Source organism: Struthio camelus, chromosome 18 (assembly GCF_040807025.1).
Source record: "Struthio camelus isolate bStrCam1 chromosome 18, bStrCam1.hap1, whole genome shotgun sequence".
NCBI classification, from domain to species: Eukaryota; Metazoa; Chordata; class Aves; order Struthioniformes; family Struthionidae; genus Struthio; species Struthio camelus.
The window spans coordinates 9,874,237-9,943,024 of record NC_090959.1 but is presented as its reverse complement, the minus strand read 5'-3'; the positions used below and the strand labels follow the sequence as shown (position 1 = coordinate 9,943,024).

Sequence of the window (68,788 nt, the reverse complement as noted above, 5' to 3'; positions counted from 1 at the left end):
GCCCTGGGCCGCGGGGCCGCTTGGTCCCGCCGCGGCCCGTCCGCAGCCCGCCGGGCAGCCCTCGGCCCGGCCCCCGCCGCACCCGCTGGGCAGAGCTGCCCTCCGCCTCGGGGCAGAAAAGGTGGGACTTCCAGGCTCCTTCCCAAGGGCAGCTCCTACGTTGGGCCGGGGGCTCCTGCCCGGGGGCAGGCACCTGTGGAACATCTCCTTTTGCCTTTGGTCATTTAAAACGCTCTCAAGCGCACTTTTATATATCACACAACAATCACTTTGGCTCGGGAAAAAAACGAGATCTTTGGCAGAGCTGCAATTAGGGGGGCATATTTGCCAGCAGGGCAGTTAATGAAAATCAACCCTTTCCCACAAAACGTTGCTTTCATCTCACCGATAATTGCCATTTAAGAGCGTTCCTCCCAAACAGTGCCAAGCAGCTCCTGCGGGAACCCCTGGCTCGTCCCTCCCAGGCCGCAGGAGGAGACGGTCGGCCGGGGCCTGGGCCCGGCCGCCGCCAGGCTGCGCTCGCGCCAGGGGGCTCGCGGCGGCAGCCCGGGGCCCGGCGGCGGCGCGGGAGCGGGCGGCCGCCGTCGTGCCAGCAGGCGCGGGCCGGCCCCGGGTTGCCTCATCCCCAGGCAGGCTAATGCAAGCGGCGTCTTGCGCAAGCGGCTGCTATCAGCATATTTCGGGGCTTAGCGGTAGGGCGCAACGGGGGATGGTTGCGGTTGCGCTTGGCTTTGCGTTTGGATCTCCAGGGAGCCGGGGGCCGGGCGCGCGTGCAGATCGTGGCACCCCGGACCGCTGTGTCCGTGCCGGCCAGGCAGGGCCAGCGCGGGAATAGCGCTCTGTAAAACATCCAAGGGCCGGTGCGAGCCGTGCACGCGCTGGTTAGCTTTCATACGGACTTTGCGACATGTGTTTCCTGCTCTTTGCTTGCTGTCTCGCCTGGCCACGAGCTAAGCCCGAGGTGCGGGTCCGCGGCCAGCTGAGGTTAGCGGCGGTCCCTGGGCACCCTTTAACCGCAGCATCCCCCAAACCCAGGCCCAAACCCTTCCCGTCACCAGCGAATCAGGCTGTGCTGCAACTTTGACGGTTTTGTGAGGCTGTGATTTCAGGCCGACGCCGGCTGGGGATAACGTCGTGGTCAGCGTAGGCAGGGACTAGCTGTGCTTAACGTGTTAAATGCTTGGGGGAAACCCCTCGGGAGCAGCTGCTCTGAGCGCGGGGCTGCTCTGCACCGCTCCGGGCGGACGAGTCCCGGCGCGACCCGAGCTGCCGCCCGAGGAAACACGGCGAAGCGGCCGACACGCTTCGCCTCACCGTGCTATTCACTGTTCTTCAGGGCAAACTGCAGTCTTTGGCTGTGGTTAGAGTACCATACCGTGGCGCGGGCCTCGCGCTTTGCCCAGGCGCACGCGCGTGCACGGGCATCTGCCTTGCCGTGCTGCGCCGGGTGCAAACCTCACGTACGCGGCCAGGCACCTCTGCCTTGGGACCTCACCTGCGCTCGGGTCATCTCGGTTGCTCTCCTGACAGTGCCCTGCCTGCGTTGGGGCTGCTGGGGCACGTGGCTGATTTTTCCACCCCAGAAGTGGGTGCATCTCACAGGTGGAAAGCACAATAGCCGTGCTCTGGGTTTCACTGGGGGCAAATGCATACGGGGGGGGGGGGTGCAAGAAGGCATCCCATGTGCAAGAAAGATGGACCCCAAAATGAGATCAGAATTGAAAGTTCTTTTAAAGCTACGTGGAGCTGTTCCGGCTTGGTCACAGCAGTAGAGGCAAACTGCCTTTCCGGAGCGTCTGCCCCGGCTTTAGCAGCGCGCCCACCTGCCTGGGACCCGCTCCTCCCGGCGGGGCCGCCCCTCGCAGAGAGCTGCTCGGACGAATCTCCCCCTTTTCAACACCTACTTCAGGCTCTTGAGGCTGCGTCTTTGCCGGCAGACGCGAGCTCATGCTGACGCTCGCTGGCGTGCGCTGCCCCGGTCCAAGGCTCACGCCCGCCGCAAACCCTCTTCTGCAGGTCGAAAGCGCGAGGTGGGGCCCCCGCAACCCGCCGGCGCGTCTGCCCCCGGCCCCGGCAGGGCAGCCTCGCGCTTTCAGACAGGAAAGCCTTCTGGGGCCCTCCTCCGCCCTCCCTCAGCGTTACCTTCACAGCGCACCCAGAGACGCAGGCATTGCTGTGTCTGTCCTAGGCCTGAGTGAGCGGGGCAGAGCAGGGACCTGCTTTTGCATCCTTCCTTGAAGCCGAGACGGCCCCCGGCCTGGTGTTGTCCTCCTGCCTTCCTGACTCACCGAGCAAGGGGCCGGGAGGGGGTTTCGCAACAGCGTCGGCCCGGCGAGGCTCTGACCCGTTCCTCCCGTGGTCGCGGCGGGGGAAAACCCGGCGTTCGCTGCCCTCGCTCCCGCCCGCTCCGCGCGGCCGAGGCCGCCGTCGCAGCCGGCGCGCCGGCGGCCGAGCGCGCCTCGCTCCCTAACAGCTGGAACCGCTCTTCCCCCGGCAATACACGGCTCTGGTAAGGGAATGGTCAGAAGAAAGACCTGTTTCAGTGGGAAACTAAAAGCTGCATCATTTCCAGCTGCTCTTGTGCAAGGGCATGAGTAACGCCGCTGCTGAGGTCCTGCTGGAGGCTTGCCGCGCTCCGGCGTTACCACCCTTATCCCAGAGGTACTTGTGTGTGTCACCAAGGAGGAATCGGGTGGACGGCGTCCCGGGGGAGGGCTCTTCTCCCTGTCCCTGGAGTTCAGCCCTGTGTAAATGTTAGGCTGGGGCTGAGTCCCTGGCATAAGCCAGGAGATGCCCATCCCGACTGCTGTCCTTGCTGCCTGCCACCCGCAGCCACGTTTCCCCGGTCCCTGCCGCCCCTGTGCTCGGGCAGAGGAGCCAGGAGGAGCGAGAGGCTTTCTGGGTTTCTCACCAGTCTTTGCATACCACAAATGTTGCCTTCTGGCTAACCACAGCCGCAGCAAGTCATGGGTGAAGGTGTCACATCTCGGCCGAGGGGCGCCCGAGGGGCTTTCCCGCTGCGTCCGCTCCAGCCGGACCCCGATGTCGGGGGCCGAGGGCGCAGCAGCGCCGTCCGCAGCCCGGGCAGGTGCAGAGCGCGGCCGGGCGGCCAGGCCGCCCAGCGCAGCGGAGCCGGGGAGGCGAGCGCTGGGACCGCGTGGAGGAGAAGCCATCCGCGCCGTGCAAGATTTTCCATGAAGTTGACGGCAAGGCCCCAGGTACACTTCCCTCCCGGATGATCCAGCCGCTCCTCAGAAAAGAGCAAACGCAGGGGAGCTGCGGTGCAGAAGCCCCGGTGACCTGCTCTCGCGTGGTCTCCGTCCCTGATGCAGACTGAGTAGCTGGGGAGGACGGGCGCGAGGGCACGAGCTGGCACACGCTGCGCACGCGCGGAGACAGGAAGAGCTCGGACCTGGCTTGCACCCCAGCGTGCCCTGGTTTTCACTGGCAGCGTGTTTTCTCAAGCGGATTTTCCTGCCTCGTGGGAGGCTGCGTCTAGGCAATCTCCCCAGCCAGCCTCCCGGCCCCCGGTCCTGGGCTCTGGTCCCCTGAGAAGAGCCCGGGCACGTCCCAGCCGAAGCACACGCTTGAGAAGAAACCCCCATGGGAAAGACGTGTCTGCTGCCAGACCCCCCCTTGGGAGCGCCTTTCCGCCCGCGGGTGCCCCCCGCGCGGGTGCTGGCGGGGCCGGCCGGGGCTCGGGGGAAAGACCGAGGCCGCGTGGGGCACGAAGGGGTTAAAAATCCTGGAAGAGCTGCCAATGGGTTTCACAGATGGCCCTTGAGCCGTGACTGCAAACCTTCACAGGTTGCGCCCGCCGCCGCTTGCGTGCGAGCCTCTGAATCCAGCCTTTATGCGGCGGGCGCCGGGGCGAGGGTCGGCCTGGCCGGCTCCCAAGGCCGCCGCGCCCCGGCCGGTACCTGCGGGAGCCTCCGCGCCCCGCGCAAGCCTCGGCGGGGAACGGGGCCGGCTGGGCGCCGCCGACCTGGTTGCATCGGGAGGCACGCAAAAAAGAGATGAGGTCACCGCGGAGCGGTCACGTCGGATGCGACAGAGGGGCGAGACGGGGCGTGCGGAGGAACAAGGAGCTATTGTACCTCTCTCGGCAGCGGGGAAATAACGGCGCGCGGGGCCTGGCAGCCGCCCCCGGCTCTCTCCAGGCGCGCCGAGGCTTTCGTCTGCTGCCGGCACGCGGGCCGGAGGCGCGGAGAGGAGGGAGGCATCCCGCGCGGGACGGAGCCCCGCGGCGGGGATGGAAGCGCCGCGGGCAGCGGGCTGGCGGCGGGGAGCCGCGCGGCCGCCACCTCGGGGCTTCTCCTTGCCGCCCGCCGCCTCGGCCGGGCAGGGCGGCTCGCAAGGCCCAACTCGGCTCCCCGGGGGCTTCCCGTCCCCCCGCGCCGCCCGCCCAGCCTTTCGGAGGAGGCCGCGTTGAGCGCGTTGCCGTGCGCAAAGCCTTTGACGGGCTCGGAGGGAGGAGCGGGACCTCGCGGCGTGCCCCTGCCTCGGCAGCAGCCGCCCCCGCGGCGCACCGGTGATCGTCCCGACCGCCAGGCGGGGTGGGCGGCCCCGGCCCCGGCCCCCCGCCCGGCTGCGGGTGGGGAGGCCCCGCCAGTGCCGCCGCCGGCTCGGGGGGCTCGGGGAGGCCCAAGAGAGCCCAAAGGGTCTTGCAACGATGCCGCTTTTTGCCATTTTCACCACGTCATCTTTTTAAAAAGTCAGAAAGACAGACGGGAAGTGCAATCAAGGACTTGCAAAAACATGTTCCTTGACCGAAAAAGAAGATTTTTTCTTTTTTTTAAGAGAAAGGACGCGTTACAGTTTTTTCCTGCGTACCGCTCCCCTCGTGCAGCCCCTGCCGGGACAGCCTGGGGCCGCTGCGGGCGCCCACCCCGCGCCCTCCCTCCCCCAGTCCTCTAAGAAACACGTTTGCGCCTGGACGCGGCGCGGGCTGCCGGCAGGACGCGGACCTCTGCCCCGGCCGTCTCCTGCGGAGCGACGCCGGCTTCGCATCCGTACGCGGGCCCTGAGAAGAAGGGGCACCGGCGCCTCCCTGGCCAGCGCCGCTTTGGGGCGGCTCCTCAGGGACCCCTGAGCGATCTGCTCTCCCCTGCCGCGGCCGAGCTCAGGCCCCTTCGCGGCTCCGACCCCGGGCGGCAGCGCAAATAGCGGCTCCGCAGCACCCAGAGGGGTTTTCCCGCGGCGCGGCGCAGCGCCCCGGGCGCCCGCCGCCAGCCAGCCCGCTCCCCGCTTGGGCGGCGATGGGCGCCGGGAGAGCGCGCCGGGCTGCCCCGTCCGCGCCGAGCTTCGTCCGCCGGCACCCGCAGAGCTCCTGGTTTCGGAGCCCGTCCCCAGGCGGCCGAGGGCTCGGGCCGGGCCGGGGGCGCCAGCGCCGTGCTGAGCGCCGCGCGCTGCCTCCAGGCGCCACCAGCACCAAAAAAAAAAAAAAACCAACCCATCACTAAAGGCAAAACAACCCCCAAACTGATGCAATAAAGCTCCCAGCTTACTTTATGGCTTTGCAGGAGACTTCAGACTACAAAGAGCTGGCGCACGAGCTTGCACGGGGTTGCGCCACAGCTCGGGTCCTGGCCAGAGCGGGGCTGGCGGCCGGTCCTGCCGCCGGTCCTGCCGCAGACTGCCGAGGGGGTGCGGGCACCCCGGGCAGGCCGAGGCGCCCTTCACGCGCCGGCGGGCACCAAGGTGCCCGCTCCCCGCGGGGAGAGGTGAGCGGGAGCCCGGCAGAGAGGCTGAGCGTGGCGAGCAGCTCCGGCTCCCACCCCGGGCTCCTCAAGGCTTTTTGGCAGAGGAAGTATGTGCCGAGGGCTGCTGGGGCTGTGCTGGTTCCTCTCTTTCTTTGCCCGGTTTTGGTCTGCAGAAGTCGCTGGTGGAAACGCCCGGCCTGCGCTCTGCAGGAGGTCGGGCACCGGGGTTGTGACGGGCCCTTCTGCTCTGCGGGTCCAGCCGGGCGCTTGGGGACATCAGAAGGAACCGCGGTGGCCAGCGTCCTGCACATTTTCCTCTCTCTTCCTTTTCCCCTCCTTCTTTCCTGACTTCTCTTTTCTCTCTTCTTTCCATTAAATGCCCTAAAGAGGAAGAAGGCCGGGCTGGTGGATGGTGCTGCGGCAGATGGGTGTCCGGGAGCCCCCGAGCCCACAGCATCCTGCTGCAAGGGGTCCCTTCACCAGCCCAGGGCCACCACAGGGTGACAGCAGGGTCCCTGTCCCTTCACCAGCCCAGGGCCAGCACGGGGTGACAGCAGGGTCCCTGTCCCTTCAGCAGCCCGGGGGCCACTAGGGGGTGACAGCAGGGACATTTTCCCTTCGCTGCCTCCTCCCAGCGCCGTGGGCAGAGGGGACCGTGGGGCCGTGGGGCCGTGGGGCTGGCGCCAGCTGCTCGCGGGGCAACGCCGGCTGCTGCACTGGAAACGCCGGCAGCTCGGCGAGCCCCGAATGGGCAGCTGTTAGGTAACACCTGGCCTGAAATTTTATGGATAAGGGATCCACTTTGATGAACAAAAGGGCCTTCTCCCGGTGCCCGGAGCCGAAGGAGAGAAACGTGGCCGAGCGGCCAAGGCGGGGGGCTGGAGCCCGCGCCATGGCAAATAGGGACGTTTTGCCTGTAAAAACACGAGCCTGGAGGCAAGCGCTGCAGAACGGGAAAGCTGAAAGGCCCAGGGGCCGTCGCAGCGGTGCCAGCACACCCGCCGCCGGCTCCGCTCCAGGCCGCTCTCGGGGCTCGTCGCCGCCTGCCTCCAGCGGCCCCGAAAGGGCGCCCGCGCCGGGGCCGGGAGGGCCGAGGCGGGCGGGAGGCGAAGGTAGGAGCGACCCCGGAGGAGCACGGAGGGCGAGGACAGATGAGGACAGATGTTGCAGCTGTGGGCAGGACCCGCAGGCCCCCGAGATACCGCCGTCTGTGCACTTACAGTCGAATTGCTTCTGGGAGATCTTGTTTTTGGCTCCGCAGCAAATACTTGTGTTAAAAGCAGCCTCTGGGGCTGCGAGGTTGCTCTCGGGCACGTTCAGGGGTCCAGGCAGCGGCGCCGCGGCCCTGCTGCCCCCCAAGGGCGCTTCGGGCAAGAGAAGGCGGCTGGCCGAGCGCCCGGGCGCGGGGCAGGCCGCGAAAGCTGCGACCAAACTCTAGGAAGTGGGTTTGGGCCGATCTGTAGCTAAGAAGAAGGGAAATGAAAATAAAAGTGGGGTATTTCCAACCGCCTCCCAACAGGAGGGAAACGGGGGCGGCCGGGGCAGAGGTGCGGGAGCGACCCGCTGCAGAGCTGCGCTGGGCAGCCCGGCTGCCCCTGCAGAGGGGCCGCGGCGGAAAATGCCCTCTTTTTTGGGAGCACGGACTTCTACGGCCTCGTTTTAAAAAAAAAAAAAACTAATAGTAGGGGATCTGGCCCTGGTGCAGAGCGACGGCGGAGGCGGGCGCTCCTCCGGGCAGGCAGAGCCGCGGCCGTCGCCGTTCGGCCCGGGATGCTCTGCCCTCGCCGGCACAGCAGCCGGCTGCTGCTTGGCGCCGAATTTGTTGGAAAGTAGGAGAGACGCTGCCGGCGTCACGTTGCCGGAAGACGCATCTCTGGTGCAAGAGGCGTGTTAATAAAGTGCTGTTCATAGGTGGGTGGCAACGGCCCGCAGCTCTGCCCCGGCCCGGGAAGGCGCGGGGGGCCGTGTACGTTAGACGGCAGCCTGGACGGAGGCGCAGCCTGAGCAGAGGGGCGCGTGCCCCGTTTCCCGAGACGGTCGCCGTCTGCGGAAGGAGAGGGCGTTTCGGAGGCAGAGCCCGCGCAGGTGCCTGCGCACGCAGCGGCGACCCTGCCGCGCTGCCCCCCGCCCGGCCCCTCGGAGCAGGGGGGGGTAAGCCCGCCCGGGAAAGGCACCTTCCGGCTCCTCCAAAACGCGTCCATACGACCCAGGCGATCGGGCCGGTTTGGGGGAAGTTTCCACCTGCCTGCGCACCCCCCGGCTTGGGGCTCGCGAGCCCCCCCCCCCCCCCCGGGAGGCGCTGCCATATGTGCCTCCACTTTATCATGCGCCCGGGAAAGAAAACAGCCCCCCTGCCCGCCCGGGGAGCCATATGGGCCCTTTCCCACCAGCAGGACCTCTCGGCGCACCGCCGCAGCCCGGGGGGCCGGGCGCCGCGGCCTGCCGGCCGGCAGCGGCTCCGCGGAGCCACGGCGCAGCTCCGCCGGCCAGCTGAGGAATGTGCGGTTCCCCGGCGGCGGCGGCGGCGGCAGGGCTGGGAAGGAGACGGTCCCCCCCACGCCGCCCCGGTGCCGGTGGTCCGGCGGCACAAGCAGCCCTTTAAGGGCCGGCAGGCTGCCGGGCTGAATCCTCCCTTGTTCGGAGCCCGCCGGCGAGCGTCGCGCGCGCGGCCCCTGGGGCCGTTCCCCAAGGTGTTGGTTTTTCCAGCCCTGCCTCCTAGAAAAACCAGGATCTCTCCATCAGCGGAGGAGAGGCCGGCGGGCAGGGTGCGGGCCGGCCAGCAGCGAGGAGCCGCTCCGGCGGTGGGACTGCCGGATGATGCTTGGGAGTGTTAATAGTTGCTAATAACAAGAATACTTTGACTTCCTATGTATAAGACGCTCTTTTGCATCCTTAAACTTCAAAGCACTTCCGGAAAAATAGTCGGGTTCATTAGGGCTCTATTACAGATGGGGAAACTGAGGCAAGTAGGGGGCTGCGGCCAGCAGCGCTGGGACGGCCCCTGGTCTGCAGGGACGGAGGGGGTGAAAACCCAAGTTTTGGCTGCTTTGCTCTTCGCTCCTGCTCCCCCTGCGCTCCCAGAGCCTGCGACTGGCCTTCTCCCCATCGCAGCCCATCGAAACGCTATCTCCTGCCCCTGCATAAGCACCGCTGTGCCTTTCGGTGCGTCTTCTCCGGCACCTCGGCCGTGGCGGCGGCGCCGCCGGGCCCCGCTGGGCTGCTTCCCGTCAGCCCGGGCCCCGGAGGGGGACGCCGGCCCCGCAGCGCGCTGCAGCGAGGGCGGCCGCTGACGCTAGCGCTGCTCCGAGAGCTTCCCAGGCGGCCGGCCGGTTCGCAGCGCCGCCGCCGCCCTCGCCGCCATCCCGGCGGCAGGGGAAGCCGCGGCGGCTGCGCAGCCCTCCGGCGGCAAGCCGTGGCCCCGAGCTCAGCCCCAGCCCCGCAGCGCGCTGCCTTCCAGAAACGCTGCCGCGGCCCCGCTAGCGGGACGAGCGGTGACGGGAGAGACGTGGCCGCGGCCTGGCCGCGATCCCGCCAGGAGCCCGGGGATGCCAGCAAGATAATAAGAGGGGATGTTAAACATGCCTGCGTTGGCCGGGATATTTATCTGACACAAACAGAGGCGGCCAGGAATCCTCAAGGGTGCCGAGCTCGACTTAGACCCCATTAAAGTTCCTTTTATTCACTGCGTTTTGGCTGGCGTTAAAACGGCGGTCGAATTGCTCCTGTGGGAGCCGGCTTCCCCGGCTGGCGTCAGGCTCGCGGCCGCCCCGCCGCGGGGTCCCCGACGTCCCCGGGGCCGGCACGGCTCGGGCCACCTGCGCCGGGACGGGGGGGGACCGGGGCACGGCGCCGCGCGGGAGGGAAAGGAGAAGCAAAAGTGCGTGAAAACGAGCTGCAGTTCCCGGTCGGCCTCCAGACAGCGCCGGGAGCCAGAGGGTTTCTCGGCGCCGGGAGCCGCTGGCGGGCCGGGGAGCAGCGCTGCAGCGCCAGAGCCGCGAGCTGCAGGAAGCTCGTGCGAGGAGCCAGGCCGAGCCGCCTGGACGGTGCCGGGGCCCGAGCGGGCAGGAAACGATCTGCCCGTACGCCAAGATTTTCCGGGGGAGTCTCTTTTTTCCTGTTCTGAAATGGGAGAAAAAGCCGGCCCAGCCTGGGCAGGCTGGGCTGGGGCGCAGGCACCCGCCGCCGGCGAGCCCGTCCCTTCGCCCCTGCCGGCCGTCCTGCCGCAGCGTGGCCTTTCCCAGCCAAGACCGCTCTGAGCTACAGACGCGCTTAGTTTGGTTTTTTTTTGGGGGGGGGGGGGGGACACCAAAACGAGACCGTTTGGAAACTTTCCGAACTGGTTTTTGAAAAGAAAAGGAACAGCAGCTGTCAAGGGTTGCGGAGCGCCGGACGCCACCGCTGCCGCGCCGCGCGCCCTCCTGCAGCCGTTGGCCGCCTGCGCCACCGGCCGGCCCCGCGCCGCACCCTCGCCTCCAGGCGTAACCTGCCCCCGGGGCTGCAGCGCCGGGCTGCTCGCCCTGCGCCTCGGGCAGGGGCAGGCGCCCGAGGCGGACGCTCAGCCGGGGCCGGCGGGACCCTGCGGGCGCGGACGGCGTCGCCGCGCGTCCGGCCCCGGCTCCGCTCGCCGCTCCCCGGCCCTTTTCCGTCGAGCTTTGCCATCGTCCGCCTGCAGTGACGGTAAACAGGCTCCCGGGAGCCCCTCTCCGGCTTCGGGGAGGGGGGTGCGGGGGCCGGGGCTAGGCCAGCGGCCAGAGGCCGAGGGAACTGCAGTGTGAAAGCCTAGGAGACGGTTTGCAAGGCAGCGCGCTGGTGCGCGCGGACGGGACGGGGCTGCTTCAAAAGGAACCAGCTTTCGATGGATCAAGCCCCAAGCCAAAAGCATAAACACTAGGAGGAAGTTTGGCTAAAGTTAAATCATGCTTTATTTAAAAATCTCCCTCTCCCTGTTGTAAGATGGAAACTCTCCATCTGAAAAGTGAAACTAAGACTGGAAACAGTCTGCAGTCATTAAGCGTGTGCTGCGTGTTTTTTCTTTTTTTTTTTTTTCTCTCCGGCTTCTCAAGTGAAATATCAACTGGCTCCACTGTCAGGGACAGGAAACATTAGTAATAAGTTCATAGATTTACATTTTCCCCAGGGAAATACAGGAATATCAGAGATCAAAAGTTGGAGAAAGGAGTTATTTTTATACAGAGTGATTTGCAACCAGCGTTCGCTGGGGGGGGGGGGGGGGAGTAAATAAATTAGAGGCCTTTCACTTCGGGGTTGTTTAAGTTCTTTCCCTTTCGCGCCGTCCCTTGCAACGGCTGCGGAGCGCCTGTCCGGGCGCGCGCGGGGCGGCCGGCCGGCCCGCCGCGGGGGCAGCGCCGGCTGGGGTCGTCCCGCCTCGGCTCCCGGAAGACGGAGAGGAGTGCCGGGGGCTGTCTGCGGCCCTGGGCGCGCGCCCACGCTCCGGAGCCGGCCGCTTGCGCTCGGCCGGGTTAAGCCAAGCCGGCTTGAGCACGGAGCAACGCTTGCGTTAAGCGCCCGCCTCAGCTTCGGCAGCGCTGGCAGGCGCCGGCTGGCCGGGGGTCCGGGCGCGCGCGGGTGGTCCGGGCCGGCCCGGCGCGACCGCCGTGACGCCGAGCTGCGCGCCCTCCGCAGCCCCGGCAGCTCGGGCACTTCTGCCGCGAGCGCCCTCGCTTGCGCGGCGCCCCTGTCCCGTCGAGCAGGGCGCGGGCGCCCTCGCGCCGGGCCGGCCATCCTCCCCGCCGTGCCGCCGGGCGGCCACACTGGTGCCCCGAAGCGGCCGAACGGGCTCCCGCCGGGCCCCGCCGGAGCGCCGGGCAGGACGGCCCCGCCGGCCGCCTGCCGGGGCACGGAGCCAGCCCCAGTTGTGGTAAAGCCACTGGAAACTTTTACCAGGCGTTTTGTCTTGTGTCATCAATTAAAGGTGAGGCGCTCGCTGGCTGGGCAGGATAATGAATGATAGTTTTAAGTACAACTGGAAAAACAATAAAATACTCTATTAGGATGACACAGCTGTGAACAATGAACATTAAACAACTTCACGGCTAGCAGAGCTGCCGCAGCAACGCTTAAACCTGGCGTTTGATTGATTCCTGTTTGGAATATGCCTTGCAAAGTGACTCTCCGTCTACCCGAGGCACGGAGGGCTGGGAACTTCTCTCTCCTTCTCTTGCTTAAAAATACATCCACATAAAATGTGCTTTAAGAATCCCTGAAGGTTCATTAATGTCACAAGCAGGGGAGGAGAAAGGAGTTGGAAGGCCTTGAAGTACATGTCGGAAACACTCCAGAGAAAACTGTAAATGCTGCTGGGATGAACTGCAGGCTCTGGAGGATCAGTCGCGCTGGAAGACTATTTATTTTCCAGTCTATTTTAAACACTGGACTGTTTCAGATAAGAGTTGCCTGTGGTGGCAGACAGGATCGTGGGACTGGTGTGCAGGAACTCATGCCAGATTCATTTCTGGGGAGTATTTCCTCTCTGCCTTGATAAATCTGACTTGTCTGCTGTACCAGGTTACTTCCTTTGGAGTTCTCTCTCCTTATTATTACTTATTAAAATTGCCTGCAAATAGCACTTGGGCTTCATGCAACATCCTGTACTAACAATTCATCCTTCTTGTTATCTCAAAGCTGACAATTCCCACCAGGGCCAGAGAGGGTGGGTGGAAAAATGCCTTGAGAAGAAACAGAAATGGCCATCCCTTATTGCGAAGCCGGAGAAACCTTGTGTGAGACTGGAGAGGGCAGGAGATAAGCCGGGACTTCCCCCCTTCAAAGACAAAACCATGAAAGGGAAGAAAATGAGAAGAACCGAAGCCAGCAGCACCGACGAATGTCTTCCCTCACCCAGATGGCACGGTCGGTCCCGCGCTTGCGCTCGGCAGGGGGAAGCGCGCCCCGCGCGACCTGACCTTCCCAAACTCGCCCCCTTTGCCTAGATCTTATCAAGAAAATCGCTCTCAAGTTACAGCGCCGCCGCGCAGTGCAGGGCTTTTAACTCCCCGGACGGTGCAAGAGGTGATTTCAGACGGCAAAGCCTCCAAAGCCGGCGGCGCAGGAGAGGCCCGGCTCGGGGTCACTGGCCCCTGGACTTTGAAACTTAGCTGCGTCGCCTTTTGCAGGGCGGCAGCAGAGAGATATACAGCGTTTCAGTGACCCGGGGCCGCGCGCAGGGGGGACGGCGGGGGACCGAGCCGCTCTCCGAAGCTGTACGCCTCCTCCTCTAAGCGGGTCGTAGATGGCGTTTGTGCGGGGAGCTCCGCGCTCGAGCTGCAAAGGGAAGCGCTGCGCTGCTGAGCAGCTCGCGCCTCCCGAGCAGGACAAGGTCACCTCCGACTGGCGGCGGCCGAGACTCACGGCAAGGGCACGGGGCGACCCCCTGCTCCTGAGCCGTGGTTTTGGCACCAGGTGCCCCGGGGTGACCAGAGGTCCCCTTCAGGCCCTCAGGGCCCGTCACCCTGCTGCTCTGGGCTCAGGGCTGCGTGAAAGCAGCCGACCGCTCCGGATGACTCCTCCACACCCAAAACACGGCTCCGCATCAGCACCTGCAGCTCCACCAGGTCCCAACCCGCGCCGCCCCGGCTCCCCGCCTGCTCCCGCGCTCCCGGGGGCAGGAGCCGAGCGCCGAAAGCGTCCTGGGGCCGGGCCCCCTGCCCCTGCCCGCCCGCGCTCTCACGGCTGCTCTCCCCTTCGCATGTGGGCTTAATCAGAGAGCATCTGCTTCCCATTGCAGCCGCTCCGAGCAGGTTTCCTCCCGTAGCCTCCTGCTAGGGTGCTAATTTTATATACGCAGGCTACCTCGCACTGCAGCTATTGGGAAGGGGATGCGGGGCCGGGTCGGCAGCCTCGGCCCCTTCGGCGGGCAAGGAAGGCTTCCCAGGGCAGCGAGAGGCACGGGGCTGAGGAAGACGAAGGAAGTGAAGAAGAGGAATGAGAAACAGAGAGAGACTGCTCTTTCCACCAAGGGTTATGCGAGAAGCTGGAAGTAAGTTCTGAAGTCGTTTGGCCCGGACAGGCAGCGTGGACGCGTGCCAGGGACTATTTTCAGCAGCCTCGCTCATGGTAACGTCCCAACCCCAGGGTAACACTAACCCGTTATTGATGACACATGCAGGCTAGCCGCTCGGGAAGCCGGAGGATGTTGGGAGACGGCTCCTTGCCACTCAGCGATCACGGCTCGCTCCACGGCCCCAGCGCCAGCTAGGCAAGCATCTTAAATAGTAGTTCCCATCCACAGTTTGCAGAAATGGCAAATAATCCTGGTGCCAAACTGCAGATAACTCCTTGGGATGGGGTTGGAGGGGAGGAAGGGGAGACAGGCTTTTCTGAAAAACCTCTGGAAAACAAGCATCTTTAAGGGATCGCAGTTTTGGCTTTCTAAATTGAGGCTCCCCCGGTTACTCTTGGAAGCATTAGCCATTATTATTTTCTTTCTTTCTAATCATCATTCTCTTTTCCCGGGCACTCAATGATGATATGTATCTGAGCATTTTGTGTCATTGTGGGACAGCAGGAGCCTGGCAGCTCCTCCAAGAGAGACCGCATCCCGACGGGGCCATCCAAAACGCTCTCTGGCAGCTGCGGGCTTCCCAAGCTCGAAGTGAAGTTCTTCTCACGGTTCTACAAGAAACTTTTAGTTTCTGCCAAGATGGGAGGAAGATCTTCCCTTGCACAGCCGTTTTATCCCCCTGAGGGATAAAGTACGAGTACAGAAAGGTCAAGGGAAGGTGTTTGGCTCCTCCACTGCTGTTAGAAAAAGGCATCGAGCTGGTGTGAGGGACATGCTGCTCTGCAGAGGGGTAGGAAGTGGTGGCAGGAACAGCATGAGCAACCTGGGGACCCTCATCATACTGCACCGGGCTGCTCCTCAGGGCTGGGAGGAGGATACAGGGGGCACAGGAGGTCCTCAGCACTGCGATGCTAACCCTGAGGCCCGGGGGTCAGCCTGGACTTGAAGTCCACCCGCTCAAGGTACCTCCGTCCCCATCGTCCTGCTGCAGGGCAACGAGGACCTCGAGGAGGCCAGTGCCCAAATCCCACCCACCCTGAAAACGAAGCGGCGTTGCTGAGGGCTGCTTGTGGCCAGCGCGAGTCCTGGCAGAACGGAGAGGCTACGAGTGGGCTGCTGTGAAGGCTTCTCCTTGATGTGGCGCCAGGAGGAAGTCCTCGCGGTCAGCGGTGCTGCGGCCAGGGCGCCGCGCCGGGCAGGGGAGGCTTTCCCCGTGGTCGGTCCCGCTGCCAGCCACCTCCCGCGAGCGCGCCGCGGCACTTGCGAGGACGGTGCCCAGGGAAGAGGAGTCTCGCGGACACTTGCAGACCTCCCTGGCTTCCCCAGGGGCCTGTCCTGCAACGACGTCTGTGCAGTGGGCACTCGGAGCCGGGTGTGAGGGGTCGGGCATGGGCCCCCTGGCCATGGCAGTCCCCCGATTAGACATTTGCGAAGGTGCACGGTCTCTCATACAGGCTATTTGGGAGCAGGTTTGCTTGCTAGGACACGTTTCTCGCACAGACCCACGAGCTGACAAGTCAGGAAGCCCCGTGGATCAAAACCGCCCAAGAGCCGCTGGGCAGCCCGCTGCGTTCGCCCTCTTTGCGCGGGGGACGCGGCGCAGGAGGAGGACCGGGGGCACCTTATCAGGGGCAGGCGGGAGCTGTTCGGATCAGCGCACCGTGCTGACGCAGCATGTCAACAGCTCGGTACAAGCTGACTGCCGGGAAGCCGAGGGCCGGGAATACCCGTGTCCTTTTGGCTGGAGGAGCAGTTCTGCCTGGGAAAGGTCTCTGCAGCTGGGTACTTTCCTAGCAGCGTGACTGGCTCCACCCCATTGCCCGGTTTTGCAAACGCTGGAGCTCGTGCACGGCTCTGAGCAGCGCTGCTGGCGTTGGGAGGACTCTTCCCCGTGTTTGTGCTTGCGGGGCTGGGATGCGGGGGGCTACGGGCTCAGCCTGGGCCCGACCCGGGCCGGGGCCGGTGCCCACACAGATCCCCGGAGAGGCCGCGCATCCCTCGCCGGCCCTCGCACAGCTCGCTGCAGGGGCACAGCCAGTTCGGCAGCTGCCCGGGCCTTTCCCGCGAGGAGAGCGGGAGACTTCTGCTGGCTGCAGTGCCAGCAGAGCCCGCAAACGCCTCCCTATCTGCCGCCGGCAGGAGCGGGAGATAAGGAGGTGGCTGTGATGTGGCGGGGATCGCCCCATCCCGGCGGCGGGAGCGGGCTGCTGACAGCGGCGCGCTGCCGTCTGAGAGCAATTCGGGCTGCGCGGGGGAAACCTCGGAGCGCTTTGATCTGCGCGGCAGCGCCGTGATGCAAAGCAGGTATCGGGCACCGGAGGCTGCGGGATTAGTCCTGCCGCTGCCTCCTCTCCCGTCGGGGGAAACGGGGGTCCCTGCTCCCAGCAGCGGGGCAGCGCCGCTCTCGCCAAAGGGGAGAGCGGGGGCTTGAAATACCCTTTCCAGCGCAGCCCGCAGGGCTCGGCTGGGAAGGGAGTCTGGATTCAAAAGCCCCTGGGTATTTTTCTTTAGGGATTTTTCCTTGGCATCCAGCGCTGCCTCCTCTCCAAAGCTGTCAGTGCCGGTCACAGGCTTCAAACCTTACACTGGGGCAAGGCTGGACCCAGAACCGGAGCCCGCTTCCTGTTATCCAGACCTCGCGTGGCGAATCGTCATTGCAGATGGACAGATTTCAGAGCGCTTGCCCTGTTTAACAGTGGGGAAAATGAATCACAGGATGCAAAGTGATGTGAGCAAGCCTGACGCGGCCAAGGAAGTCTGAGTGTCTGCCTTAGCTAGAATAAACACATTTTGGCAAAACCTTGTGCAATGTAACAGTGAACGGGAACCTTCTGAAGAGCCCTCCGTCGTGAGCTGGACGCCAGGGTCTGAGCATCCAGCGGCGGGGGGTCCCAGGGGTTAACAACGAGCTCTGTTTTCTCTCCTCCGCCAACAGCCTGCTCTTTCTCCTTTAACAAAAACGCACTCAACAAAAGTGCATGCAAAACTAAGTCCGTAAATATGGTGGGCTTCTGGCGCTGAAAACTGTAAACGAAGGAGAATGTTTTCCTATCAGAAAATACCCTCCTTAGCCGGGCGGCTGCGTGTGGGGCAGACACGCCACGCGGTCTCGGCTCGGGGTAGGTCCTGTCAATGCAGCCTCAGACTTGAGCGCTTCGAATGAGAGCATCTTTGTGCAGCGGGTCGGCCTCTCACGGTGCATATGGTCCCTATTTATTTGACTTCTTTGCTGCTGGATCCCTTTCAGAATAGTTTTCTGCAATTACTTGAAGTTTCCTCAGCGCAGATTGGGAGTGAAACTTGTGCTTCGGGAGATAAACTGCAGACCATTTGGCATGGAGGGAAGCTGTTAATTTGCCAGCAGCGCAGACAGAGGGAAAATGAAAATGAAGAGAGATAATTCATTTCCATCTCGGTTTAGTTTTAAAAGAAAATAGGGGCTGCAGGGCTGGGCAGACATAACTGGAGCTTGTAATTAATGGCTTTGCGCTGAGGCCAGCAGTTCGGTGAGAAACCCATAGCTGGCGCAGACCCGTCCCCGCAGGCGCGTGGGGCCGTCGGGTCCCAGCCTCTCCGTGGGGCCGCCAGCAGGGCCGTCCTGGGAGGGTGCTTGTCCCGGGTCTCCCAGCCCCGTCCGGCACGGGGAGAGGTGGGTTACCTGTTCCCCGGAGCAGGCTGCAGCCGCTGACCCGGCCACGGCCAGCCACGCCGGTGAGAGGAGACGTCCTGCAGCACCGCCTTATCTGATGGGCAGACCTGCTCCCCCACCACCGCCAAAGGCGGCTAATGCCTTATTGCAGTCGTTACACCGTTATACTCCTCACGGTGCCTAGAAAAGAGTAAATGTGAGGATGATGTGACATGACCGAGGATATAGAGAGTCAGTGTCGGAGCTGGGATCAGATATCTGCACCCACACTGGACACCCTTGCACAAGCCACGCTGCTTTCTGCACTGTCGACCTGCTTTTCCTTGATCCTAAGACACACTTGTTCAACAGAGGACCAAAAGCCAAAAGAGGCAGACGTGCAGCGGTGCCCGGCCGCTCCAGGCTTGGTCTGGTCTCGATGCAAGTCCCCAAGACCTGTCCCCTGCCTGTGGCACTGCAGCGTCACCCAGGGTCCTGGATAAACTGGAGCAGGCTGGAAGCAGGGCTGGGCTGCCGAGGAGCCGGGGGAATCCCGACCGGCAGCCCCGCAACGGCTCCGATGCGCTGCTGACCGTTTCTGCAGCACGTCCCCAGAGCGGAGGCTCCCGTTGCAGCCACGAAGCAGCTCCGGAGGCCCAGGCGCCCGGGCTCGGCGCTCGTCTGCCCCAAACGCAGCTCCCGGCTCACCGCAGGGGCCGGTGCTCAGCCGCGCGGGAGCGTGACGGCGGGCGCCCGGGCTCGTGCCCTCGCGCTGCATGGGGCCGGGGGGCCTTGGCGAGGAGGGCCGCGCTCTGCCAAGCCTCGGCCGTGGCTGAGCACGCTTGCCCCGAGATGTGCGTTTCCAGCTACATTTTTGCAGCAGAAAAGGGATTGCCGGGGGTCCCCCCCCATGCGGCGCGGCCCGCGGGGACGGCCGTGGGCGCACGGGTGCCCGTCGGGCCCTCGCTGCCCTTCCCTCGCGTGCGCCGCGCTGCGGGCTGCGTGCGGGCGCCGGGGGCCGAGCTCCCGGTGCGCGCGCCGCCGCCGCCGCCGCCGCCTCTCCCGGCCTCCTGCGCCCTCCCTGCCCACCTGCCCTTATTTATGGGACAGCTATTTCCTTCTGCGGAGAAGCAGCCAGGATTGTGAAATGGCAAAAAGGGTTGAACGAAAACAAGGTGTTTTCTTCAGGGGCAGGAGATTTATGCTCTCGCATGGGTTGTCGTGGCAGTGCGAGGATGAATCATCATCCCAGACGCGACTCCCCCGGCCCCTGGAGTCGGGCTGGGAGCGCCGCCGCTTCCGCCGCCCCGGGGCCTGGCTTACGGGCACGCAAAGGCAGGTTGCGCTAGGTGGAGGAGCCGGGAACGAATACGGCTTTTTCCCCGTGAGGGCTGTAGTTTGCTGCTCGGCTTCCACCCGCCGGGCTGCCGCGTGGCCCCGGCCCCCCAAAACGCTGCACCGGGGGCCGCCGGCGGCCAAAGCGGAAGCGGCTCCATCTCCAGGGCCTGAACGAAACCGGAGGGGAGAAGAGCCGCGGCGCCGCCAGCCAGCCTTCCTCTCCGAGGGCTGCCGAGGCGCAGCGCGAGTCACGGGGGGCATTTTGTCTCCCCGGAGGGGCGCGCGGGCGGGCCGGGGCGCCTGCGACGCCGGGGCCCCTCTCCGCCCCCGCGTTCAAGGGCCAGGCGCTGTTCGGGTGCCCGGCCCCTCCTGGGACGGTCACAGGCGCGGGGGGGTGCAGATCGGTGGCCGTCTATCGCGGCGCCTCCGTTTAGAAACTGGCCTGCGGTTCCTGTGCTGAGTCACAAGCATTAGAAACGACCAATGCCTCCAGCCAGCGAAGGCCCCGCACGGCTGCCTCCAGCCCGGCGGCGGCAGGCGCCTACCGCTGCGAAGCGAGGGTTTCCTTGCAGGTTTTGGACGGCGTTACAGCAGCGGCCTTAACCAGGGCAGCAAACTTTCCTACGCAGCTACTTCTTGCGACCTGAAACGCTGCTGCGCTTGGTCTGCCTCTTTCCGACGTCTGAGCGATGGTTATTTTTTATGGGGGAATTAAAAAAAAAAAAGCAACCCCACCGGGCTCCTGCTGCTGCATCACGCCCGTGGCAGCGTGGCTTTCGCGGCAGCCGGCGGACGCCTCGGGCCGAGGGAAGCGCCCGCGGCCGGCGAGGGGTGCCGGAGCGGGAGCGGGAGCCGGGCTCCCCGCGGCCCCCTCGCCGGCCCCGAACGGGAGCGCCCAGCTCGGCTGGCAGCCCGCCGGCGGCCCCCCCTTCTCGCTTCCTGCCTCTCTAACCCGTGCGCGGCCGGAGCCGGAGCCGGAGGGGGAGTTCCCCTGGCTGGATGTTCACCTCGCGCGTCCTGCCACCTCTGGCCGCCGGCCCCCTCCTCGACACGCATCGGTTTCCTGCCTGCCGCTTTCATGCCGCTTCCTACCGCCGGTGTTATTTCCACAGAGCGTTGCGTTGCGCAGAACGAAAAAGGGAGAGGAAAAAAAAGGCAAACCTCCCCCCCCCCAAAAAAAAAACAACAAAAAAAAGGGGGTGGGGGGTGGCAGACTCGGCTGTCAGGCCGCAGCGGGCGGGAGCTGGCGGGCTCGGGCCGCGGCAGCCCCGGTCCCACACCAAATCCCTCCCGCTCCCTAGTTATCGGTCTGGTTTTTGAGGTCGGGGAGAAGGGCAGGTGCTCGGTCCCGTCCCCCAACCCCCCCCCCCAAACCAGGCCCCCGGGACAGCGGACACGCTGGCTCCGGCCGCCCCCCCGACCCGGCCCGGCCCCGGCTCGCCTCGCCGCGGGTGCCTTCGGGCCCCTCTCCCAAAACGTCTCCCTGCCTCGCGGGGAGAGCGCTCGGCGGCTCCGGCCCTTCCCGGGGGGGCTGGATTCGGGACTGCCCCGTAGCCGCGGGCTGGACCAGGCCCGACACGCGGCCGGCCCCCTCGCGCCGCCGGCCGACGCGCAGGGCAGCGCCGCGGCGGCCACAGACAGCGCGTCGCCAGCGTAACCCCGCGTGGCAAATGCGGAGGTCGGGGCCGGGGGGCGGAGGGGGGGGGACGACGACCCGTATTCATTAGCTCGGGAGACGCCGAGCGCTTTGCACGTGAAACGCGAGCCGTTTTATTGAGCCGAGTCAAACAGGCCTCGCATTGCTTCCAGGGAGCCCAGTAAAACAGAAGGTGATCCATAAATATGTATGTTATGCTGGATTTAAAATACTTGCTGATGATTTTCTAGGCAGATCTCCAATAAGTTACAGCACAGCATCGCTATTGTGAAGCCATAGTCTCGGGCTGGTAAAGCTTGTGCTTATTACTACGGGGAGGACGAGGATTTTTGTTGTGCGTGTGCTTTGCTTTTTCTTTTTCCCCCCACCGCCTTGTGCCAAACTGTCACTCCTCGGATGAAGAAATTAAATATAACCGCTGAAACACTTTTCGTTTTCCCCCCGCGCGCCGGCCCGCGCTGCGCCGGGGCCAGCTGCAACGGCCCGCTCGCTGCCGCCCGCCGGGCCCGGGGCACCGCCTCCGGCCCCGCCGCCCCGCGCCTGCCGCTGCCGTCGCGCTTCGGGCTGGGAGCGTCCCTCTGGAGGCTGTCGGGATCGGGATGGGGGGGGTGCCGTCCCGCCGGTGGGTCCAGCCTGGACCCGGGCGGCTTTTGCCAAAACGCGGCGAGCGAGTGAGGTCAGGCCGCCCGGGCCGGGATCGCTCCTGCGCTCTCCTCCAGCCTGGAAAACCTGCCTTTAAAGATGTTTTACTGTCTCCGTGAAAAGGAGAATTTTTTTTTTTTTCACTGTTAATGTTGATAACGTTTCATTATTCCAAAAAAAAAGAAAAAAAAAAAAACCCAGCCAAGAAGAGAGCGTTTCTACAAAAACCCAGTGACGTTTTTGCCCTGGGGCTTAGCCACCCTCCAGCCCTTCCGCCTCTTTCCCCCGCTCTTTCGGCTCCGAACGCCCCAGAGAGAAGCGGTTTGCCGAAGCCGGGGGGGGGCAGAGAGGGTCCCCCCGGGGAGGGGGGGGATGGACGGCACCCCGGGGCGCTGCCTGCCCCCACGGCGTCCCCGGCCGCCGCTTCCGTGGGCGCGGAGGGCGTTTTGCCTCTGCCACGGCTGCTACCGCCGCGCACTTCCCTCCCGCCCGGCCCGTCCTCGGCAGGCGCCGCTCGCGCCCGCCGGCCGCAGGGAAAGCCCTGCGAGGAGCCCAGCGGCGGGGGGGACGGCGGCCGCCTCGCGGCTCCCGGAGCGGGGGCTGCTGCAGCGGGGACTCGCTCGGGAATTACCCTTAATCCCCGCCGGGCCGGGGAGGGGGAAAACCGATCCTCTCCAGCAAGAAACGGCGCTTTGTGCTTTCCCCTTGAACCGCCGAAGGGGCTCCGGGAGCCGAGGGGACGGACGTGCTTGTCTCAAGGTCCGGCCGAGGGCCGTGGGAATTAAAAGGGGGAGTTCAAACGCTTGACACGGTGAACGCGCCGCGCCGGGGCGCGGGGCCGGCCCGGCAGCAGCGGCAGCGAGGAGCCAGCAGGGCCCGCGCTCCGGCGCGGCCCCCCGCCTGCCGGGGCCTCCCGCGGTACCTGCAGCGCGCTTGATTGAATCCCGGCTTTTACGAGCGCTGACACTGTAATCGGTTGCAGATGGTCACACAAGGTGGCCACCAAATGGTTCCTCCCGTTAATCGCAGGGTTTCGCCCGGCCGCCGCTGCCCCCGCCTTCGAAACTGCGGCCTCCTCTACCTGGATGAAACACCCCGGCTCCCGGCAGCAGCTTTACGGCGGGTTTATTTCCTGTATCATTAAAAAGGGGGGGGGGGGAAACAGGGGAAAAAAAAAAACCCAAAACGTGCCGAGGCTTCGCCGCGCACCCTCCAGCTTGGCCAGGTCGGCGGCCGGAGCCGCGCGGGACGCGCCCGCCGCAGCGGGCGTTCGGGGCGCCGGGCCTTTCTGCGTGAGACCGAAACGAAGGAAACGATTGCAACGGGGAGGGACGCTCGCCCGGCTGCTGGGGTCGTCGCTGAGCGCCGCAGCGGCCCGGGCTCGCAGGAGGGAAGGAGGTGACACGTCCGCGTCTGCAGCAGCGGGCCTGGGTGGCGGCGAGGGCACCGGTCCCGCCAGCCCCAGCCCCGCACGTAGAGGCGATGACGCTTTTGCAGGCGCCGCCGCCCCTGGCTGAGCTCTGATCGGAGGGTGAGCGAGGCCACAGCCGTCACCCCGCTGCGGGAAACCGGTCCAGACCCGGCTGTAAACTGGGCAGGCTGGAGGCCCCACGGTGCCCAGCCCGACGTCCCCAGGTCCCGGGGTCCCTATGGAGCTCAGGGCAGCGCCTGGCCAGGGCCGGAGGGCCGGGCGCGGGGCAGCGCAGGCAGCAGATGCGCCCGCAGCGCAAGCACCCGTGGGCTGCTCCTTTGTGATTCAGAACAGGCCACATTTCTTTTTTCCACTGTTTTAAGGCGGCATTTGTGTTTGAATGCCAGCGGGATTTGTCCGTTGGCGCCCAGGCAGTCCTCCACCCATTGGATACCTCCCTGTAAAAGCCTGGCGGCCCAGCCAGCCTCTGCACAAAGCCCACCACGCAGCTGAGAACAGCGACGATTGCTAAAAAGAAGGTTTTTCACCGCGCTCCTTGCCTGCCTTACCAATATTAATCTGAAGCCATTGAAACGGAGCTGGCAGGGTTCCTCCCTGGTAGGTGCCAGCGCGGGGAAGAAGCAACGGGCCAAACGAGAGCGGAAAGGGTTTGCGGGGGCTGAGCCTGGCACCCGGCTGGGCACCGTGGACGGCGCGTGTCCACGTCCTCGGCCGCCCCCGCCTCGCGCGGCTGGAGGGTGAGGCGCAGCCCTGGCTGGCGGGTGAGATGCCCCCTGCAGAGCTGTAACACGTGCAAGGGGCAACGGTGCGTTCTTGGGTTCAAACCCCTGAAAAACGAACAAACTCGGTGCCTAGCAAGCGAGGATCTCAAAGCGCACAGTCCGAGCAGCCTCGGCTTCCTCTCCATCAGCTCCTCGACCTTCCTTTCCCGCTCCTGCAGGTGGTCCTTTCGCAAAACTGGTCTTTTTTCTTTTTTTAACTATTTAGTTACTTTTGCAAATCCAGGCTTTTATAGCTGGAAAGCTGCAAGCAATTAGCGGCGCCCTCCCTCCCCCACTTCCTGTTGGGAAAAGGAAGAAACCAGCACACACCAGAGCAAACCCCAAAACTTCCTGCCCCGCGTAATAATAAAGTAATGAGCGTGACTCGGCTGGGAAAGTTGGTTTACACCGGGTTGGCGCTTAATTAAAGACCGGCCGAGCAGCAGACCTGCTCCGTTTTACAGCCCCACGTCTTCCTGTTGCAGAGCGGCGCCGTGGCGGCAGCAGGGCTGCGAGGCCGGCTGGGAGCTGGTGCCGGGACGCCGGCCGCGCGCTGCCGGGCCCGCGGCGAAAGCAACGCCCCGGGACGGCAGCGCCTGGGTGCAGCTCGGCTACCGAAGCCCTCGAGCCCGGCGCGGGGGGCAGGTAGGGAGCCGGAGAGGGGCAGGGCGAGCGGCTGCTAAGGGCTCCCTTCCCGGCACAGCTCCCCTTTCCCCCAGCACCCGCGCAGCCAGCGCCCCCGGCCAGAACTGAGCCAGCCTCGCTCCTCCGGCCAACGGCCGCCCGGGGCAGCGCCGGGACGAGCGCCGCCCGCAGCGCGCCTGCGGCCACGGGCCGGAGAGCCGCCCCGCACGGGCGCCCGGCCCCCAGCGCCGCAGGGAGCATCACCCCTCCAGCCCTGCGCGCAGCCCAAGGACCCACCAGACCCTATTATAAATTAGCCGTTTTATTGAATATCAATAAACTGTATATAATTATATAAAAAGTTTCATCAGTACAAAATTGTGGCACAAAAAAAATATATATATAAATACCAGTGTACCTTTGAAATGTAAACATCCTCTTTGTTATGATTCTGTGAAAACAATGTCCGAAGAAAGATGCATTCAGGAGGCACCTGTCAATAACCATAAATAGCGCTTTTGGCACACACCTGTCGATGGGCAGCCTTCGCACAGGCCACCATTGTATCGGCTGACAAGTGCCTGCTATTAGTCACAGTTCTCTTGAAAAGCAGTTGTTAAGAGTCATATTAACAGGTGCTTGAGTGCATAGCTGCTCTGTAAACAGGATTCTTGTTTGAAATGGCTACCAATGCCTTTTATGGACACTGTTAATCTCGGAGGCATTGCAAATTGTCATTGTGCTGGGGAGAAGCAGCTGCTTCACAACTAATGTGATACTGTATTATTGCATAGTTACACCTTCTACAGGCGGCATATATACAACCGGGGCAGGGGAAGGGGGTTCGGCTTAACACTTTTTGTCCTTCATTAAAAATAAAATACTGGTTCTTAAAAAGTTACCAAGTGGTTATGGTAAAAAATAAAAAAAAATAAAGCAAACCCCAAAGCTACACAATTGCAATGTTTTTATACCAGCGGTGTGGTCAGGGTGCAGGTCCCACCCTGCAAGGTGCTGAGTGCCTTCAGCAACCAGTAGGCACCTGGCGCAGGGCTACGGCACAACCCCTCCGGCGGCGTCAGCGGACTCAAGCCTGCGCCCGCAGGATTCGGCTCTCTTTCGCCACCCGCGCTCAAGCGCGACGGGAGAGTTCAGTCCTGCACCGACTCGGGTGGGAGGAGGATCAGGCCTTAAAAATTGCACGAGAGGCACAAAACGAGGAGTGTGGAAGAAGTCTCTCAAGGCCTGAAGGAGCTGTGTACGCAGGTCTGATACACACTGTAATGGCAACACCAAGGAAACTAACTCCTACAGAAACTAGTTACAATATACGTATTTGCATGTTAAGAGTCCGCGGGGTCCCGAGTCCTTAGCGTGTTCCAGAACAGCCCGTTTCTTCGTGTTTGTGAAGAAGTGACATACGGGAGAAAGTCCGGGAGCAGGTTTTGCATTGATACTTCTTTACATCTGAATGGGTCTGCAGGTGGGCGCGGAGATTAGAGCGGTCAGCAAAGGCCCGATTGCAGTGCGTACAGGAAAAGGGCTTTTCACCTATGAGACAAAGAGAAACGTTCCCAATTAACTAGTGCATCAACACATGGAGAATATCAAAGAAGGGGCCATTCATTAGCCAAAGTCGGTGAAGAGCACCGTGAAAAGAAGTGCTCAGTGTTATTATTCCGACGGAAAGCTAAGGGAGGTATGTATGCCATTCGCTTAGAGGAAAGCCTCCGACTTGGGAATTTCCTACTTGCAGAGAAATCTCATATGAGCCACAGAAAATTATCGCTAGAACCAGCTGCAGAATCAAGCCCATTTCTGATATAAATGCAGACAATATTCAGCTTCTACCCCGGCTAAGGGAACCCGCTTGCAGAGCGGCAAGAGCGTGCAGCGCTGCGTGTTAATCATATCATAGCAGGCAGGGGCTGAGCGCAGCGGGCTCCAGGCGAGTATAGCTATTTCCTCCTCTGAAGGCTTCGCTCCCCCTTCTCCCGCCCCGGCTCGCATTGAAAAGCCCGGGCAGGGTGAATTCCTGTCAGAAACTCTTTTGGAGGAAACAAATGCGTATGCTCAATTTGGAAAGCACAATTCAGTCTTTCTAGCTTCCTTCAGACCCCATCTTTAGTACGTTAAGAGGGTGTGAAATCAGTGCCAAGTAACAATTACGCTGTCCCTGCAGCAGGCACAAAGGATGCTCGGGGAGGCGCATTGTAGCGGGGACACTTGTGGGACGGGGCGCGGGAGGCCGCGGCGGGCTGGCAGCTGCGGCCGGCCCCGCGCTAACAGGTGCACAGGGCGAACGGCACCGCTCCACCAGCACCTGCCCGGCGGCCCCGGCGCGTCCCCCAGGGCCGCTCGCGGCCGGAAAACGGAGGGCCCCGAGGCTTGCAGTGGTGCATCTCAGCAGCACCTTCTGCGCTGAGCTGAGCTCATCCTCCCCGGACAGGGAGCAACTCCTGCTTCCGGGCAAGTGGCTGGGCCTGTAGTGCAGCGCAGGCCAAGGTGGCCGGGCCACTGCCACGTCCTCGCCGCCACCCTGGGACAGGGAGGGAGGGGACAGGCTGCCCTGCTGGAAGCCTTCAGCACGGGGAAGGGGGCAGCCTTGCGTGCCCGCCAGCGTGCCGAGCTATCAAACGCAGCCCCGAGTGCCCAAACCAGCACGGAGCTGAAGGGTGCACCGTCAGCCAGGGCCCGCGGGGCAGCTCGCGGGCAGGCAGCGGCAGCACAGATTTACGAGCCGAGCCTTGACCCCTCGCTCAACGCCAGCCAAAAGGATATTTAAAGGATGTTTGAGAGAGACGTGCCAAGGGGGTTTGGGAAGCCCTTATCTTCCCAGATAACACCCAGACCGCTGATTCGCTTCAGGTCACCGAGCTGGGAAGGCGGAGGCGATCAGGGCGGGAGGGAGGGAGCGAGCGGGGGCGAGAGCCAGCTTTACCGGTGTGCGTGCGGATGTGGCCCTGCAGCAGCCAGGGCCGGGAGAAGGCCTTGCCGCACATCTTGCAGACGCAGGGCAGCGTGTGGCTCCGGATGTGCATCTTGAGAGCCCCCAGGCTCACGTACTCCTTCTCGCAGTACTTGCAGCTGAAGGATTTCCTGGCCTGGGCGTCGCAGTGCAGTTGCTTGTGCTTGGAGAGCCCGGCGAAGGTGGAGTAGGCCTTGGCGCACTGGGCGCAGCGGAAGCGCTCGGCGGCGGCGGGCGCCGAGGCCGGGCTGGGCGGCCCCGAGCTCTTGCCCTCGTCCTCCTCGCTGGAGAGCGCCGTCAGGTCCAGGGCCGGCGCCGCGCCGCCCGCCGCCTCCGCCTCGGCGCCCGGGCCCGCCGGGAAGAGGCTGGAGAGGAGCCCGGCGTCCCACACCAGCGGCGGGTAGTAGGCGCCGGGGCCGAGCACGTCGGGCGGCGGGATCACCGACAGCGGGCACTTCTCGTACAGCAGCGGCGAGACGATCACTGCGGGCAGCCGGGGCAGCGCGCTCAGGGCGGCGCCGCGGGCACCCCGCCCGCGCCCGCCCCGAGGGCAGCCCCGCGCCCCGGTCCCTCCCGTAAGGGGCTCCGCGCCCGCCCCACGAGAGCGGGGCCCCTCCGCCCGTGCAGAAAAAAAAAAAACCCAAAAAAAACAAAAAAAGGAAAGAAAAACCAAGCAACCCACCCCCACATCCATTAAAAACAAACAAACCAACCAACCCAAAATAGCCACCCCTCTCTCCGCGTTCGCGCAAAGCAAAAGCGCAACCCCCTTCCCGCATCGCTTATGCGAAAAATGAAAAGAAAAAAAAGTTTAGAAAAAAAAAAAAAGCCGCCCCGCACCCGCGCCGCTGCCCGGATCCCGCGGCCGCCCGGCCCGCTCCGCGCCCCTGCGCGCCGCCGAGCACCCCCACGCGCGCAGCGCAGCGCGGCGCGGCACGCACCGGTCTGGCTCTCCAGCTCGCTGTAGTTGGGCTTCTTGCTGGCCGAGAAGTGCTTCTTCACCAGGAAGGAGCGCGGCATCTTGCAGCCCCGCTGCTGCCTCCTTCCTCCCGCCCGGCGCGGCCCCGCCGCCGCGCCCGCTAATATGGGCCCGGGGCGGCGCGGGGGGCGGTGCGGGGCCGCCCCCGCTTGGCGGAGCCAATGGGCCGGGCGGGGCGGGCGCGCCGGCAGGTGCCGGGGCCCGGCCGGGCCGGGGTGGTGCCCGGCGGGCCGGGCCCCCTGCAGCCCGGGGCGCATCCGGACGGAGCTCGGCGGGGAGGCGGCCCCCTGCGCCTGGCGGCGCTCAGGCCACCCGTGGGGGGAGCCAGGGCGGCCCCAGAGCCCACACGCTCCTGGCTGCCCCTGCCACCACCCCAGCGCTGGGCTGTGGTGCAGACTGGGACAAGCCTCTACCCTGCCCCGCGGCTCCAAAAGCCCTGCTGGGAGGCAGCCGAAAAACAGAGCACACTTTGCCAAAGGTTATTAATCCACCGTTAAGAGAGGAAACGATTTGTGGAGGATCAGGGCCGGACTCAGCCCTGCCTTTGCTGGCAGCAGACAGCTTAGCCCTACCTGGGTCGCAGCCAGGAGTGACTCCCCCAGCGAGCGCAGGCAGGGCTCAGGAGCACATGCCCAGACCTGCTTCTCCCCTGCACGCGGGCCAGGCAGGTTTGGGGCCCTGTACCCTCCCCCAGCAAGCTGGTCTTGAGGCTTTTCTTCCCTCCTTCCCCACTGGGTTAGGCAGCCTATGGGTGTAAAACAGCCCTAGGGAGAAACATGCTCTCTTTTAGCTTCCCGCTCCCAAGGTACCCTTGTCCAAGGGAAGGTGCCCAAGCCTCAGCGAGCAGGTCCTGGGAAAGTGGTGAGCAGAGCCTGAGCTGTCCCTCCGGCTCGGCAGTTAAGAGGCCCAGCCCCAGCTTCCGGCTCATCCTGTTCTTCCCTCTCACGTTTGGATTTTCCCCCCGCTGGAAGAGCTCAGGGCACGGGTCCAGGCACCTGCTGCGCGAGGCTGGAGCGAGCCCCAGTTCCAAGACAGCTGCTGGCGGCGAGCGGCCGAGGGAGGGAGGAGAAGCGGGACCTGCTGGGAACGCCTCGCTGCTCGCATCCAGCTCCAGCCTCCCGCCACCCAAGCGAGGGCCCGTGATGCCAGGACGCTCGTGACTCACGCATCACACATCACTCCTCCCGCCAGAGCTTGTCTCGAGCCCCTCGGTTACCACACGTTGCTGTTTAGCCACAGCCCGTGAAATGCAGAAGTGGCGAGCAAAGCTTTCCACTGGCAAGACTGCAGTCCAGGGATTTCAACTGAGAGCGAGTCTTTGCTCAGGGTGGGAACAGCTCGGAAAGCTGCTGCTGTTGCCAGTGACACACCACCGTGCGCAGAGGAGGTGTGTTTGCAAACTCTCCCCCTGCCCACACATCCTCTGGAGCTGCCTCTGCTCCTCTGCTGCAGAGCTGCTCTCAGCTTTCAGTTGGGAGCTCTCACAGGAGGTATCTGCTGTTGGCAGGCATGGGGTGTTTATCTGCGTAACTCATCCCTGGATCACCTTCCCTGAAGTCAGCTTTCAGGGGAAACTTGCCCCTGAAGGCATCGGGGCATGTGAATCACGCGGGCCAGACCCACCCTGCTTCCCTCAGGTGCGCGGGAGAGCCAAAGTGCCACATCCTGCAGAGCATCAGGCAGCACCAACTTGCCGTCCCAGGTCGCTCTCTTGGCTGCTTGCTGATGCCTTCCACGTGCCCGTTACACCTGCTGCGGATGTGGTTAGGCATTGGGGGCAGTTGCATAAGGTATCCAACTAAGTGGTTTTCTTTAAAGAGGCAAAGACACCTCTTCTGTTCTTTCTGAAATGTTAATGATAAGATCGGTTCCAACCACTGCTAGTGCACATGGAAAAAATTGCATTTGCTAGAGGAAAAATCTAGATGAAGGGAGGAGAGCAACCTGTCTGTGCCTCTGAGCCAGAAAGCTACAGGACAGAGAACAGGGAGAACAGAGGGGCGGGGAAGCTCTGAAATGATTCACAGGCTGGAAACGGCAGTGGTTTCTCAGACGTCCCACCCCTTCACTGCAGTATAGGGCTAGGGAGGCAGCTGAGCTTCAGGGGTGGTCAGAGCAGCCCTGCTACCAGATTGTGGCATAGCTCCAGTTTGAAACCCACACAGTTTTAAGCTTAAAGGAGCTCAAAAGCATACACTAACCACCCCCACGGCAGAAAAATCTATTGCAAGTTTTTTACTGTTACCTACTTGGGTCCCATAATGCTATGTAAAGCATTTCAAATTCCCTGCTACAGAGCAAAGCTCCTACAATGAAAGAACATAACAATGCAAACGGACCTTTTGGTTACAAAAAAAAAAAAAAAAAAGGAAATGAATGCCCTAACGAGACAATCTACATCCAATACCGGTCTCTCTTTTTAATTCAGACTCATGAATCAACAATGAGTTTTACACTGATACTGCCCTGCTATAGCAATATTGGAGTAGTTCTATGAAATATACTACAAAAAAAAAAAAGAAATTGGTGACAAATTACATGTGAAAAGCACACGGGACAGGGATGTGAAAGATCTCCAGTTCATATTGGCTAAAAACAGTTACTGCATACTTCATAAACTGCAAGAACTCCCTCTACTGTCTAAAGGCAATTATAGCTCCTTTGGAGCCGCAGTGCTTTAGACAAGAACGCAATCAAGGGAATTTAATGACATCCACTAAACATTAAATTAGATGTATAGGGCTAGGCGTCCAGATATGATCAGTACTAAACTACCTAATTAACATAGTAAAGAGTATGAGCCTTTTTCAGCTTTAAAGATAAACACTGATACCATCCTAAAAATCAGGGTAGAAGGTGGTGTCCTTTGTTGTCAACCGCAGAAATCTGTCATACTGCTTCAGAACTGGGTCATTTTCAAACCAACGTATTTTTATTCTCCTTACATCTTGATTATGGAAGAGAACTACATTGCATCAGGGATACTAAAACACCTCCCAGAAACTCCAGTGCAATAGCTATTTTTGTTGTTGTTTTTTTTTTTTTTTTTTTAAAAAAAAGACCAGTATCTGAATACTAGATAAAACAGATTTGAGAACTAGATGGGAAGACCCAAGTCCTGTAGCAGCAACGTGTATTTTCACTTAGCTCTGAGTCTTTTCTGGAGTTTTTGGGGAGAAGGAGAAAGTTTTCATAGTGGTTTCAACTGCCCCCACGTGCATTACCTGGAACACAATGAGGTTGACCCATTAAAGAAATTAGCTGCTTTTGAAAAATCAAGCCCAAATTAATGGAAGCGTGATGTGAAGCTCTGAGTTTAAAAAACAAACAAAAACCACGCACACACCGACCCCCAAAACCCCAAGAACCCTCAGACAAACACCCCATTGTCAGTTTTACTACATTTAAAGTATAGAAAAATTTTACGACTGCAAGCATAAGCCTAATTTGCTACTTCGTTATTTAATGTATTCCTGGTATTACTGGTGTGACAGCGGTAGCAAACATATTACTGACATTATCAGGCAGCAGCAGAGAACATAACCTTCTCCTCCTGAAAATGGACACTGAGGTATATGATTACTCTTTTTCAAGCCTTTCCCTCTTCTCAAATCTTTTGCTGCAAGCAACCAAGCATCAAAACTGCTTTGAAAACAATAGTTCAAAGTTTCTGAAGACTTCAAGCCTTGCTGGGGGTGTAGCTCACAAAGTGATGCCAAGAGATGCTATAAATATTAGTAAAAATCCTGACCATGAGAGGTCAGTCCTCCTTGCGTTAATCTCACCGGTGACCATCCAAGTGTATCTGGCTAAAGGCCTCACTGAAGCAAGTTTGTTATGACTTTGTTAATCAGGTGACCTTAGAAGCCAGAATATACTGTCAATGCTTTATTATAGACAGGGTCCTTTAAAAGATCTCATCCCCCAGCATAAGGAGATCAGGGGGATTTACTGCTGTAATTCCAGATGAAGTGATGCCGATTGTGTTAGGCAATGAATGCTGACATCAATTTATCAGACCTATTAAGGTCAGCCTTTGACTGGAGCTAGATTCATTCCAAAAAATAGAAGCCCAACTGTCTTCTTGTCTCTTCCCCTTCTGTCCTTCTGCCTCAGCGCTAATCACCCTCCTAACGCTGTCTCCTGGTGCCAGACACCGGGAATTTCACAGTTCCCAGGTAGACCGATTAAATTATCGCCAACAATGGGCATTTGGGATTTTCTACGGGTACAAGATCAGCTGCTGACAACGAGGTGAAAGCAGCTCTGCCAGAGCACTTCACTCCTGTGCAGCATCGCTATACTGGATTTAGAAGCCCAAACTAGCTTGTACAGGAAGGTTTTTTTTATCCAGAGTTTTTGCACATAAGCTAGATGAACCAAGGTTACACACAGAACAAATATGTTTTTTTTTTCTTCTTCAAATCAACCAGTAAGTATCAGTAAGATATCTGACAACCCGTGTAAACAAGTTCGTTGGTTAATTTGATGAAGCCAGCATAGAGACACAAAGCTCTTCAGTACCTGGAATAATAAATACGAATCTACTGCTCAGTTTCTCTCTGAATGGTTGTATGGATGCTCATCACATCCACGCTGTAAATTCCATTGTTATCAACCTAGCAGGTGCTAGGCTGATATTACTTCTTATTCATACACAAGTTTAATCAAACTTAAAGTAGATTTTGTGTGCATTTTCCAACCAGCTCATTGCTTGCTACCACTATTATAAGGCTGTGGAAAGTATGAAATAATTCTCAGATAAGAAGTTGGAAGTCAAATCGCAGTTGTATCAAAGTCAACAAATGCATCTGGACCAGCAGTCAGGGTATGATCATTTAGCACAAACAACTAGATTTCTGACCAACCGTTGCTATGAGCCACTCTAATTTTCACCTCTTCATTTGGACCTACTCAAACTGAGGATAACACATGGATACACTGCACTGCAAAACGTATGGCAAGAAGAGTTCAAGCTGAGGGTTATAAAGATTGAATTAAACAAACAAACAACAACAAACCCACCCAAACACTCTCCGGGACAATAAAACCTTCTGAATTTACCTAAGAAAATCGGTGGGTTTATTCCTCTGACTCAGCATAGTTCTAGCCAAACTAATGTATCTGAACCGCTTTTCATAACCCATCTGGTGCATTGTTTGAAAGATTATAAATGAAGCTGCAGTTAACAAATCAGGACAAAATACATAGCAGAAGAATCTGTAGCCTGTACATTACTCAGTTTCTAACGCGCTCCATGCAGCATTACACAGCCAGCAAGAACCGGTTCTATGCTGGTGCTATAATAAAGTGTTTGGACGACGAGGAGAAAATGACAGAAGTTCACATGAAGATAGCATTTTATAAATTATATGAACTTTATTTATAACTTGTCTTCAAAAGTCAAAAACATGACAAAGTAGTTGCTCGGAAGCTTCTAACTGCTCCTGAAACATTTTATCAGAATTTCATGGAAGTGCACTTAGAATAGTAGCAGAAATCTAGATTCAGGTCAATCAGTACCACAAAACTTGGTTCTAGCTAGAACCTAGAAGTCCCCACGCAGCCACTAATACACTGCAATCTCTTTGCAGATTAAGCATTTAAAAATAACCAAACCCAAAATACAGTACTTTCTCCACAGTACTATGAGACTTTTTTCCTAAGACTGAGCTTCCAGTCACCAAGCATATACTTAAGCATGAGTCTATACTAGTCCGTATCAAGTTTGTGAAAATGTACTAAAAACAAATTCAAATTAAATATATTAGAGGTCTGGCTGGACACAAAGTTTAATCAAGAGGTTTGAGCTGGATTATATTACATTACTTACTGTTTTAGGGTAAGGCTATGCTGCCATCTGCAGAGTGCAAAGTTACGTTTGTTGGCCACATTAGTTAGCGAGCTCTGTGATTGTGCAGGTCCACTGCTCTAATTAAGCATCCAAGTTAAATTAGACGGGACATCTCAATACTACACTGATTTACACATTCTCATCAGGTGCCTCGGCTGACTAGCTCTCAGTATCTTGATTGTTTAATTAACGAAGTGCTAAACTAAGAAAAGGAAGCTCTATAGTAAAAGCGTATAACGGAATGTATCCATTTACCATGTATTGGAACAATCATCCTGCTTTCTGGTTTCTATTTTATTTTTTTCTTTGAAAGCTATACCTCTATATTATACATACATTATATGGAAAATATAATCTAAGTACAGCTTCAGCTACTTTAGTGACAGGAATTCAAAACACTTGCTAAAATCTGAAAGGCAGAAAGGTAGTGCTGCACGAGCACCAGGGATTAAAAGTATTTTTTTCTTTCTTTTTTTTTTTAAACCAGCTTGCCCTGAGGGATGGAAAAACTAAATATATAAGTGAAAATTTTAGATTAAATAGGAAGCAGCAGTATTTAAAAAAAAAACTTTTGACTCCTTCTGTCAACATAAGGCTTAAAATTAAAACGCTAGAAAACTAGTGCCAAAGTCATTAAATTAATCATAAAGCCAACAAACATGATTACTGTTTGATATAATACTTAAAATGCATCTTTTTTTAAACTAAGACTAATAAAAGTTTATTTTCCAGGTTACAAACCATTTTTGTCAGAGTATGGAAGAAAATAACAGGCATGGAACTAAAGTATTTTGAACTAGTTTCTTACACAGTTGCACAGATTTGCTAGAGAAGATTGCAGTTTGAAGATCTGTACTAAAGATATCTTTTCCATACAGTTGAGAGGCTGACTATATGAATTCAAACACTGGTAAACATTACGAAGTCACAGTAATCATAGGCCACTTTAAATGGGAACTGATCTGGCAATTACAGTTAACACCTAGCATTCTTACTGAATGAAAACAGAGCTGTGAATACATCTCTGAAACTATCATTCAAGAAATGTGAATGAGAGATTGGGGAGAGTTATCTACCTACTAACTCAGGCCATTCCTTCTGGAATGTTTTTGCTTTTAAAGAGAGTCAAATGAACACAACTGCAGAAAAACAAGCATAGGAAAGAGAAAACAAACTTGTCTCCTTCATGTTGACCTATCATTAAGCTTTGTGTGAAGCTAGTAAGAAAACTAGGCTGACATGGTTTAACAGCATAGAACACGCTAACAAGAGACCAAATGATACAGAAAGACCAAATCAGGATTTGAAATCAAGAGATAGATAAAGAATCTTCCATATTTCTGGATGCCTGAGTTCATCTTGGGATGTAAAGGGAGAAATGCAATGATGCTGGGCACTTCTCCCCTCGTGGAAGCTTGGTTTTACAGTTAATCTTCTACTTGTTTCATTTATCACGCAAAGAACGGATCAAAACCTGTGCCATCATATCATCTTCATCAGCATCATAATCCTATGAACAAAGGGTATAGAAACTCAGCCATACTGCAACAGCCACATTAGTTAGTTCAACACCAAGAAAACTCAGAAAATAGCTGCCTCATCCTTTGACTTGCCAATAATACAATTTCTCTAAAATAATGGATAAATTGATTATTGAGACATCATCTGCACAAATCAGATTTCACAGTAGCAGCTATGCAAAAAAGCTGGATTTTAAGAGTCAGCCTGTATTCCAAAGGTAAGAAAACACATACCACGAAAGTATCGTATGAAAAGCGATGACGCCTCTGAAGGTGCTCCATGAAGTTAGCACTCCTGTAATTTGGATCTCCCCATGGCATTGAGGCACAAATTGGGCAGACCTTCAAGAAAAAAAAAAAAAAAAAACCACCCAACAAGAAAGCCAATTAAGTACCAATGATTAAATGCTTTAACGTTTACACTGGGAAGGGCAGGACAGAGACAATATGGAAGACTAAAGCCTGAGGTTTGCGACAGTCACTACTCTATATGTAAAGTGATTTTAGATTACTTTACTAGGACTGTCAATAAAAAAATTTCAGATAACCCTACATTATTTCCATTTGATTTTTAGACCTCTGAACTGGAATGGTTTAGGGTCTTCTCCCTATATACTGGAAATTAGAGTTATTGAGTACAGTGTTTACTGTGGCGATTTCATCCCTCTTTTCTCAATAATAGAGCAGTTTCCTTGAACTCTTTTGCAAAGATCACTTCTCTCAAAGTGAAAGAAGTGAACTTTTTTCCTAAATTAATAATTTTGAATTCCAAAAAACACTTTCAAGACAAATGAAAGTTTCAAAGTGAGTTCCAAGTTTTGCGATTCCTCCTGTACGTGAGGGAGCAAAAGCAGATAAAGATTACTAGAGGGAGATGCAACTTTTTCCAAGTATTTTTCACATGCATTTATAACAGATCTTCTTGCTGAGAATAGCATAGAGAGATCTTAAATAACAGTAAATATCTTTTTGAAATTATATGAATGATATTATGCTTATTAGCATGCATAATTTACTTCAAATGCCTGCCATTTCTCAAATAAGAAAAGGAAGATGTGAACTACAATAGGACTAGAGAAAGTCACCTCCAGCAAACGTTTCCGAAACCACAATTAAGTAAAACTTAAGTGCGTGAACAGCATACCCACACTTGACTTTAACAGAAGCGATTATAAACATGTACTTAACTTCAAGCAGCAAGTCTCTAATTCATTGTTTCAAAGGGATTTAAGACTAGACTTCATTGCAATTCTTGAATCAAGACTCATTATTACCACTTGTTTTGCATCCAGGCTGTGCAGTGTTTTGCAGTGTTCAACTAGTCCTTCTTGATCAAAGTTTTTCTCACTACAGTACGGACAAGGAAAGGTAAAGCGATTTGGAAAGTTCCTGGTTGCAGGGAGGAAAAAGAGACTGTTTCAGGAAAGCTAAACTTAAGAACATTGGGAATAACTACTTATCTTACCAGCTATTTAGAATACAAATTATTCAAAGCAGTAATTTCATTCTACGCAATTAAGGCAAGCTAATTTCAAGAATCAGCTTCTTTATTCCTAATGATATCTTAAAGAACTTTTAATATCATCCATATTTATACAAAACTACTTCTCTTACAAATGTTACAAATGCCATTTATCAGTTTGCTTTCTTATATATATATTTTTTAAAAAGGCACAGTCACACACCCAACACGCTACAATGCGGCTCACTGCAACTTCCCTTCATTGTAAGTTACTACAATCAAGAGACAGAAAGACAAAACTATTACTTAACACCTCTCCCACCCCCCTTTAACTAAGTACCCTGATCTTGCACTAAAACATCCATGGATAACATCACAAATTAGAACAGCTTGCCTGTGCATAGTCTGTTGTTAGGTTGAAGGCTTAGTTTAACAATATGAGAGGATTAAAAGAATTAACACCCAAACTGAGTGAAGAGGTAAAGTCTGCTTTTACTCCAGTATTCTACAGTTTGCATGACACATCATAACACAGTCAACTTTTGTTTAAACAAGATAAAAGGACTGTTCTCAGAGCAAGAATCAATTTTTAAGTTTCATAATGATTAAATATTTACAGCCCAGTTTGTGGTATCAAAAAATAGCACGTCAAGAGAAGAGCTAGTTACCTGGTGTTGTTAAGGGGTTCTTTAGTTACAGCTTTTACACCTTCCATTATATAATTCTGGTACTTTGAACAAGAAGCTGCATGGCTACGCATCTTTGAGAGATACATCTGGAGAGACAACAATTAAACAGCAAACTCAGTTTAAACTACTTGCAGTCACTTTCACTTTCAGGCTTTTAGGCAGAAGAAGTAAACGATACGCAAAAGAAATAGGCTTTCTATAGAAAATGCTGAAACAGAAAAACAATTAGGCTGATGAGACAGAAAACTGTCAAGACTACGTACTAGTTAACCAGTAACTTTGTTGCCTGTAATATGTTACCAATACCATGCTGTTCAGGACAGCTCACTTTTCCTAAGATGTAATATAAAAGTTTCATATAAAGCCAGTTTATCTGGTTGCTCAGGAGAAGAGCCAATACGGGTAATAGCTTCGCTTTTTGTAATTGATCTACACCAAGATCTGTACTGCAGAACGTTGTCAGATACGCAGCACGTACAACGAAGGAACGGAGACGAACCTGACTTCACAATTTCTACTTGCAAAAGCCTGAAGGTTTTTTTCTTTGCAAAAATCCATTTTATGCTTGAAGTCTGGCTAACAATCGATTTCAAACATGCTTTAAATTAGATCCGAATCTTAATAACCCTATCCAAGCTAGAAAGAACAGTGTTTTTAGGAGGAGTAAGAGGTACAAAAATAGGCAATAACTCAGGAGGATTAGATACTGATTAGCAGTAGATGCGAGATAAAGATATAGCTAATGTATCAGCCTCCATCAAAAACCAAGTGCAAGTCTGACAATCGTGTTTCAAGCATTATCCCACTAATGAAAACTGAAATTTCCTGTAAGGAAATCTACAAGTCAAGGGACTGCAATTTTATATCAGCCAGAATAAAAAAGGTGATACTACTCAGAAATCAAAAGTGAAACTAACAGAACAGATACTCTCACCTTGTTTATGAGAAATATATAACAGCAGTAGTGCAGGAGATGAGGAACTTTGTTTTTTTAATAAAAAGAGAGCTGTAAAAGTTCAGTTAGCATAATGACATTCTTTAATGAGTTTTAAATTAAAGATTTTAGCTTTACAAGTGAACCAATTAATCTGAGGATTAGATACAGGACCATATGAACTACAAAGCTGCAGTTTTGGTGTAATATGCATCTAATTAACCTTTTCTCGCTGTCTTTCCATCTGTCAAGATATTTTCCCGTATATTGGGACAATGCTAAGAAGCCCAAACTTACAAAGAGGAAGTAAATGATAAGAGGGTGTCCTCTAAGTGTTTCATATGCAGGATTTTACCAAACAGTAAAATATATGGAATATACTGCTCATATAGGACAGCTTTGTCTCATAACTATTTCTGAGGAAGCAAACAAAGTTCTTCTGTTTAAAAGCCTAGGCTCTCAGTGTTTAAAACCACATTCACCATTTCCTTACAGCGTTACACCCACAGACATCCTCGTAGCAATATTTTATTATTATTTTTAAACCAACACAGCATCTCACACTCAGAATTCACTTCCTAGGGAGGTAACAATAAAGACTGTGGAAAAACGTCAACATTTAGGAACGACTTACAAAAAAAAAGTGCCTGTAGTACTTAAAACAAGCATTTGACCTGTTGTTGCAGAAAGCTGAAGAGCAAATACTTTACTTCCCTCTAAGCTGTAGGACTGAACAGGAACACTTCAGGCACTTGGTTTTCAAACGCTTTCCTACCTTTTTATTGCAGCCATTGCAAGTGGTTTCCGTCATTTCAATTTGCTTCTCCAGGTCCAGAGCTCTGCTACCAGGAGACAGGGTACTGCGGCAGACGCCGCAAACAGGCTTTTTCGGCTTGAGACATTCCTGCAGGCACGGAGTGCAAAAGCTAGCATGGGAGAAAAACAGCAAGCGGTGAGAAGGACGCTCCTTACAACTCGATTAAAACACTCAGAGACCTGCCATGCCCCCTGTTATTAGCGATAAAGGAGTCACAAGAAGCGACAGCGGCCGGCTGACATTTGTGCCGTGTGACGGGAGGTGCAGTCTGGGCCATCACAGTCGGAATTATCAGATTTTCGACAAATCTCTATCTCCACCAGCTTTCACAGGTGGGGGGAAGCTACCGAACGCACCGCGCCGCTGTTTTTGTGTCAAGCGAGGCTCACGGCGCCCCTACAACGGGCTAAAGCGCGCAGCTGCCTGCAGACCCCCGTCCCCTCGGGCAAGGCCGCTTCACCGACCTCCCCCTACGGGAGCCGGGCCCGCCCGAGCCCGGCCCGGGGCCGCCCCCGCCGCGGCCTCTGCGCCCGCCCGCCGCCTCGCGGCCCGCTCACGGCACCCGGTCGAGGAAGGGGCCCGCGGGCCCGGAGCCGCCCCCGAGGCCCCCACGCCGCGCCGCGCCGCGCCGCCGGCAGCCGCTCACACATGTCCGCAGGGCACGCGCACCGGGCTCTCGTACACCTCCAGGCACACAGGGCAGGTGAAGCGCGACAGCGGGTCGTGCCGCCGCGCCGCTGCCGCCACTGCCCGCTCCGGAGAGCGCGAAGCACCACCTCCACCGGCCACCGCCATCTTGCGGCGGCCCCACCGCCCCCTCGGACCTCCGCCTCCGCGCGGGCCCCGCCCCGAACCCCCAGCCAATCGCGAAGCCGCCCGCGCGCAGCCGCAGCACAGATCCCGGCGCCGGGGCGAGCACGGCGAGGAGACTCCCGCCCCGCGGGGGCGGGCGAGGCCCGGCGCAGGGGGCGTGGCCCGAGGTTGGGGGCGTGCCCAGGGGCCGGAGGGGCGTGCCCAGGGGCCGGGGGCGTGGCCGGGGCGCCCCGGGGCAGGGCCGCCAGTGGCGCGGGGCAGCCGGTGGCGGCGCGGGCAGCAGGGCGAGCGCCGCCGGGGGCCGCCCGCCTCGCCCGGGCCTGCGGAGCGGCCGCGGCCCGGGGTGAGGCAGGAGGCGGCGGTTCTGCCTGGCGGAAGAGAAAAGGAGCGTTTTTACCAACAGCTAGAGCAAGGCCGCGTGAAAAATTGTAGATGGCGCGGGCTGTTCCCCCCCCCCCCCGCCCCCGGCCTCAAGGCCGCCGCCGTCCGCGTTTAATTGGTGCCGCTGTTGGTTGCCGGCGGTTTTCGGCATCTTGCGGTCGGGGAGCGTCGTGCCGTTTCCCCCTTGCTCTCGCGGTCCGGCTGCGCCGGCTGGGGCGCGCCGAGCTGGTAACGGGAGGACAACGCAGCTCCTGTCGGCGGTGGGCAAGCCAGGGCACCGCAGAAGCTGTTTATAAAACGATAAAGGCGTCACGATCCCTTCTGTTAGGGTCGTGGCATAAACGCCTCGTGCCGAGGTTGAACGGACGCGTAATTCCCTGCAGCGGCTGCTTTTCTCCTTCCCTCGCGGCTGTGACCACCTGGCGGGGGAGCCGAGGGGCGGATCCGCCGCCGCCTTCAGGCCTTTATTCCCCGTGTCCCCCCGACGCTGGGTGCGCGGGCGGCCGCGGCACCAGCCGCTCTCGTTCCACGCGCGAGCGCGCCAAACGCCCCCCGGCTCCTAAAACACAAGGGGCGAAGGGCGCCGAGCGCGGCCCTCCCGCGCCGGCCTGGCCCCGAGCGGCTGGTCCCCGAAACGCCCTGCTCTGACCCCCCTGCCGCCCCCGCCTAGGCTGCTCCCCAGCCCGGGGGGCCCTGGGGGGGTCCCACAGCCCGGGGGGGCACAACCCGGCTGTCCCCTCGGTCCGGGGGGTCCTGGGGGGGGTCCCACAGCCCGGGGGGGCACAGCCCGGCCGTCCCCTGGGTCCGGGGGGTCCTGGGGGGGGTCCCACAGCCCGGGGGGGCACAGCCCGGCCGTCCCCTGGGTCCGGGGGGTCCTGGGGGGGTCCCACAGCCCGGGGGGGCGCAGCCCGGCCGTCCCCTGGGTCCGGGGGGTCCTGGGGGGGGTCCCACAGCCTGGGGGGGGCACAGCCCGGCCGTCCCCTGGGTCCGGGGGGTCCTGGGGGGGGTCCCACAGCCTGGGGGGGGCACAGCCCGGCCGTCCCCTGGGTCCGGGGGGGCTCTGGGGGGGTCCCACAGCCTGGGGGGGCACAGCCCGGCCATCCCCTGGGTCCGGGGGGTCCTGGGGGGGTCCCACAGCCCGGGGGGCCACAGCCCGGCCGTCCCCTGGGTCCGGGGGGGCTCTAGGGGGGGGTCCCACAGCCTGGGGAGGCACAGCCCGGCCGTCCCCTGGGTCCGGGGGGTCCTGGGGGGGGGTCCCACAGCCTGGGGGGGGCACAGCCCGGCCGTCCCCTGGGTCCGGGGGGGCTCTAGGGGGGTCCCACAGCCTGGGGAGGCACAGCCCGGCCGTCCCCTGGGTCCGGGGGGGCTCTAGGGGGGGGTCCCACAGCCTGGGGAGGCACAGCCCGGCCGTCCCCTGGGTCCGGGGGGTCCTGGGGGGGGTCCCACAGCCCGGGGGGGCACAGCCCGGCCGTCCCCTGGGTCCGGGGGGCGGACACGGGGGTCCCTCCGCCCGGAGCCCCTCGGCCGGGGGAGTCCGACACCCCGAGCCCCCTCCCCCCCGCCGCCCGCACCGCCCGCTGACGTCACACCGCGGACCCCCCCCCCCACCGCCGCAGGGGGAGGCGCCGCTTCCCCCTCTCCCCCCACCCCCCGCCCGCCGCCATCCACTTCCGGGGTGCCGCCGTCGCCCTCCGCGCTCGCCACCGGGAGCGCCCGCGTGGTCGGCGACGGGAGGACAAGCGGCGAGGAGGGGGTGAGCGGGGCGGGGGGCGCAGCGCGGCCTTGGGGGGGGGGGGCGGAGTCTACATCCGGGTCACCGGGCGCTTCCTGCCGGCGGGCCGGGGCGGCGGCGGTGAGTGCGGGCCGGGGCGGCGGCGGCCCCCGAGGGGCGGCGGCGGCTCGGTGCCGCAGCGGGGCCGCTCCGCGGTCGCTGCCGGCTCCGGGGCCTCGGCGTTTGGCTGCCCGAGCTTCCCCCGCGCTGCGCGCCGGCTGAGAGGGCCGAGGCTCGGCGCGGGGGCGGCCGCGGGCCGGCCGCTCTCCGGCCTCCTCCGCTGGGCGCGCCTTGGGCCCGGCTTCCCGTCGGTAAGGCGGCGCGGCGCTGCCCGTCCCGGCGGCGGGCCCGTCTCTCCCTCGGCGCTGTGTGCCCCTGCGCCCCGGGGGCCGCCGCGAGGCCGGTCCGCTGCTGGCGGCGCCGCAGCTCTGCGGAGGTTCGTGGCTTCCTGGCGCTCGTCGTGTTCCGTTTCGCAGCCGCCTGAGCTCCGGCCTGCGCGCCAACGGCGGGTCGCGACCGGAGCTGCCAGCGGCTTTGAATGTCACGGGGCGTGAGGCCTTGATGAAGGGCTTTCTCTTCCTTCGGGGACTTTCCCGAGCGTGGCGTCTTGTACGTCTGAGCTGTTTCGTTAAGCAGCTGTCGACGTTACAGGTGGAGGAGCTGCTCCTTAATCCAACTCCTTACCGACGCAAGATCATCCCTTGTCCTAAGGCTGTGCTATTGGCGTGCCAAGCGAAGAGCTCTGTCTGCGCTTCTCTCGTACAGCCTAGCTACAGCTGTTCTCGCTAAGTTACAGAAATTGTGTTGTTTTTGTCCACAGACTTCGTCTGACACAAATTAAGAGGGAAAAATCCTGGAGGGAGGGAGAGAAGTGAGCGCTTTGTGGAAAGGACTGAATTACATTCTTACTTCTGCCCCTTGTGTTAAGATGTTAATTTAGAACCCCGTGTGTCCTGTGATTCACAGCTTCTCTCCCGACATCAGTGCGTTTCTGCTTGTGCAAAGACCAAGAGCAGTATGCCTCTGAGCAGAAATTGAGCTGCTGGTTAACTTTTCCCACACGATGCTACTGTTAGGCACATCCTCTCATCAAGCAAGATTAGTTGCTAGGCTGTTGGGCCTTCTTGTTTCTACCCTTTTTTCCTTTTTTTTTTTTGTCATGTATTTGTGTTATGGCTCCTTTCATTCAGTTCATCTTGCACTTAGAGTGATTTTTTTCAATGTCCTCATAGGCTTCTGCTAAAATAATCAGCAGTCTTATGGCTGCTGAAATTAATATTGGGTGGGAAGTCTTTCTAAAATGCTGTTTCAGACTGACTATAACTGATACAATGGATTGTGTGGGGTTTTTTCTTCTTTTTTTGTTTAGAGCTAGGAAGCGTATAAGGACTAGGATTGTGCTGTCTTTTAAATAAAAATAGCAGTACAAAAAAAATAAAGCCTGTGATCTGCTTTCTGATCACAATTTCTTCAGGAAATTTAGATGGAGTCTGTTGACCTGTTAGTTACCTTGGCTTTGGTAAAGTAATGTTAGGAAGCTTATTTTCTTACCAGCTTTTTCTGTGTGGGAGATAAGAACTCAATGAGATGAAAAAGCATAGTCAGTAATACGTAAAAGCAACCAGCCCTGCAAACAAAATGACATAAACACAGAAATGATTTTGCTCTGTTCTAATAAAGCAGTTAAAATTGGTAGCTGTAGCTTTCCATCGAAAAGGTTACAATGCTACTACTAGCATTTGGCTAAAGCTTTGGCTGTACTTTGCAGTGTTCGGGGGCACATGTGCTCTCTAGGGGGTGGCTGCAGCGTACTGCCGGCACCACGATGGCCGGGGTGTGCCGTTGGATAGAATGAGTGGTGTTCAAAAGCCTAGAAAATGTTAGAAGTAGAAAGGCTAAGTGTATTAATCTGCTCAATTCTATGGGCCGAGCCTATGCCACTAGCAAAAAGAGAAGTATATGCTTTCCTAATCTGAGCAAAAAGAAACTTCTTTTTGGGATTTTGTACCTTTATATCTCTGTGCAGGGCAAACGAAATAAAACAGTGACCAATTCTCGTCATGTTTGTACGATTTGTTTGAATCGAAAAGGCGCGATAAAAGAAAAAGAGAAGACGCCCTAAAAACCCCTGCTTTTGTCTTTCGGTCTTATGTTGTGAGTTACCTTCGCTGTTGTTCTCTTAGCCAAGGAATCCTCAATCTGGACTTGAATTTCCACCAATTTTCTGGTATCACACTCTTGGTGCCTTGCCCCATTTAGCTTTCTGGTGCTCTGTTTTAGACAGTTAACTGGGGAAAGGAGTAGAGAATAGCAGTGAAAAGGAGGACACCAACATTTCTGTAGGCTCCTGTGCTTTTTCAGAACCCTAAAGAGTCTGTTCTGGGAGCCCCTGCACTGTGAATGATTTTATAGAACCCTGTGAGGCAAATAGATGCTATCGACATCTGTGATGACTTGTCTTTTTCAATTTTTATTCCAGAAGAGTTGCCATTACTGAAGATTCTTAATGCCAGATAATCAACCTACTGTGGAATAACCATGAAAGAGATGAGGTAGCTGCCGAAGTGTGAGACAAAATCTGATTTCAATGGATACAAAATATAAAGACGATTTATTTAGGAAGTATGTACAGTTCCACGAATGCAAACTGAACGCCTCTGACAGCAAGCAGCGTCCTATTAATGATGAATATTTGCGAGTGGCGGCGTCAGCCTTACTTTGCCTTCCCAAAATTGATCCCTTTTATAGATTCCGGTTGATAAAATTTTATGAGATGGCTGAAAACTCCCTGAGATCGCTGAAATCCTCAAGTTTACATTCTCTCCATAATGCGTTCAGCGTGCTCGAGACAGTTGGAATTAATCTCTTTCTTTACCCCTGGAAAAAGGAGTTCAAAAATATTAAGGTAAGATATTTCATATGTGGCAGTAGCAAAAACGTGTGGTTTTTTTGGCGTCTTTCATGCATTTCCTTTGAAGATATTTTTCCACTCCTTAAGGCAGCCTAATGTATATATTTACATTTGTCAACTGCACACAGCTGGTAAACAGAAGTCATAGGAAAGGTTAGGTGGAAAATACGTGGATTTTGTATTGGTGAGAGTGTCTGGATAGTGGAAGTCAAAATCCTGTCTTCATTCGTAAAATAACCTTAAAATAGTGGAAGAACTTATCTAATGGTTTTGTTCAGACTCTCCTGCTGCTATGCCTTATTTTCTACTTGGAGATGCTCTTACTAGGGCGAGTGATTAGGTTGCATGTAAGCTCACTCAAAGTTTGTTCTTTATGCTGCATCTGCTCTTAATTTAGCACAAGTACTAACAATCAATCCGTGCTTTCAACTCGATGCGTTGCTGAGGTTTCCACAAGTTATATAATAATGGTGAGCAAACATCTCTAAATAATAGTTTCAAGAATGTCTTTTACTTGCTTGTCGGTTCTCAACTTATGAAGCTTTGATTTTAATGTACTTTCAAATTATTTACTTTTGCCAGGATCTTGGAGTGAAATGTAGGAACTTGTGTATTGCTTGATTTGGATACTAGAAGACAGCTAATGAGTTCTCTGCTGTCGATTTCCTGTTTTATCTTTTACCTCTCCTTATATGCTTGTTAAAAGCTGCTGCAGTGTTTCAGTAGTACGTGCTACAAGTGACTTAAAAGAACTGTTTTGAAACCTGAAGTTAGAATAAAAAGTGTTTCTGGCATAGGTGTCTAAAATGCGTTGTGGGTTGCTTGTACCAGTGATGGGTATTTTTCTTTTATTTTTCCTCCCCCCCCACCCCCCCCAAGTTGTTTCACAGTTGATCAGAGAATTTGAACATTAATGGAGTGTTTGAGACTCCTCTGCCTCTCTTAAGAGGAAACTTCCATTCCTCCAGATTTCCACGTAGGTCAGCTTCATCATTATGCTTAAGTTCAGGCTTTTGAATTGTTGGATGGTCCATGCAGGATGTCTCTTGATGTGCGGCTGCTGATGGTGGTGATTGGTTGTGCACTGTGGATCAACATTTGTTCAGTACAAGGATCTGATGGCCAAATTATACCTGCTTGCAATCAAAAACAATTTGACCTGTGGTGAGAACATAGCTCAGGTATACTAGAGGCTAAGGGAACTAACTCATGCAAATTGGTGTGTGTATATATATATTTTTAACTATAAATTCTTGACCTAGTTTAAGATTACAGAAAACAGCCATTCAAAACTGTATAGTAGTAGTACACTAAAGTGGTAAAAGTTTTTATTGTACACAGTACCGAAAACTGGCTAAGTCTATTCAGATATTCTAAAATGTTATCTGAATTTCACAGTGAAATGGACATTTTGCTTTTCCAGGTAAGAGACTTAAACTTTGCTTGTGGTTTGGCACGTGCATCTGAACTTGAAACTATCTAGCCTTAGTTGCTTGGGTTACTATTTTAAAATCTTCCCCTCAATTATTCCAGACTAGATACTTGCTGATATAAAGCCTTGAGAGGAAATTCTGGTAGGTCTGAAAAACAAAAATTAAATGTTTGAGGACTGTTCTGTAATCTAAAACGTAGGTCCACATGCTCCAGTCACTGTGCTGGTATTTCGAGAGAGTGATCAGCGTTGTATGCTAACACTGAATTCCTCAGACTGGGAAATTCAGCTTATAGGGATGAATGGGTATATAACTTAGTAGACCCCTGCTGAAATCGATCCAGAACGTTTCTGTAAGTGTATATAACATGTAAGCCAAACTTAAGTTCCGGAGAATTACTTCTATTTTTCAGATGACTTCTGTCTTTCATAGTTTAATATTTACAGCAGGTCTGGTCTTATACATGTCAACAGCATTACTTGCTGTACGTATAAGCTAGCAAACTCTTGTGAGAGACCTAGATTTGATCCGCAAATTATGATAAGGTTGCAGGATGCATGTGTTTCCCTAGAATTGCTCCTTGAGGCTGAATTTTAAATGGACCTATATCCTTTTTTTAAAAAATAGGAATTATGATAATAAAGAAAACTCTTTAGTGTAAACAGTATAAGCAATGCAGCCTTCTCACCTTGAGTCCCAAGTTTCTCAAATAGGTTGCTGCGATTTTTACAAATACCCCTCACCTCAGTATATTTAAAGCTGAATTGAAAAGGACTTTGGTAAGCAAATAATGCAATAATTCCAAGTTCTGCTTATCTCCAGCTATCCCCTGTCCAGAGGGAGTATGTGAAATCTCTGCCTTTTTACCTTTTATGGTAAACTTGCTTGTAAACAGAAACCTGTTTGGTTCATATAAAAGTTAATGTCAGTATATAGCATACTGATTTAAATCAACAGGGAGGCCATTATGCTAATCAGGATTTCAATTTGAATGAAAACTCTCCTACTTTGAGTTTGTCTCATGCAGAATTTCCATCTGTTGAACAGGAGGGATGCAGAAATGAAATTCGTCTTGCCACAGGAGTTGCACATGTTCACTGTCGTTACTATTTCTGTTTGATTATATAGTGTCCGTCACTGAATTATCTGAACATCTAGTCCACCACTGAATTTGTAACCTAGTTTTCCTCTATTTTTTTCCCCCCCCTTCCTCAGACCTACACGGGACCCTTTGTTTATTATGTAAAATCTACCCTAACTGAAGATGATGTAAGGCAGATTCTAAACTACATGGGTTATGTCCAAGAACTGGGAACAATGTATAAGCTCAAAGAGCAGGTTGATGCCATTCAAGTGAAAATGGTTTCATTTGAACTCTTTTTGGCCAAAGTGGAGTGCGAGCAGCTTCTTGAAATTCACTTGCAAGTGAAGGATAAAGGTTATTCAGAGGTTGATGTCATAAACGAACGAAAAAATAGCAGTGAAGACGTTAGAGGTTGCTCAGAAGCCATGAAACGACGTGCAGAGTGCAAAGAAAACTTAAATACTTCCATGGCACGAATGGTTCTTCAGAAGTCAGCAAGTGAAAGGGCCTCTAAAGATTATTTCAAGCCAAAAGTGAGCAAGCCTTCTAAGTCAGTGGACACATATGATAATTATTGGGAAAATAAGAAACCACCTTTGATGAGCTCACTGAGTCTCAGGAAAGAACCAATTTTAGTTGATGCAGAAGATGACATTAAAGATGAAATTATCCGTCCATCACCTTCTCTTCTGACAATGTCAAGCTCCCCACATGGATGTTCAGATGAATTCTTGCCAACTTCATCTCATCACAATGGCATGTTAAGAACAAATGTCCCTTATAGCTCCTATTTTTCTGCTCAAGAAGACTTAGATTTATATACTGATCCTGATTCTAGAAGTATGTTAAATTTTAAAAGGCAAGAAGCTATTAAGCCTGATGTTTGGGTGTTAAAAAGTGATGCCAACCCTGTTTACCACAAACGCACGCATCTAGCCAAAGAGACAGCTTCCCTCAAGTGCCAAAACTGTGGCGTTCCTTGTGGCACTTCTGTTTGCCAAAAGTGTGACAATCTCTTCAACTCCAGGCAGGAATATCCAGCAGTGAAACAGAGCACCTATTCGATCAAACCGATTCCAAATGATGGCTTGCCTCCTGCATCTGCTTTAAGAGAGAAATCTCAGTACACTTCACAGACTCAGAGTCAAGAGAGAGCTTCTCAGTTCAGTTCCAAATCCAAACCTTCAGGCACCTCGCGCTGTGGCTTTTGTAACCGATCTGGAGCTGCAAACACTTGCACTTTTTGTTCAAAAGTCTCATGTGACACTTGCCTCAATGCTTACTATTATGATCCCTGCTGTAGAAAAAGCGAGCTTCACAGATTCATGCCTAACAATCAGTTAAACTATAAATCGGCCCAGCTGTCCCATGTAGTTTATAGATAGACCTGAATAGTCTGTTTTGGAGGGGAGGGGAAAGGGCTACCGTAACTAGTGTTCTGACTCCACTGGTAAGAAAATACACTGACCTCTTATGAAAATGACATGCCCAAATACTTGGAACTATGATTCAGTGATCAGGTGCCAGTTCTTGATTTTTGTGGCTTCACAGATGCTGCAGGTACATTAGAGTTCATGCTGCTATAATTTAGGTAACTTCTAACTGATCATTACTTTTCCATTTAAATCGGGGAGAAGAGCACATTTTTCTTTAAAACTTGGCAGCTGCTGCACTTCAGAAAAGTGACATCACACCTTTCTATTACATTGTAGTCATCTCCTTGCCCAAATAAAACCATGTAAGGCTTTAAAATAAAGACTTAAAAATGAAGATTCTCCTTTTCTATGGATTATGAAACTACTGCCGGTTTTTGATAAAGTATGACTTTTAAAATGTGCAAGAAATATGTGAATGGCTTGTGTTGCCAACAAGGACTCATTTTTGAAGTGTGTCTGCATTTCTTGATCTCCAAAATGCAAACACTGCGACATCTCTTCTTTTCATCTTTGTTTCTTCCTTCTCCCCTTATCACCCAGTTGTTTATCTTAAGCTTATATAATCTGAATCTGAACAGTATGTGCTTTATTTTCTAGTGTTGCCAATATCATCCTACTGGTTTTTACTGTATGGTATTTTAAAAAGGTGAACCTGTTTTCATGTCACTTAAATTATGCCTGGAGTGTTGTCTTTCCAGATGAGTACTGATTTTATTTACTTTCTGTTGCACATGTGTTAAATACCGTTCTTTGTACTGTAAATAGGTAATTTGGAAACAGTTTATTTTTAATAAATATTTAATATGTTGAGTTCTTAAAAGTGGTAAAATCATTATACCTATGAAGTCTCTCCTGGTTATTTGTTCAGGTGACTTTTGTTTTTGTGTACTGTATTTCATAGCTTATTATAGTCACTGTGGCAGACTGATACTATTGGCTCAGATCAGTGTGTTTTTTAATCCAGGTTTTTTTCCCCCCGCCCCCACTGATAAGGCTACCACTAAGCTAACTGGAGTCTTGTCTAAGAACTGTAGGATTTTGGTTCTCAGTGCACGCTTTTCTTTATGGTTATGGGAATTGTAAGTATAAATGTTATGCTTGCTTCTAAATTCACTGCAAAGTCTGTAGTGTAGTCCAGCAAGTAAAGCACCAGCCTGGTTAAAAATCAGGGCTCATTTGTGACTCCTATTAAAGTAAATCCATCAGTTCTGGATGTGAATTAGATAATAATATTCATTTGTATTACTGTAGCACAGAGGAACCGTAGCTAAGAACCGGGACTAAGAACCATTGTGCTAAGCATTGTACAGTTTGACACCCCCCCCCCCCATACCTGATTATGAATAGGCTTTAGTTTTCTATGAAAAGGAAACACAAGAATCCTTCTGACTTCCTTATTCAGACTAGCTAGTTAGAACAAAATATCAGGCAACCTAATCAGATGTGCGGAATTAAATGTGTTTAAAATATATGTAAAAAAAAAAAAAAATTAGCTGAAGTGTAAACTGTGTAGTCCACTTTGCACTAAAATTAATCACTTAGGGTTTTTTTTTAAACATTGTTAAGAGTCTAGGCTTCTAAACTTAAATGTCCATTGATCCCTGTGTGACAGAAACATGCATGAATGATTGTTTTTTTTTTTCTTAAATTTTTGGGGTGGGGGGAGGGGTTGAGGTAGGTAGAGGGGGAAACTATATAGGCTAATGTTGTAAAATAGCTAAAACATTTTAGCCATAAATGGGTGTCAGAAGTAGTATGGAAGTAGATGAAACGTGAGTCTTACAGAGGGCTGAGAACAATAAGTTTATGTACAGTTTGCACTAAGAAACAAAGTGAATGGCGTATGTTTAGCAATCAGGGAAAACTCTGAATCAAGTGACTGCAACCGAACAAAATGTTCCAGGCAAGTATTACCTTGCTGACCCTGAAGGTTGGGGTAAATATTGTTTAGGTGAATGATTTTAAGGTTTTCAAAATCTTGTATGTTTTTTATAAATATATAAATATATATAAATATAACACAAATGTAGATACATTATGTATATAACAAAGAATTTAAAACCAATTTTACTATTAAAATACAGTTTAAGGGTGGTTTTCATTTTGGTGGTTATTTTGGTTCTGTTCACCTTCTGAAGTGTCATGCCTGTTTGGCTGCTATACGATGTATCTTCTAGTTCACTAGTTCAATTTCCATATGGCTACTCACACTACAGTAAATAACTAAAACTGTGATGCCACGTAATTTATACGGTGAACATAGCAGGGACTCTACTTGCTTTGAAAAAGAAAAGTCCTGTGTATATATGTCTTGGAATACTGTAGTACAAAACTGTGTTGAATTGAAGTGATTCCATGCTCTATTTTTGTGTATCTTACTGTATGAGGTTGCTGTGATTGATACAGTAAAATATATGCTAATTTAAAATGCAGGTGTTTTGCATCTGATTTGTTAAAATTAACTTATGTTTTGAAGGAATTCAAAAATAAAGAGGCCTTTAAGAAAAGGCTTAACTCTTTTCTTAAAGTTGAGTGCATGTAGCTGTCTGTTTCACAACTGTTTTGCATGTGTAAATGAATTGGTGCCCAAAGGGGGTGAAAGGGGCAACTGTGTGTGTATCATGAGCCTCAGCTTCATGAAACTGGCTGTCTTGCCTGAAGAATGCAGAGCTTCTTAAAAAAGGTGTGTGTGTGGGGGGGTGTTCTTTCCTTTTTTTTTCTTTTTTTTCTTTTTCTCAATTCTTATTAGCATGACTCAGTTCGTTCCATACGAGCACGTAAGCCAACCTGTCAGCAATCTGTGCAGCAGGGCAGAGAGCAGGTTTCATGTGTAGTGTGAAGCTCACCTAAACTGATTTCCAGCCTTGACTCTTCCTGTCTGAAGCAGCTTCTCTAACTGGCTTCCGGATGTAAGCTATATCTTGCAGAAGCTGTATAAGACTACTGATGTAATTTTTTTGGCAGTTGAGTTATGCCTTTTGGCTCCTTTTTCATCCCACTAGCTTTGGAGCAGGATAGTTTGTCAAGTTCCAAACTAGTGGGGGGTGCGTGTGTGTACGTGTGTGTTTTGTCTTAGAGCATGCTAGCCGAAACTGTCAGGTGGATGCTTAGACCCTGATGTCCCATTTCCACAAGTCCTCTAATTTTCCGGTCTGTTGAGGTTCCTGAAAGTACCAGCTACGTCTGTGAAGATCAGGCTCAAGAAATAAACTAAAATATTCCTGCAGGGAATCTTATCTTACACTGCTGTACTTCTTGTGCTAATGTATTGCTGGTGCATATAAAACACGACTTGATGCTGACAGTCTGACACTTCTGATTACGGTCCTGTTTGTGTGGCTGCTTTGTCTTTTGCTTTGCACAAAGTCTTAAAACTGTACACAGTCAAGTAGTTTAGACTTGACAGTTTGCAAGGATGCTCCTTAAGCTTATTTTTTGTGGAGGATGACTCTGGATTACAAGCATTTAGTGCATGTTGCTAATTATGCTGCAGTATCTTTTTAGGGGGAAGATTCACCTTTCCAGGGTTTGTTTAGAGAGAGGAGCTAATCTGAGTGCTGCAATGATTGTAATGTTACCAGAGTGACTGAGACAAAAAAGCGGAGGTGACTACAAATTAAGGTAACGTGCTGATGGACCTATTCTGGCTCTAATTCAGTAACTTCTCTGAAGTCAGTGGGAGTTAATTAAGCCTTTTAGCATGGCCATTACTGTCGTATCTAAGCAGCAAGTGAGTTGGGCTACAAATGTTCCTGGCTGTTGTTTGTGAAAGATGTTCCCTGCTTCCTTCTGGAAACGATGGGATGTGGTCATGTCTTAGAGCTCTTGTATGAAATTAAGTCAAGTTGAACATTGCAGTAACTTTATATTATTCTTTTTTTTCCTACAGTTGATTGCATCCTGCTAGAAAATATTTTCTACAACTTGTCTTGCCAACCTGAAAATGTAGGAGCAGAGAAACGGTAATTAAAGTAGCTTTCTGGTTTTGTACTCCTACATCCTGGCTGTGAATAACGAACTCAGGGCAGCCTTTTACATTGAGCCGCCACACGAAAATGGACAAACTGGTGCATCAGATCTTAGGCAGTGCCTGGAGGAAGGCAAAAGGCCAAAAGCGTATGATACGGCAGCAGCTCTTTTACCTCTAAAATCCTGTGGATGTGCTGTGTAATTGAAGCTCCTCCATCTGAGGAGAGGTGTAGGAGAGCCGGGGAGCAGCTGCTTTGTTTGACAGACTTGCTGCACAGATTTCAGTGTGCTAATGTGTGGAAAGCAAGGCTGTTCCTTACAGCATTGAAAGCTTTCCGTGTTGAAAATGTCTTAGCATATTTTATACTGCGTGATGGGCCCTTGATTCAGAGGGGAATCTAGCGCGCTACACCGACACAGCCTGTGGGCAGCGCTAGAGGTAGGACAGTCTACTGCTGGGCAGCTATCTAGAGCCAGACACTGTGCCAGAAAAGCACTTGTAATCCTAGGCTGTCCACACTGAGTCATAGGAGCAATTGGCCTGTAACAAGGAATTTGGGGCACATAGCAATGCTCAAAGAGGAGTAATCCCTATATATTTTTTCTCTTTATTTTTCCCCTCCAACACTACCTTGCTGCTTTCACAGAGTGAGAGAGGCTGTGGGAACTCTGGTATGGCTGTGAGTTGCTGCTTTTTTGGAAGTAGCTGCCCTCCTGCCCTGACCTCCCTGTGAAAGGAAAGGCGCTCGGCTCCTGGGGAGTCCTTGCAAGTAGGGCAGAAACCGCCTTGCTCAGGCAGAGCTGGGTGCTGCCCATTGGTTTCTGCCCTTTTCTAAGACAGAGTTGCTCCAAGCTTTTTCATATTCAGGCTTCCCCCGGGGTGTGTAGGCCATGCTGCCGCACACGCCTGCCTGGAGAGCTGGGTTTGCTGTTCCTCTGTGCTGAGGAACAGCAATGTTAGAGGCAGTGACTGCTGCTGGTCTGCCGCTACAACCAGCTGCCCTGATCCTGAGCCTCCCACCGCAGTAGCGGAGGTGAAGGGGCAATGGCTTTCTTACTGACACTGGGCTGCTTCCTATGTTGCCTATGCTTAAGGCCAGAGACTGCTACTGAGTTTGGAAAAGCTTTGAGCAGAAAAGAGGTGGGCAGGTGGAAATGTTACAGTTAAGTGAAACAACCTGCTCTGATTTTTTTTTTTTTCCTTTCTCTTAACATCAAGAAATTTCCCTTCTAGTATTCAAAATCTGGGAGGCACGGAAGTCATGTTGCAGGTAACTTCAGACGAGGTCAGAGTTGTTTTAATTACTAATATTCCTTGTCGGTGGGATCCTTTCCTAGTGCTCCAGATCCTGAATGTTAAGTGGTGGTGGACGTGACACTGTTGTTCAGGTAAGGCTCTATCGTTGCAGTTCCTGCTTTGAGATGAGGTTATGAAATACTTTCTCACCTGGGTAATACTACCTGTTTCTTTGTCCTCCCTTGTTCTGGACTTCTGGTTAATTCTGCACTCGCTCATTGAAGACAATATCCAAGTTCCTGTTAGCTTTAAGCAATGTAGGATTAGACCTGCAGTGTGTGGCTGACAACTTGAGTGTGGCAGCTGCTTCTGCTCTTGTGGGTGTGGGGCTGTCATGCTTCCTGCTTTAGAAATCATTCTCATGATAGTCATACTGTTCTGAGATTTTTTTTTTTTTCATCATCAACCTGCTTTAAAAAAAGAAAAAGAAAAACCAACCCACAACTCCTCAGCAACTCCTTAGTGAAAGAAAAATGTGGCTTCTCCTGGAGTAAGAAAGATCTGTTTTGTAGCGTTGTCTGGGTGTAATTAACTGCCTTACCTGAAATCTTCACAGACCAGCAATGTATTTCTAAAGCACAACGAGTGCTGATGAACTGCCTTCACCGAAGCAGAGGTCTCTGCACATCTTCCACTTGCTGCACGTCTGTAAAATCTGCTCTGCTGCTTACTTTCCAATTAGGCAAGACTGAGCTTCTGCAGTGACCTAGTAGTGGATCTTTGCCAGTGGCATGTGTAAGCCCTAAACCCTAATAAATTAACTGTTAATCAAAACAGATGCTACCAACCAGCATGTCTAAAAAGGAGCAGGCTGTTTACATGTCTTGGTGCAATTATACTAACTAGTATATTGGTGTTGAACCTTCACACAAGGCAGCTCTGTGAGGAGGAGAGGCCTCTCTGCTCCTGTGTGGCCTGCCCGTGTGTCCCCGGCACCGCCAGCAGTGGCGGCACTTGCTGTGGTCCCAGCGCTGGACCACAGCAGCTTGCAGACACAATGTTTGCAGAAGCCTCCTGACTCATAAGAAGAATCTGTGTGGTCTCTTGAAGGCTACAGAGGAAACCTGTTAGATGGCTCCGTTAGCACAGGTCAGGGGATCCTGTCCTGAAAACCTGTCTGGATACCTGAAGAACAGTGGGAAATGTCAGTGCCAGGCTGAGTCCTGGCTTAAAGATTCCCTCTGCTTTCTTAGATGGCCTGTGACTGGGTGGGAAGTCTAAATACAGCCCCTGGAAACAGCTGGGTAGCAGCTATTCCTCAGCAGTGTGTGACACTAGAAGCCAGCAGATACCTGACAGCACTTTGCCTGCTTGGCTGGGATGTGTAGGCCGAGCTGGCTAAGTCTGAAGTGATTGGGGTGTGTGTGTTTGTTTTTGGAAGTACTCTCGGTTACAACGAGGCATACAGTGCGGGCTGTTGTCATCATTCACGTGGGAAGAGGGCACGGAGGGACGTCCCTGGAGGGACGGCGGAGGGAACCTGCAGAGAGCTGCTGCCCCGCTGTCTCTGTGCCCAGCAGCACCAGCGCTTGGTGTGCCCAAGCAGGAGGGTGGCTCCTACGGATTTACTGGCTGCGGCTAGCAAGGGTTGACTCAGTGACAGAAGCAGACAGGGACAAGGATGCCATCTGCCGCTTCACCTGTTCAAGACCTGCTTTCTCAGGCTGCGTTGCTGCGGTAAGCTGTAACCCTTTCTGTCCCAAAGAGTCAGTTCGGCACTGCGGTAAAACACCTCTCCGAGCACTTGGCCCCCCTAAAATGTGCCAGTGAGAAGCAGCTCTTCTGTCAGTCCTGGGAGATGCACTAAGGGGAGAAGGCCATATCCATCTCCCTTTTTGCTTGATTCCTAGACCTGAAAAGGCAAAGCTGTTCCAGCGTTTTTTTCACACGGTATTAGATAAGAAGATGTATTTCTATAGCTGTAACTAGTTTGTTTAATAAGCTGGCTTTGGGCCACCTCAGCAGAAATCAGTGGGCTGTATGCATATGCTGTACCTTTCCTTTTTAGAGGAGAGTGGGGAGAGGGGCTTTTTTCCCCGCACTGTGCCTCTTGCTCTGGAATAAGTAAAGCCTTTCTTTGGGCAACTAACGTTGCATCTTCCACTATGATTAAATTTGCTTGCTCTCCAGACCTTAATGCCAGAGGCTTCTCTGAGAGGCATTCCTAATGGCCGCAAGGGAAGCGGAGCGTGTGTGTGCACGTTTTCTACTCTGCTTTAGTGCAAAGTCATGTGAAATAGCTATAGATGGCACTCTGGGATCAGTTACCGCTTGTGCCTAGCACTTCTCATGCTGAGAGCACAGAGCGCTGTGAGGGTCTGGCTTGGGAGAATAAAATCAATCTGGCCAGCTTCTGAAAGTGTGTTTATGTTTAGCTTCGGCAGTAAACGCGCTGTGTGATCCAGGCTATAGTTAAGGGTAGGAAGGGAAGAAATGAAGTTGAAGGAATAAGATAAAGCTTCATGACAGAACAGCGTAAGCTTCATATTATAGGAATACTGTTTTCTGTTTAAGAGATCTTACAGATATCACAAGGTCTGGTGTTTTGGGTGCTGTTTTGGTTAGGTTTTAAGGAAAGTGTTCGCATCTCCCGTAAGGGGATATTTTAATAAGTGTCTGCCAAGGCTCTCCGAGCCTTCCGCCTCCATCTTCAGGCCTCAGATGGCATCCAGTGCCGAAGGTACAGGCTGCAGGCCCACCTGTGCTGCTTAGGGGTTTGGCCATCCTGGGCAGAACTGGAGGGAACAGAGGATGCCTTCAGGCTCTGTCTCCCACTCCTGGTCTCCAGTGGAGACTTTCAGCCTGGGAGCACAAAGCATACTCATGTGAAACAAAGATTTGGATGGGGCGAGTACTTGAAGGTGAAAGAGGGTTTGCTCTGCGTGTGGCCCTTGTCCTATGGGGGAGGGTCTTATGTGTTAGGAGTTTGTTCAAACTTGAAATGCGCTTTCTGTGCGCAGTCTATCTCAGAGATCCCTTTCTTTCCCCTTGTTCTTACTCTCACATCTCGACATTCAGTTAGAGAAACACAGATTAATTTGAAATCTACTGTGTGCTCCGCAGAGACCACTGCCAGGTTCTGCAAAAAATCTCCTGTGTCTAGGTTTTCAAAGTTGACCTCCACTTGGAGTCTTAGACTTTGATTCCTGAAACAGGCAAAAGTCAGTGATTCTGTTGCTACTCATAGAATCTTTGACTATTTAGAGACATATCAAAAATTAAAAGTACCTCTTCTGGCATCATTGGAGCCTGTGGTGTTTTAATCTTATCAAAGAAAATATCAAATAAATAAAATATCAATGAAGATTTCTCCTGTTCAGAGACTAGTTAATTATAATACTGTGAAACAGAGCATGACAACCACACTGCTGCGTGTACTACAGTGAGCATTATGTGCTGCTTAATAAAATGACGCTCCTTTGCAAGAACCTCATTTCATAATGAAAGGGGGTAGGTGCAGTACTCGGATACTAATAGTTCACACCTAAAACCTTTTGGCACAAATTTGTCTTTAGTGTAATTCCACTGCCTGCAACTGGAGTTAAATTCTCTCTTCTTGGTCCAGTGCCCACAACTTAAAATACAGCCTGTTAAATGTCACAATAGTCTAGCTACCTTCAGAGTCTAGTGTCTAGCTGTTCTTTTTCTGCAGGGAATTTGCTAAGCAAAAGCGGGGTCAAGACGTAAAGATGACGTGGTTTATAACCATCATTCTACTCGGATATAGCTGCATTGCAATCCTGCAGGAAGAGCTGAGGAAGAAAACATTTCCCAAAGTTTCTCAGAGGCTTCTTTGCATCTGATGTCCCTTCAGATAAAGTAGCTTGTTCTTTGGGAGCTGATTGGTGGGGGTTTTGTCTTCTGCTGCCTCACTGCGACTGCCTCGGTCAAGTCCTGTCACCTTGGTGACTTTGTGCTGAGGGAGATCAATTTTACTTATCTCATAGCTGGCCTTAGATTTACTTAAAACATCTGAAATCCTTGCCTGAAAGATATATCAGTGGTACGAATTTCCAGTTCTCTAGTGATTTTTCCACAGCCCGCAAAACTGGGAGGCTTCCTAGTGCTTAAGCCAAAGCATTCAAGCTTTGACACCAAGTTAGATCTAAAATCCAGAATCCTGGACTTGTGGCATACAGTGTTGGAGCTGTTTTATCTCTAAATTTAAATGGCACTAAATAATGCAAACATGCTTTTCCCATGTTTCCAAGATTCAGTGACAGTATATTTTGGGTACATGTGAAAGATTATTTGAAATAGTGGGTAATCATATTTGCTGGAAATTTCTGCCAAATAGAATGCATGAAATAACTACGCTGACATTTACGTGATTGATCTTTGGTGTCTTTGTAAACATGCCACTTGCATGACTGGAACATTTTTTACTCTTTGGAGCTATTTCTTCATCCTCTCTGCAAGCTCAGAAAGACTGTTTTGTATTTATGGTCCTTTTCATGTCTTATTAAAACACAGTGAGGACTAGAAACATGATTTTGGGGGAAAAAAGATGAGAGATCCTAGAACAGAACATATAGCTGCAGAAGTACAGAATCTGTACGACTTTACCAGTAGGAACCTTAACTGCTAGGAACGATCAAAACCAAATGTTCCTTGTTTCCGTATGGGTGTAGGGTATAATTGCTGTATTTTGCTTTTTGTCTGTTCTTGAGTTTGTAGTCTTGGAGAAGGGTGTAGGCATCTTTTGGTACCTTTCAGTGCTTGATTTAAAATTCCTCTTTTTGATTTCATTGTACTTCTTATTCCTTTTCAATGGGCCCAAAGCATCTTGGCAAAATGGCTTTTAGTGAGCTAAAGTAGGACAAGACTGCTCACATGTCTCGGGAGCGAACGTTGGTTTGATGCTGATTTGATTCTGGTTTTTTTTTTGCCTGCAGCTTATCACTCATGCTCTCCAACAAATAACTTTATTTCCTCAGTCAAATAATTTCCGTATGACTAGATAATAGCTAGAGGCAGTGATTTTTTTCTGTCAGTGCTTGGCACTGTGGATTTTCTGTTCACAAATCACATGGCCATCTGAAGCAGTCTTAAAGAACAAGCACCGTATTTGTTCAGAGTGACAGGGTAAAGTGAAGTGACGGGGTATTTTTATTTCCACAGCACTTAAAATTTGTCTTTATTTCCCCAGCAAACCTTAAAGTCAAAGGAAGGTTCATTCATTGTCAGCAGCCACCTTCCCTGTCAAACTGAAAGTCGTGTCCCAATTCTTCCTCTTATACGCCGTGGAGCATGGTACTTCTGAAAAGCACCGGCTTAGCTGCTGGGGATGCCCAGACCTCATCCACCTCCCCGCTGGGCTGTAGCTGAAATATTTCCTCTGCTGCACTAATGTCATGCAATCTGGCAGCTCTGCCCCAGAAGCAACTTCAGGGAGGGGAGCCCTGTTTTCAACTCTGTTCAGACTACAGGTTTCCCATCACCCACAAAGAAAGCATTTTTTAAGTGATTTTGTGATTACAGAAAATTGTCTGCTAGAAACCTGATTGAGATACCAAATTTGTTTTGCACCAGACACCGAGCCGCCATCTTTTAATCATGATTGACATGGTCTTTTATTGGAAAAAAAGGCTCAGCACAGTAATCTTTGTGCTGGTTTCGTGCAAGTGGAGCACCATTGATTACAATGCGGTTAGACCGATTCATACAACAAGGAGAGGAATTGAGGTTATGGAATTAATACTAGATAAGACCACAAGTGTGAAAGGCTCATTAAAAACTATCAAGCCACAGAGTGAAAGAAACATGGGAGAGAAATAATACCTATGCCAAACAGCAGTATGAATAGGAAGATAAGGGGAGAAAGTTATTGGCCTGACAGTCCTTCGCAGAGGAGGAGGAAAAATTAGTTTAAAAATTGAGCTAGATAACAAAGTGGCATCTAATGACTCTACATGCAAAAGTGAGTCTTCCTTGAAATATTGCAGTTTTGTATTCTAACTCAGAGAAACAAGGTAATATCAAAGGAAATTTATAGATTTCAAAGGGAATAGTAATTAGAAACTATTTGAAAGTCTAGGCAAAGTTCCATTTTTCTAATGGAAATCTGTCATGTATTTTCTTAAAGTAAAAGAACTTGTTAAGATACCAAATCTGCTAGTGTTCAAAGTAGACTTTGAACATTAAAAGGAAAAAAAAAAATCGAAGGACTTCAGAGCGTGAGATGGCCAGTCTGCACTGCGAGCTGGTGTGGGGCTGGCTGGTTATGTCAGTGCCAGGCTGCTTGGCTTGCAGCCCTTCCCACCAATGCTGCTGTCAGGGCTAGAAAACACACAGAGCTTTTGCTAGGAGAGGTTGATGTGAGTTCTCTTGTCTTTCCAGGATGTTTTCCACAACGAGATACTGATTCTTTTATGGCTTGTTAAGATATGAACTGTCACAAGCTGTACACCAAAGACAGTAGTGCCTTGTGCTGCTTTTGTAAAGCTAGGAGCTAACTTTCAGTCTTTGTGACATGTGCAGGTAAGGCTGTGGGAAGAACACAAGTAAGTTGCTTTCAAAGAAGAGGGGGATATTTGGGGCATCTGTGTGTGATCTGTGGTTGGGAAAGAGGGAGGCTGAACACTAACCACGTTTCTAGTTATGTCTCTTGCTTTGATTTCATGTAACAATGCTTTGTCAGCTGCTGTGTATTGTTCTGTTGATGTCACTTGGAACTGGTTTTGATTTGCACCAGCTGAGAATCTCGTCCACAGTTCCTAAGGATGAAACCTAATTCACCACTACAGAGGTTATGTTTCTCACCAGGTCATTTCACACATGTGGAAACTTTTGCAAAATCACAGCACACGCATCTCCAGGCACTTCTCTTTGGGATACGTTGGGTATATGCACAATTTGTTTTATAGCCATGTGGCCTTTACAAACTGAAGCATCATAAACAGAGCCCTTGGGTGACTGTGACTGAGAATGATGCTCACCGGGTGACCTCTGGAAGAGCTAAAAGTATTAAGAGATGAAAGTACTAAGAAAACCAAATTTGATCAGAAAATCAAATTGGAGTTGTTAATAAAGCGGGGAGCCTTGCAGAATAGCTTAGTGAAGTGACAGACCTGAGAGCATTTTAAGATATTAAATTTTTCCTTTCCTGGACCAAAACGAAATTCTCTGCACCGGTGCACTGTGATGCCAATAGGATTCTGCTTCCGTGGGCACATGTGTTGAAGGCTATGAGGCATGCACTGATCTACGAATGCTGGGTGCACCAATTCCACTTTGCAATGCAAATGTGAGACGTTGTGAATGTTAATGGAGGAGTCTGCTCATTTGCAGAGATTTTGCAGAAAATGAGACTTGTAGGCCTAATGCCTGCAATAAATCATAGGAGGCTGAAAGTGGGACAATCTTTTCACAGTTCAGTTGGGAAAAGCAGGCAAGTATGGGACAGAAAGGAGATGCCACAGTCAAAGGACATAAGGAATCACTGAACTAGTAAATGCTGTTTGATCCCAGCAGGTCTGTTCCCTTTAAGATAACTTCATGAAACACATAGACCCTTGACACCATCTGCACTGCTCAGCCCTTATCGTTGCCATGAAATAGCTATGAGGTGGAAGAGTTTTCTCAGTAGTAATGTTAAAGGATATCATTGAGTGTCCCCCTCTGCGACCTGCATAACTACAGTCTGTGCTGATGGCTCTTCGCACGTTTGAGTATTACCTAGTCATATTTGGTTTTTGTGCCCTTTATTTTCCAGGCTGTTATCTCGTTCTAAGAAAATGACCCAAGGCAGGTACTAACCCTTGACTCCCAGCGTCAGAGAGTGCTCCAGGACCTGCGGCCTGTTCCTCCACAGCTGTCTGCCCTGCTCTCCTCTGCTTCAGTCTCACCACTGAAATTTGATTGCTGAGAAATCTATGGCAAGGGGTGAGATGACTCTTCATGACAGGGGAAGGTAGATAGGGAGCACCTTGGTTATGTGCTGGCGGTTTTCTCCTGGCAGTGCTTGCATCAGACCCCAGAGAGGACACGTCTCCACTCTGTGCATGCCTTGCAGTACCCTGTCTGGGGCTGTAGGGCTGAACTGGGCTGGTTTAGAAAGAAACTAGGAGAGGATCTTGAAAATTAGGAGTTAAAGTCTGACCAGCTGAACTTAAAGTAGCAGGCAGCATTCAAAGCACAATGAACGAGTGGGATGTGAGAAGCCAGAACATGCAGGCACCAGGAATTGTGGGTGGCATTAAAGAGCCAACTATAAGAACAGAAACATACATTGTAATTAAATATTTTAATTACAGTCACAAGCACAAAATGGGGAGGGAGGCACACCTCAAGTGCAACATATATGTTATCTCGTGCCTTTAGCTAAGTATACAAGCATGAGATTACTGTCTATTTAACATAAAGCTAAAAGTTTAGTGTACAGATGGTAGGTAGTTGGGTAACAGCATGTGCAGCTTGCATAGATCTATCTTGAATGAATATCATCACCTAGCATTGTTTTTCACACAATGTTATCCTTCAAATCCACCCCATCCCACTTTCAGAGATGCTGAGCTGCCTTGTCAGCAGTCATACTCAGGAAATGATAGGCAGGTGAGTCTGACCTCAGTGAATCTAGGTAAGAGTCTAGTGACAGTAATAAGATATGAGATCACAAAAGAATAAAGGAAATAGGAGTTGATAAAAATCAGCCAGCATGGCTAAATCTTGTCAGACAAATGTAGTAGGGTTTTTTCCTCGTTTTTGTAAGGTGATGATGCAGTAAGTGGAGATGCACACAGGAAGTGGTGGACACAGATGTCTGTAAGATATTTGACACAGTGAAGCACAGCAGACTGATATGTAAGATAAGTAGGTACAAAATGTGCCTGGGAGATACCAGGGGAAAAAATGTGACTGACGTACTGTAAAACTCATCACATGAAGATTTCGGAGCCTTGCAAAAACAGGTAATTAGTGGAATCTCGTACCACTAAAGTGCACACTGTGTGCAAAATAAACACTATTAATGCTGTTTGCCGATGGGGAAACAGAGGCCTGGTGAGATGGCATGATTCACCAAAAGTGAGAACAACAAAACTGGAAGTAAAATTTTCCAGATTCATTGCACTAGTATGACAGACTGTGACAGTTTTGGTACATCCCTGCTCTAGCGAAATAGTTGTGTTATATTGAAAGAGGATGAGGCTTTACAAGGAACCTCGGTAGGCTTCAAATCACTTCACACTCAGGCGCTTTTGTTTCAGAATTTTCTTCTGGGCCTGTTTATGGTGATTTTCATTGTTCTTATGAATCTGATCTAACCTATCTCGAAAGAGAAATTAGCTTTCAACCTGCTGTTACTGTAGTCAAAAAACATCAGGAGCAAGCTTTTAGGAAATGTCTTTTTGACCCTGTTGATTATGTTGTAGCTCTGTGCTTTTCTAAGCTTAGGACACTTATCTGCTTTATGAACACAACTGAAATCAGTAGTGTTATTCTCTGCTCTCTGTTTGCTCTCTAAAATGAAATGGTCGTGTGGTTGGAGTGGAAGTCAGGAGTGGTAGTATGCAACACCTTAGCTGCAGCTAACTTGCTTAGAGACTTCCCGCATGGTCTTTGCAAAGTTACCCCGCCTGCTGAGCGGGCAAGTTAGTGCTTCACTAGGACACTGAGCTTACACACAGCGGTGGAGATGGGAAGGGACTTACAAAGTATCTATTGTGTTTAGGCCTTTTGAGCCTCTCTGTAAAGGGGCATAAAACAAGAACTTCGGCACAACCCCCCTCTCTCCCTTCAGTTACACACTCCTTTTATTTAGTGGATCACTTCTGTATTTTCCATTATATTTACCATTAATATACTTGCAGGTCCCTGTTTTTAGCTGAAATAATCCCCAGGTTGCCATTTATGAGCTCTGTTCCTTCACGAATGGTCCTTTTAACCCCCCACTGCTTATTTTTATAGACCTTTCCTTATAAAAGACTTGATGCTTCTGTAAGATAATGGCTTATCACTTAGTGAAGACTATGAATCTCTTTCAATATGATTGACATGAGTGAGTTTTTCCTGGAAGCTGCCAATATTCCTTTAAAATTTCCCGTGGCAGACCTGACTAAAATGTCACTGTGCTGGTGGCTTTGGGGGCCACAGGAGTGGTAACAGCCAGAGTTATGTGGGTAGGTATTTGCGTAGAACTGCGTATTTAGACTCATGTGGCCTTTTTAGCACGTACAAAATGCTGACAGAGGAGCAAGTTCTCCCAAGAGTTACTGTTCCCTTCTACTCCCACCTGAAGCTTCACTCCATTAGCTCAAATAGCAGAGATTTGGGTTCAGGGAAGCTGTGCTGAGGGCCGTGTACAGAGAACAGGAAACATCCAGAGGCCAAAAAAGAAAAGCCTTAGCTATTGTGTAAGATTTCACCCTTTAGTGGTGATACTGTGCGGTGATGTGCTGTATACGTGACTGGCAAAGCAGGAAAGTGTGTCTCTGCTCACCGCGGCGTTTCTACCTCACCTATGGCCATTGGGTCACTGCCCTTCACACTCAAAATAGCAGCATCTCTTAGGGAACTCCCCTTCCTCCAGCCACCAGCGCTGGCCTGCAAGGTGCAGATAGTGTTCGCATCTGGTACCAAGCCGTTTGCTGCTTGCAGATATCCTCGGTATCAGCCACAGCTGTTTGGACAGTTCTCCAAGTCATTAATCCTGAACGAGCGTGGAGATAGTTTCCTCCCAATTGTCACTGTGCTCCCTTGTCCCATGAATGCATCCGCTGACTAATTTTTCATTTGACCAAAGGACGAGGCTCCTTTCAACTCCCTAACGATGAAAGACGTGGTAGCATTTGGCTCGGAGAGCACAGTGCAGGTGGCTGACTCGTATTCCTCACGTCCGCCCATGTCCTCGCTCTCAGACCCTTTCAAGAGGCTGCGCTATTTCTGTTCATGACTATATCCCCTTTCATGTAGGTGTTTGAATTTCCATCTCCTGGCAACATGCAGTAATGGCCCCCCTGGACCACCTGCTCTTGCACCCGTTCCCTCTGCCTCGCTCTGTCTCCTTGAGCCTCCTGCCTCGCAGGTGAGTGGCTGTGTGGAAGAATAGCTCAAATTCCTCCTCTCCCCATCCCATCGCCCTGCCCGCTCAGCTGCTTGGGAGATGATGGAAAGGACTCATGTCTGAAACACCGTGAAGGGCAAGGCCCACCCTCTGAGTCTCCATCTTCTTCGCTAGCCAACAGGAGTGATTATTCAAGCCTGTCTTTCACGTGAATAGTTTTGATATCAGGTTCTTTGAGCACAATATCCTCCACAATATTTTGCTGTTTGAGCCCTGGATCCCTGCCTCCTGTCACTTTATTTTGCCTCTCCCAGCTTGATTATTGATGAGTGCAATTTGCAGTACGTGCTGCTTTATCCAGTGGGAACAAACTAGGTGTGCTAGAGAGAAAAGTATTCCTGTCCCCTTTTCTGAGATTGAGCAATGTGCTTCCAAATCTCTGCACACATGTGCTGTCATTGATTCATGCTTCTGCAGGCAACTCTGTCATTTGCCTACAAACAACCGTGCTTCTTTCAGGCTTCGCTACCCCCTCAGGCTGCAACTGGGCTTCATGTTCATGCTATGGAACATGATCCCAATCTGTATCTGTCACTGTTACTTAATAAAAAAGCTAAACATTGCTTCTCTTGCAGGCTTTCCTAATGGTTCAGTTTTAATTTGTGTAGGGCTGACTGATTTTATATGTAGGCTATGATAAATAAATATTAAATATTCAGAGCAGCTCCCTAGCCAGTGATATTAACACACTTTGCAAACTTTAGATTATGCCTCACAACATCCTTGCAGTCCTCTTTCTGCTGGGAGGGAAACTGAGGCAACTAGAGGTGACTGAGGAAAATGAGAGTCCTGATGATGGAAGCAAATCTGTTGCATCTCCCTTTGCTGCCAGCTCAGGGTTGCTGGGCTTTGTCTAGTGCAGTCCAGTTAACATCTCTATGCCCCAGGCCAGGGACCGGTCAAAGTTACCACGTGCATCAGTCAAAAGCTCTGGTAAATCTGGTTGTAGTGATTTAAGGCAATACCATCCAAAACGGTCTGCTCTGCACCTCTGCCAAACATGAACGTCACTGCAGCAGAGACCGAAGAGAGCAACATGTTCCTGTGCGTCAGCCACTTCGGTGCAAAGCCTAACATTTCCTTACAAACCTTCCTTTAGCTAAAACACTGGACTTTGCAATGAAATAGTTCAAGTGTGGTATAATTTCTTTTCTCTTGACTTTGTGGTGGGAGTCTTTTCATTTCAGAGATTTCTGCAAGACTTTGTTCTTAAACGGCATAGAAATGGAAATGAAATGGTTCACTGGACACTTTGGTGTGCCCTTGCTGCCGTGATATGTGCGAACGATGCGTGTGTGCAGTCATCAACTCCTGACCTCAATGATCAGTGTATTAAAAAGGTGTTAATGTTTAAACGGAGGGGTTTTGTGCTGAAAGGGAGGATGTGAAGAATGATATTTTCAAGTACAGCCCAGTACCTCAGTTTCAAATGTTCCTGGATGTTAGTAGGTATTATACTTGAACAGCAAGAGGTGAAACGGGCAGAGATACTGAGTGGTTTCCCATGCTCATAATGGCACGCTGATAAAGCAAGAAGGGATCTCAGGAATTTCTGACTCTCCAATGCATAGCGATCCATTCGCAGCCACTGTTTCTATTTTTTTGCAATAACTACTGTGTTCTAGGTTTATTAGTTAAATAGATGTTTGGAGACTAATGATGTACAAACAAGTATGCAGAGGCATGTCCCCACTCCATCCTTCAGATGTCTCTGAAAGATGACAGGCAGTCTAGGAGTTAATTTCAAGCTCTCTTGCATACGCAAGTGTGTTGTCTCTTGACAGCTTTCTAATAGAAATGTCTTTCCCTTTTTGAAACTGAAATGTTTGATTAGAGGAGTTGTAAGAGTTTGTGAGTTCAGGGGATAGTCTGTGCCTTTCACTGCCTGTAAAGGTCACTCATGTGACTAGGAATAGCTCTTTGTAAGCAACATTATCTGCAAACAATACCGGATTCATGGACATTTGCCTGAATGATTAGCTGTGCTCATACTGTATTCAGTATTTCCATGGCCAGAGACCTTTAAATTGGATATAACCATGTCTAATTTCATAAAAAGGGAAAGAAACACCATAGCCTGACAATGAAGGCAGAAAACCGGGATTCAAGACTCCTATGTTCTTTCCCGCCCTGCCTTGCCAAGCGTAGAGTGGGTACTTCTGTCAGCGTTGCCCGCAGCGTTCTGGGTCCTGGGGCGTGCTGGCAGCCCCGCGTGGCCAGCCTTGCCTGCCCTTCTGTAAAATCTTCTGCTCTTTTGTAAAATCTTCTCCAGAGGTGGGAAGGGTTGATTTCTACCTTGGAGGGACATTGATTGTTTATATAGCTTGGTGTGAAGGGCTGAGAACTGTTTTGTCATTTACAGAATATTTAAAGATGAGTAAGTTGGTCAGAGATATTTATGACAGTTATACCACGGTTCATGAGCTTTAATTGATCATCTTCATGCAGAAACTCCTTGATCTATAGCTGTATTCTATATGTATGCATACATAATGGAATATATATGTATACATATATAGTAGAATGCATATATTCTATACATAGAAATCCTGAGTTTCTAGACAGGGAAATAGCTCTTAGTGCTGTGATGACTGTGCTTCATACCTCAGTCTGGGGAGGATGCTGCAAACAGCCGTACAACTTCTTTCCTCTACGCTCTCCCATTTAGACAGATCAGAAAACCTAGCAGGTTATTTTGTAAATAGTTTCACACATAGGTTTAAGTAACAACAGAAAGCAAAATATTTGCCTAAAGTTAACAAAACAAAAATAAATTTAGCATACACGTTAGATATACAGATAAAGCCTGAGACTTGGGGAAGCAAGCAGAATTTCTGTATTTTCACTTCTCTCACCAGCTGCATGATTACAGCTCTGCCAGTAAGGGCATAAAGGTGATTTGTGCCAGGCAGTAGGTGTGGGTGCCAATGACCCTGCAGGTTACTCAGGCAGCCAGAGCAGCTAGCCCTCAGCACTCAATACAGGAGCCAAGCAGATAATTAACGTTGAATCACATGCCCTTACTAATCACTAATGAGCCCCTTACTAAAATCCTCAGACCCAGGAAAATCCATGGATTCCAAAATAATCTCAGCTTAATGATTGGCTGCAACAACATACTGTCCAGTCTGCCTCTTACTCAGTCAGTGCTTTTAACAATGACTAAAGTGCTCACAGAGGAGAACTGGATAACCTCATCTAATTTAAAAATAAAACATTTGTACCACCAAAGCACTGAAATCCAATAAATTCACAAATTACCTCCCAGGCATACTGCTGTAAAAATTCTAAGTGGAAATCTGAACCCCGTCACCCCTTCCCTTCTTAAAAATAAAACAGATAGATACATGGAAAGAACCAATAACAGTCTGGGGAGGCAGGAGGTCTGTGTAATAAAACTGGCACTTGCTGCCTCGGAGTTGGATCTGTAACACAGAGAAGAGTAATAGCATTTTTATATAGCTGGAGCAGCCTGCGGATGTGTGTAGCACATCCACAGAGCTTTCTATTCAAAAGGTAGAAGCCAAAAACTGTCTCAGCCATTAGAGCAACCATCATGGACTGAAAGGGCTATTTAATTCACTCTCCGAGCAGCAGAGCCCAT

The 68,788-nt window shown here is 52.7% G+C and overlaps 3 protein-coding genes across 6 annotated transcripts; 1 reads left to right on the top strand and 2 right to left on the bottom strand.

The window, feature by feature from the left end:
• Positions 1-24,110: 24,110 nt before the first annotated feature.
• On the bottom strand, positions 24,111-27,843 carry SNAI1 (snail family transcriptional repressor 1). The gene is made up of 3 exons (XM_068912695.1): positions 27,714-27,843; positions 26,746-27,255; positions 24,111-25,355 (listed from the first exon to the last, which is right to left on the bottom strand). Exons 1-3 carry the CDS (start codon positions 27,790-27,792, stop codon positions 25,174-25,176), a joined length of 771 nt encoding a protein of 256 aa, XP_068768796.1. The 5' UTR covers positions 27,793-27,843; the 3' UTR covers positions 24,111-25,173.
• A 5,262-nt stretch (positions 27,844-33,105) lies between these two features.
• RNF114 (ring finger protein 114) lies at positions 33,106-39,910 on the bottom strand. Its single transcript, XM_068912138.1, has 6 exons — positions 39,674-39,910; positions 38,986-39,136; positions 37,256-37,362; positions 36,400-36,514; positions 35,360-35,467; positions 33,106-35,115 (listed from the first exon to the last, which is right to left on the bottom strand). The coding sequence occupies exons 1-6, from the start codon at positions 39,820-39,822 to the stop codon at positions 35,050-35,052; spliced, it is 696 nt and encodes a 231-aa protein (XP_068768239.1). The 5' UTR covers positions 39,823-39,910; the 3' UTR covers positions 33,106-35,049.
• Positions 39,911-41,629: 1,719 nt separating this feature from the next.
• SPATA2 (spermatogenesis associated 2) lies at positions 41,630-51,383 on the top strand. 4 transcript variants are annotated; one of them, XM_068912225.1, is made up of 3 exons: positions 41,630-41,974; positions 44,472-44,897; positions 47,552-51,383. In XM_068912225.1, exons 2-3 carry the CDS (start codon positions 44,580-44,582, stop codon positions 48,803-48,805), a joined length of 1,572 nt encoding a protein of 523 aa, XP_068768326.1. In that variant the 5' UTR covers positions 41,630-41,974; positions 44,472-44,579; the 3' UTR covers positions 48,806-51,383. The 4 variants fall into 4 exon arrangements, with proteins under 4 accessions (XP_068768326.1, XP_068768327.1, XP_068768329.1 ...); XM_068912226.1 differs by lacking the exon at positions 41,630-41,974 and adding an exon at positions 42,017-42,073; XM_068912228.1 differs by lacking the exon at positions 41,630-41,974 and adding an exon at positions 42,080-42,098.
• The last annotated feature ends 17,405 nt before the right edge of the window (positions 51,384-68,788 follow it).

Coding starts and splice junctions, on each gene's coding strand:
- SNAI1 (XM_068912695.1), bottom strand. CDS start 27,792: ATGCCGCGCTCCTTCCTGGTGAAGAAGCACTTCTCGGCCAGCAAGAAG. Junction 27,256..27,713: donor CGAGCTGGAGAGCCAGACCG/GTGCGTGCCGCG, acceptor GGCTGCCCGCAG/TGATCGTCTCGCCGCTGCTG. Junction 25,356..26,745: donor CCACATCCGCACGCACACCG/GTAAAGCTGGCT, acceptor TTTGTCTCATAG/GTGAAAAGCCCTTTTCCTGT.
- RNF114 (XM_068912138.1), bottom strand. CDS start 39,822: ATGGCGGTGGCCGGTGGAGGTGGTGCTTCGCGCTCTCCGGAGCGGGCA. Junction 39,137..39,673: donor CGCGTGCCCTGCGGACATGT/GTGAGCGGCTGC, acceptor CTCCCATGCTAG/CTTTTGCACTCCGTGCCTGC. Junction 36,515..37,255: donor GAACCCCTTAACAACACCAG/GTAACTAGCTCT, acceptor CCCTGCAACCAG/GAACTTTCCAAATCGCTTTA.
- SPATA2 (XM_068912225.1), top strand. CDS start 44,580: ATGGATACAAAATATAAAGACGATTTATTTAGGAAGTATGTACAGTTC. Junction 44,898..47,551: donor AGGAGTTCAAAAATATTAAG/GTAAGATATTTC, acceptor CCCCTTCCTCAG/ACCTACACGGGACCCTTTGT.